Source organism: Sphaeramia orbicularis, chromosome 3, assembly GCF_902148855.1.
Source record: "Sphaeramia orbicularis chromosome 3, fSphaOr1.1, whole genome shotgun sequence".
In the NCBI taxonomy this organism is placed as follows: domain Eukaryota; kingdom Metazoa; phylum Chordata; class Actinopteri; order Kurtiformes; family Apogonidae; genus Sphaeramia; species Sphaeramia orbicularis.
The window spans coordinates 10,929,788-10,990,735 of NC_043959.1; the positions used below are offsets into that span (position 1 = coordinate 10,929,788).

General features: G+C 36.8%; 1 protein-coding gene across 1 annotated transcript; it reads right to left on the reverse strand.

The window, feature by feature from the left end:
• Positions 1–20,761: 20,761 nt before the first annotated feature.
• LOC115417049 (mothers against decapentaplegic homolog 6-like) lies at positions 20,762–59,795 on the reverse strand. Its single transcript, XM_030130994.1, has 4 exons — positions 58,365–59,795; positions 56,526–56,579; positions 56,048–56,125; positions 20,762–21,770 (listed from the first exon to the last, which is right to left on the reverse strand). The coding sequence occupies exons 1-4, from the start codon at positions 59,101–59,103 to the stop codon at positions 21,145–21,147; spliced, it is 1,497 nt and encodes a 498-aa protein (XP_029986854.1). The 5' UTR covers positions 59,104–59,795; the 3' UTR covers positions 20,762–21,144.
• Between the last annotated feature and the right edge of the window lie 1,153 nt (positions 59,796–60,948).

The following is a 60,948-nucleotide window of genomic DNA, read 5'->3' on the forward strand; positions in this document are numbered from 1 at the left end:
TCCGTTTGCCACATTGTTACCAAATTTTCTGCAGCCAGGGAGCAGACCAAAATCTGTCTAGTTGTGCATATTTAGTCCTAATAATACTGAAATAACAGGTTCCCATTCTATTATTACAGTTAAAGGGCTGTAAAAGAAGGGTTTTCAGAACAAAATGGTTGATTGTCTTAATACTGAAAATAAGAATTGATAATCAAACAGCTGTTCAACAAAAATGATCAACAAATGAAAAGCAATGTGATGTGTGTATTTTGTAATAAAAAAAGACACAGCAGTTGAGTAGTAATTATTTATTGTGTTACAAAACATTATGTCCAATAATTTTGCTCTCTTATAACAATAAAATTGTGCACATGTTTTCACGCTCATTGGGTCGCCATTTTATCAGTTTTTATCTGATTTTCTTCAAATTTGGAGGATTGCAAGATCTAGTAATAAGATAGCCACAGAAACATTTTGGGAATGGTTTCAGGGGTATCTGTTTGTAATACTGATTATTAACTGATGCAAATGTACTTGTACACCTTGATTGTGATCAGGCCGAGAAGGATCTTGGTTTACACAAATATCTGTCGGTGTGCAGCTACAGTGATGTGACCACTGCTGTGGGTCCTGACAGTCCCATCAGGGTTAAACTGACACACACACACACACACACACACACACGCACGCACGCGCACGCACACACACACACACGCACGCACGCACGCACGCATGCACGCACACGCACACACACACACACACACACACACATATACAAGCCAATGGCTGCATGAAACCATTTCTTTTTCCTTTGAACCTCTTTCTGCTGCTCATTGTTTAATTTTCTTTTTTACCATGTCAGCACATGTAAATGCCATTATTTCTGTTCTGGTTGTGCTTTGCTTGGAAATCGTCTTTGGTTTGTCTACTTTTAACTAAAACATGTGATCTGTTTGGATAGTGTACATGGTTCTGTCTGGACAGATGAGCTGCTTTACAATAGGAAATGATGGTCAGTTTTGCAGCACGTGATGCTTTGAAAGAAAACCTCAAGAGACAAGAGTAAAAAATCTTAAAGCTACAGTGCTTGATTGTTTTGTTGTTTGTTTTCCACTTTTCTACAGTTATGTGAAATAATGTCAGGTTTGATTGAGACCAAGATGAGAAAGCTGCTGTAAGAGGGTGTGTAATTTTATCACTTGTAACCATGTATTGTTACGTCTTGATATTTCCAGTCGGAGCTGAAACAATCACTTAATTGACTTGACAAAAAAAAACAAAAAACAATAACATTCAATTAAAATTTTACTGAATCAAAGCTTCGTTTCCCTAATTTTGCTGCTGCTAAACATTGGTTCCACTGTTGTGTTTCACACGGATGCTTACTGTGATGCACATGACGTCAGGATCAACACAAACAACATAGAGTGCAGTTCCAAAGAGACGAGGACAAAAGGGCTATGTAATTGCAAAAATGCCTACATAAGGTATGTTCACTTTTCTACATTGGAACCATCACTTACTCCTTTAACCCTTTCATGCATACTGGTCACTCCAGTGGACAGTTATTCTACAGCTGTTCTCTTATATATTCATAGGTTTTGTTGTTTTAGTTTCATATCAGCCAACACAGTGGACACTTATGCATCATCCCATCCACTGCAATTCATACTGCTACTGTAATTTTGCTGTTCTTGATAAACCTGATCTGCAGTAACACGCTTTAAATCAGTTGCTAATTGTTATTAGTCTGTAATTAACAGTTTTCTTAATCAAAAAGTTGTTTTTTTGCATATTATCTCCATGAAGTTAGTAATAACTAGTATTAGAGTATGAAAAAATTCGAGAAAACATCAGATTATCTGCATGAAAAATGTTTTTATTTCATAGTTTTTCTTCTTCCAACTCCTTTTCAAGTGTAGATGAATGATTTTGGAATTTTGAATTTGCATGTATTCTGTAAATGCTCGAAATAAACAAAAAACAATGAATGAATGAACAGTTTTCACACAGTATATGACTTTCTGATGATGGGTTTTAAATACATGTTTCTTTGCTTCAAAAATTAAATGCATGGTGTCCAGTTGAGTGGATGTGTTTGTAACTCCATGAAAAACAGGTTCATAAAAAAAAAAAAAAAAAATCAATTGCATTGTTTTTTTATGCCTAAACAGGAATAAAAACACTCAGGAAAAAAATCTTGACTAAGGTTCTCTTAATTCATGCATGAAAGGGTTAAACTTTGAAGCTTTCACACAAACATTACAAATATTTGTCGTATGTTAGTTCCATGTTAAGTTATTAGTCAATTAATAAGTTGGATCCAAATGTGTTGAAGACTGCAGTGCACTAATAATATGTCTTGTTGCATCTAATGACTTCTTGATAAGTCTGGATACATTTACTTATGTGGAGTTAGGTCTTGTTACACCATGTTAAATCTTGCTACTTTGATAAAATATTATGTCTTGTTACATATAATTCCATCCAGTTACTTTTAGTTCCATCTTGTTATGTCTTGTTACTTCTAACCCCATGTTGGTACACAGTGTTACAGCTAATGGAGGTCTGATACTTCTTTTTATGTCCTGATACATGTAATTATTGTCTTGATATATGTAGTCATTTCTAGTTATGTTTTGATGTGTCTAATTATGCCTTGTTACACCTCAAAACGTCTTATATCTATTTACATCTTGATACATGTAGTTGCAGATTGTCACCCTCACCTGTCTCATCTGATCAGATGGACCCCCTCATGTGCCCCCACCCTACTGCATCTTTTACAGTCTGGAACTACATCTGCAAATGGACGTCCATCTGTCCTGGTGCATCTCCAGTCTGTCCGTCCATGGGAGTGGATCTGTCCTTCACTGTGGTTCCCCCTCAGGTTTCTCTTTTCCCACTGGGTTTTTGGAGTTTTTCTTTGCTGAAAAGGAGGGTCTAAGGATGGGACACACCCGGGACATTGATCCATTTCCTTCATCTACTGTATATTTGACTGTAGTTTGTTTTCAAATCCAACAGATGCAGAAAAAGTAGTCCATGCTTTTATTACATCCAGACTAGATAACTGTAACTCATTTCTCTCAGGCTGTCCCAAAAAGTCCTTAAAGACCCTTCAGCTAATCCAAAATGCTGCTGCCCATGTACTGACAAGAACCAGTATCAGAGACCATATTTGTCCTGTGTTGGCTTCTCTGCACTGGCTCCCTGTAAAATCTAGGACAGACTTTAAAATACTCCTCCTCACTTACAAAGCCCTTCATGGTCAGGCACCTACTGATCTGAAAGAGCTTTTAGTTCCATACAATCCATCTAGAGCACTACGCTCTCAACATGCAGGCTTACTGGTGGTCCCTAGAATCTCCAGAAGTAGGATGGGGGCCCTAGCCTTCAGCTATCAAGCTCCACGATTGTGGAACCACCTCCCTGCCTCAGTCCGGGAGGCAGACACCCTCTCTATGTTTAATAGTAGGTTAAAAACGTTCCTTTTTGATGAATCTTATAGTTAGGGCAGCTCAGGCTGCTCTTAGTTCTGCTGCTACAGGCTTAGACTGATGGAGACTCATCTGGATACACTGAGCTCTTCTCTGCTCCTCTTCCTCTATGACCTCCTCTCTGTTCCTCTTTCTCCCTGACCTTTTCTCTCCTAATTTTCTCCTCTATTTACGCCCCAGTGAATACATGTTATTGACTTGACTTCTTCCCTGGAGTCTCTGTGCTTTATCGCCTCACAGGTTTTCCCTGGATCATCTCTGAACCTGCTGCTGTGGTCCTGCCTCTCTCCTCCTTCATCGTCATCACTCACTTATCCATATAGTTATGATAGTGTTTATTATATAGTTCCATAGATGTTCTAGTTCAGTTATCAGTTCCATTCATGTGTCTCCCCCTACTTCCCCCTTCTCCCCCTCTCTCCCAGTCTCTCTCTATCTCTATCGCTCTCTCTTTTCTCCTCCTTTACTCTCTCTCTTTAACCCCAACTGGTCCTGTCACTCGTCCATCCTCCTCAGTCTGGGTCTGCTCCAGGTTTCTGCTGTTAAAGGTAGTTTTTCCTCCCACTGTCACCAGTCACTAGTATTTGCTCCTGGAGGATTCTGTTGGTTTCTGTAAATTGGCTTAGAGCAGTGGTTCTCAGTTTTTTTCTGTCGGGCCCCCCCTTTGGAGCACGAAAAATCTCCAAGCCCCCCCTCAACCCCAACAACATTGTACCTGTGGTGCAATTATTAGTTTTATTGAAAGAAACATCAATATCGTAAGAATACTTTTTGCTTTTCCTTGAATAATTTGTTGTGCAAATTAAAAATAACGTAGATTTTTGATTGAACAATACAAATGAACTCAACAAGACTGCTCCCTGAGACATTATTTTTCAAAAATAAAAATAGGAAATGCACAATTATCTTACAAGTATGACAATAATGTACATTTTTTTTTAGAACAACAAACACATTTTGGTAACAAAGACAAACATTTTAACAATATCAGTGGCTGCAGTGAGCCCGTTTACGTAGCACATCTGAGAACATCAAAGTGCAAACTGTACAAGCTGTGCAAAAACAGAAACATTGCACATTTTTCTTTTCCAGTCCAATCCTTGTCCATTCTCCAGACCTAAACAGTCTAGTCTAGTGACAGATCACCATGGCAGCAGATTTGTTTGTTGTACGTCCCTAAAATGAGTCCAGAATGCGCCAACGCTAAAACATTAGTTCCACCTGCTACATGTTCAAACCTGAAGAAAAAATAAACACCTAGGAATGATCCCATGCCCCCCCCCCCCCGGCAAGTCTTCACACCCCCCTGGGGGGGCCCACCCCACTTTTTGAGAAACACTGGCTTAGAGTCTGGTTTGGACCAACTCTATATGTAAAGTGTCATGAGATAACTTTTGTTATGATTTGGCGCTATATAAATAAAATTTGATTTGATTTGATTTGAACTAATTCTGTAAAGTCCTGTGAGACAGCCTTGTTGTGATATAGGGCTGTACAAATAAAATTTAACTGTACTGAATTGAACTGAATTGAAGTAGGCAGGTTTATTTATATTACATACATTTCATGTACGAGACAATTCAAAGTGCTTTATATAAAACATTAAAAGCATTACAGCAGAAGCAATAAAAAGTATAGGCATGAGAAAAACAAACAAACTAACTAAAAAAAAAAAAAAATCAGATAAATAGATAAAACAGATAAAACAGACAATCAGATAAAACAGATAAAAACTTTTAGCTTAAAAGGCACAGTGCAGATCTGAACTGATGAATAAAAACTCTATTTAAATGCAGATGATATTTGTTATTTATATTTATATTTGCTGATATGTGTTGTTACATCTATTATTCCTTTATTCTGTTTTCAATACATTGTTATACATTATCTGGATGTGTCTTGTTTCACCTTTTACATCATTTTCATCTTATGTCTTTTACATTTAACACCACAACCTTTCACTAGGAACAAAAATCAGCTTTAAAACTCTTAAGAAGTAATGAATTTGACATTTATCATGTTAATCATGTTCTTTATCATGATAATATTTGTGGTGCCATTTACCAGTTGTAATGCAAAGTATTTGTTTTTTACGTATGTACACAAAAAAAAAAAACCAAAAAAAAAACTTGCAAAAAAACGGTAATATTCCAGCGGCAGGGGTGCCAAAAAAATATTGTAAAATAACGGAAAATAATGATCTCATAAAAACACGGTAATTTTCCATTATTAAAATAAATTTTTTTGCCTTAAATTTACATGAGATTTTGCTTTTTAAAAAAAAAAAAAAAAAAAAAACTTTTTTATGTTTAAGAATTAATATTTACATGTATTAAAACAATCAAATTACCTATAAATATATATATATATAAATAATTTTCAATGAGACTCAGTTGTACAATCCACTGATAAAAACTGTATTTGGACAGTTTATCAGTGCTTATACATGTTATACATTCACAAAAATACATTTATTCAACATTTTTGTTGTGAAACCTCTCGTAATTACACAAGATATTTGTCAATTAGCAAACAAGTCTTGTTAAACTTACAGAACAAATACTTCTTTTATGGTTAATTGTCAGTAATTTTATCTCGTTTTATTTATTTATTTATTTTTTCAGTATTAAACTTTAAATTAACAGTTAATCTCATACATAGAAAAGAAATATTTGTGAAATTATGATACATTTGCAAATGTATTTATCTGTATTTTTCTGTGGAAAAATAAAAATTTTCTTCTCAAAAATTTAGATTTTTTGGTTTTTCACAGTTACAGTTTTGTTTTGTTTTTTCTTTTGTTATTTTACATTTGACCTGTAAAATCACAGTCTACTTTTGTAATTTCATTGCCATTTTCCTGTATCTTAAAAATACAGGAAAAATCTGTAAAATAAACTAAAATTCTGTTAAATTACAGATTTTTTTTTTTTTTTTACAGTGTATGTACATAGATAAAAAGGACACTGTCCAAGGAGGGTATAGACTGTTTCCACAGCCAGATTCAGATGAATCAAATAAACTGGATGGGGAAAACACAGTCATTTCCATCTGAGGCCAAAGAATTGAGAGACAGAGGGCGGAGACACTACACTCCCAGCCAGAGGAAACCTGAGCAGGGTCGGTCCTGTGCTGGAATCTACCGCACTGGCATCTGCCACAGCCAAAACCTCACTGTGGAAGTTTGGAAAGCAGAGTGGAGTGACAGCATTTCCTGCATCCATTTAGAGTCCCACAATATGGAAAACATTTAGACCTCTTAAAGACCAAAAGTCAAGTCCTACAGTGGTCAAGTTGTTACTTTTTTTCTGCTGGAACTTTGGTCTAACACAAGTTTTGTAAAGGAAAGCTTTTATCTGTGAACAATACCAAACTGAAAACAGAAGGGGAGTGGGTTTAATATTTGATTGTGTGGTCTCAAGGCAGAGCTATTCTTTGTTATCCTTTTGAAAAAAGAAATTACATTAAAGTTTTGATGAATGTGGTTGAACATCCTGTGTCCCTGCTGTTGTCTGGCTGATGTGGCTCTGTGCAGGGATAACCAAGCATTATATTTACACTAGCTGCTATTTAACCACTACTGAACCACCAGATACTGTAGACATGCCTACTACTGCCCCCACTGCAGAAATATGGGGAGGGAAGTGAAAAAGTAATGTAATATTGTAATAGATCATCCTATATTTTCTACTACTGTGCCATTAGTGCATTTTTGCATACAAATTATGCAGCTTTTATTTACATTGTTCTTGTTCCCATATTTTAAGTATTCACTCATATACTCTATATAAAAAGATAAACATACATCTAAAATGGTGGAGAAAAAAAATATTATGGACACCCCATGTATTTATGATGCATCACATCAAGAATCACTCTTCTTTCACTGAACTCTGCCAAGTATGATGACATTTGTCAAACCCACATGCTCCTTTCTGCATGTACACTGTTTTGTCAAAACTGGATGTTTCAGCAAGAAAACGAAACAGGTCCAGGACATGACATGTTGAAACTGTCAAGAATGTGTTTTTGTTATGTTTTTCTTGTTAATATTAATATTAATATTATTAATAATAATAATAATAATAATAATAATAATAATAATAATAATAATAATAATAATACATACATACATACATACATACATACATACATACATACATACATATATTCATACATACATGCATACATACATACATGCATACATACATACATACATACATACATACATTCATACATACATTCATACATACATACATACATACATGCATACATACATACATATATTCATACATACATGCATACATACATACATGCATACATACATACATACATACATACATACATACATATATTCATACATACATGCATACATACATACATACATACATACATACAGACATACATGCATGCATACATTCATACATACATACATACATACATTCATATATACATACATACATACATACATACATACATACATACATACATGCATACATACATACATACATACATACATGCATACATACATACATACATACATACATACATACATTCATACATACATTCATACATACATACATACATACATACATGCATACATACATACATATATTCATACATACATGCATACATACATACATACATGCATACATACATACATACATACATTCATACATACATACATACATACATACATACATACATACATACATACATACATATATTCATACATACATGCATACATACATACATACATACATACATACATACATACATACATACATACAGACATACATGCATGCATACATTCATACATACATACATACATACATACATACATACATTCATACATACATACATACATACATACATACATACATACATACATTCATTCATACATACATACATACATACATATATACATACATGCATGCATGCATGCATGCATGCATACATACATACATACATACATACATACATACATGCATACATACATACATACATACATACATACATACATGCATACATACATACATACATACATACATACATACATACATGCATACATACATACATACATACATACATACATACATACATGCATACATACATACATACATACATGCATGCATACATACATACATACATGCATACATACATACATACATACATGCATACATACATACATACATACATACATACATACATGCATGCATACATACATACATACATACATACATACATACATACATACATACATACATACATACATACATACATACATCAGAAATCAGTCTATGCATTATCTCTGCTGCCAAGATTATTGTTTCACTGTAATGACATAATGTCACTGTTTATGACATATCATCTTCCCCATCTGTGTGTCAAAAATACTGTTAAAATCATAACTGTCTCAGTCAAATACTGACATGTTGACCTCTGAGTAGTTTAACAACAAAATAAAGCAAGGAGGTACATATTCAAAGTATGAAATTTGAATACCAATTCTAGATGTAAAAATGTAAATCATGGACGTGTTCTGTCTTTGCTCTTAAAAAGTATTTTCAGGTTGCTGTCCACGCTCTGTGTTTCCGTGATCAGGATCAGCTCAGGTTTAAAGGACATGGTCAGGTGAACTGGTGAAGAAGCTCTCTAAGGGGTTAAATGGGAGTTGAAGAGTCTCTTGGCTGCTTTTCAGGCGAGCAGCTTCAGGCGGTGCTGGTTGCGGCTCACAGCAGCTGAAAGAGAAGGCTGTCTCTCAACCCCCCCCCCCCCCAGTGTCTCTGTCTCCATATAATTACACTATGGCTGACAGACATGGTGCTTAAAGGAACAAAACAAAGACGGGCTGGAAAATAAACAGCACCTCAGTCATTCATTCAAAGGCTGAGCCACAGATGTGTACACTGCTGAGTTTTATACTAATAGTTTAGTGAAAATGACAAACAGTTTACAGTGAAAGCAGAGTCATGTCTATGGAAACATGTGACAGATGAACTTCTGATTAATAATTAATTTTGATGAGGGATCAAGAGCCCAAACAACAACTGTTATTACTCGTTAATTTCCAGTGACACAACTAAGTGATTTTCCTGTCCTTAATTAATTAATATATAATCATTTAATGCTTCTAATTTACAAAAAAAAGAAACACAATGCTTTTTGAATCATGCTTACATGTAAAACAAGACAAAACATGCAGCTCTTAGCAGTCACTTTTAGAGCTGCAGCTAACAACTATTTTTGTATTTGATTAATTTATCAATTATTTTCTTCACTTCCAATTAATTAAACAATTATTTGAATAGACAAAAAAAACATTAAAAATGTGAAAAATCCATCTCAAATTACAACTTGTCCTTTATTCCAGAACCAGCTAAAACAATGACCACAAAAAGTGTAAAAGGATATATATATATTTTAAAAAACCATCTATATAGAAATAACAACAATGACAACAGTATAAAAGTACATTAAAAAATATCTATAGATATAAACACCTAACAAGTCCAATGACATCTACAAACAAGATGGGCACTGCAGTCTTCACCACATTTGGATCCAACTTAGAAACTTACTAACAACTTAAAGCAGTAGGGCTGTTAGAAAATATCGGTTCTGCAATATTTCACAATACTGTATCGATATTAAAAAGTACTGTATCGATATTTTCAGGTATTTATTCAAATGCAGATATGACAGAGGTTCATTTTTGATTTTTGGTTTTCTTTATTGTTTATATCTTATTTATTATTATTTATTTAGTTTTATTAAATAATGGTTATTTGAAGCATCCTAAAAGCACTTTTTACTGTCTGAGAGGCAGATGTTAGTTCCTTTGTTGGGACAAAAATAATGTTCTGATGTTAGTTCTGAACTAATAGAATATGAATATTTGAACAGGATCTTAAACTGTAATGTCTGTAAAACAGAATTTCAGTTTGAACACAGGAACATTTTGGGATATAGCATTAGATCCTTTAGTGATTAAAAAAAAGTGTTTAGTATTTGTGCATATTGCTCGTGTAATTCAATTCTTCCAGGAAATAATCATTTTTAAAAAAAGAAACAAGCAAACAAAAAAAAAACAAAAAAAAGCCTTTTTAAGAGTATCATGATATTGAAAAGGTCTCAAGACCCAAATATGACCCCAAGCCCCAGGAGCCACAGTTTGCCCACATCTGTACTATGATATACAACAAGGCCTGATCACAATCCAGGGTACCAGAAAGGGTGCACATATAGATAAAAAATAATAATACTATATCAAAAATCAGACAGGCCATTTTATTTGTCTGATATTTCTTTTTAAAGCCCAAAATATTTTTGTATTATGGTGTCTACTAAAAGTCTAGCAGGCTTGTACCCCTGTCAAATCAGAAATTATTGGGTGTACGGACACTCCAGCCTAATAGCCTCCATATTTAATGCCTACAAAGATATACAAATGTTTCAGCACTCAGGAGAATCATGCATTGTTTATTGCATAGATGTCATGTCCAAAGCATGCGTGCTGAAAAATTCCATATATTGACAGAAACAATAAAATTACACCCACATATTTTGAATCTGGTGTACGGACACTACTTGGTGTACGGACTCTACAAGATTGGAATGGAAATCTGGCTTACCACATGGTGGCATCTCTGTTAGATCTGTAACTAAGTCTTCCTGGTACAGGAGGAAATAAACATTTGTGAACAAGTTAGAACAATATATCTATAAGGCATATAGGCCATATTATTGATGGAAGTATATTGGTGTACGGACACTACATGAATTTTGGTGAACAACGCACCATTGAAAACATGCGGTTCCACTTAAATATCCGTTTGACACATTGTTACCAAATTTTCTGCAGCCAGGGAGCAGACCAAAATCTGTCTAGTTGTGCATATTTAGTCCTGATAATACTGAAATAACAGGTTCCCATTCTATTATTACAATTAAAGGGCTGTAAAAGAAGGGTTTCCAGAACAAAATGGTTGATTGTCTTAATACTGAAAATAAGAATTGATCAAACAGTTGTTCAACAAAAATGATCAATTATTGTGTCACAAAACATTATGTAGAATAATTTTGCTCTCTTATAACAATAAAATTGTGCACATGTTTTCACACTCATTGGGTCACCATTTGATCAGTTTTATCCGATTTTCTTCAAATTTGGAGGATTGCAAGATCTAGTAATAAGATGGCCACAGAAACATTTTGGGAATGGTTTTTGGGGTATCTTTGTGCAATACTGATTAATAACTGATGCAAATATACTTGTGCACCTAGATTGTGATCAGGCCGTGTAGAGTTTTACAGCATGAGCTATTTTTTAGCTTTTTCTAACTAGAAAAACTCACTGTCCTCACTGACTCTATCAACCACTTAACAGTGTGTGACAAGCGAGGACTATTATATACAGCATTTCACCACAAAAACAGTAGCTATTTTTAAAGGGAAAAAATCCAACAAATTTAAAACAGAAAAATGGCTTGGGATCTTTATTTCAACTTTATTTTGCACAGTTCATCTTTTGATCCATATACAGTCAGCAGTTCTCTAACTTACTCGTCACATTGATTAACAACTGTAATGTTAACCTCAAGACACTGCAGCGTTGAATGTTTGTTACTAAGTTAATCCATAGCTGCTATTTGTCATCTGATGTAGTTGCCACTACTGTCACGTCAGCAGGAAAAACTTATTCTGACTCGGTCTGACAGCAGGAAGAATCTAAATCTCATTTCTTTTTTTGAAGAACCAAAATACATAATCATAAACAGAAATAAACCACACTGGTTCCTGGGTGCAATGGCTGTAAAGGCTTAAAAAAAAAAAAAACAACCACTTCCTGTAAACTGATGTCATGAAATGTATTATTTGTGTCCAAATCTAAACTTTGTATACAAGCCACAACTGTTGAAGGTATTTTAATCTGTTTTCAAGGTGGCGCATCAAAAAAATCTGTGCCATCACTTTCAAATTACAAATACTAACTGGGAAGAGGTCTTAAACAGCTGATATCTAATTCATTCATTTGGTTAGTTTGATATGTGTGGTTTTGTTGCTTGTTAGTGCCCATGATTTATGGACGATCAGGGATGAATGACTTGTGGTGTTTTTATTTTTCTGGACACTATTCTTTCAAGGTGAGATAAGGTAATAGCTAAGAGATAAGAGACTTTATCGTAATTGTATTTCCGTACAATGAAAAAGTCAAATTGTGTAAAAAAGTTGCCTATCTAAATTGCTAAGTTAAAAGTGAATGAGGTGCCAGTCAGCTGTTTGTTTTTTTCATTGTTTGTTGGGAAGATGACACTAATAAACAGTGATTTTCAGTCAGCAGGAGGACAGTGAGGACATGACTGAACTGTCTGAGGTTTCACATTTGACAGCTTTGCTAACAGAGACAATATCGATCCACATTCTCTGAGCAGAGACATGACAAAACACCGTCAAGAGGAGGAGGAGGATGAGGATGAAGGCAGAGGGGTGTAAATTCAAGGTTGGAGCTTTCTTCTTCAGATTTCTACACCCAAGAGAGAAAGGAATTACCCAAAATATGTCACAGTTAAGCTGACCTGGAAAAGTGGCCTGGGGAACTTCTGTACATGATCATTGGTAATTAACCCTTTCTTGCATGAACTATAAGAACCTTAGTCAAGACTTTTTTTTTTTTTTTTGAGTGTTTTTATTCCTCCTTAGGTGTGAAAAAACAATGCAATCAAGTTTTTTTTTTTTTCATGGAGTTACAAAAATGTCCACATATTTCATTTTTGAAGTAAAGAAACGTGTTTAAAACCCAATATCAGAAAGTGAAATAAAAATAATGAAATAAAAACATTTTTAATGCTGCTAATCTGATGTTTTGTCACATTTTGACATATTCTAATGCAGTGGCGGCTGCTCGTCTTTCAGACAGGGGAATCTCATTGTTGGCTTACATTAAAAAAAAAGTCAAGTTATTTAAACATAAATTCGGCCCTCTGTTTCCTTTTTAAGAAAATGGTCAGTGACCTTATCGTACCAAGTAAACAAAAAAAACATTGAAATTATGTTAAATTTAAACAAAGAAGTACAATGAGTGTGTTTTATTTACAGTGCAAGAAATGAACAAGTAATTTCATTGTGGTTTCTCTCTTGATTTCACAGCAGAATGTGCGACAGTATTAAACTGAACTGTGTCAGTGAAGGAGTAGATCTCAAAATAGCTGTCAATCAAACAGGATTCAGCCTTTTGACCGATCCTCCAATCAGCACGTGGAAGCCCAGCGTCCGGCCCGGCCAAGCTCCGCCCACAGCTCCATTCACCCCCAGAGACGCAGAGTGTCCGGGGGCAGGACAACATGGTGGCATTTGTCCAATTACCGTCCAGTTTAGAGACAATGAAAAAAACTGTTCCACTCAGTCCCATTGAAGTGCATGGACGCTGAGCGTCTACGGACAAATGCACTGAGCAGAGATCAAATGAGAAAACAGTGACACAGGAATGGATGAGAAGTGAACAACATCGAGTCCGATGATTTGTGATAAAGCTGATTCTGAACGAACTCATCTGTGAGATGAACGTGTTCTAACACATGTAGTCAATGAAATGTCAACACAACCGAACATATTTAACCATTTAATTTGAGTCATTTTAGGGGAAGCCAAACTTCCCTTGCAGTCTGTGAGAAATCACCTCTGTTCTAATGCTATTTATTACTCACTTCATGGAGATAATATGCAAAAAAACTGTTCTGTCTAACAAATGACAATTGATTTACACTAAAACATGTTACTGCAGATCAGGTTTATCAAAAACAGCAAAGTTACAGTAATGGTATAAATGTCAGTGTATGGGATGGTGCATAAGTGTCCACTGTGTTGGCTGATATGGAACTAAAACAACAAAACTATGAATATACAAGAGAACAGCTGGAGAATAACTGTCCACTGCAGTGACCACATATGCACGAAAGTGTTTAAAAAAAAAAATGTAGCAACAAATCGACACATAGTAATATTGAATAGATAGAGTAAGCTATGATTTCAAATGAACTGTATGAAATAATTTATTTAGAATTCAAAATTGCATAAACCCTACGGTACTGTGTCCCAGACCAACATTAGGTTTGTTGGTTTAATAAGGTTCTTTACTTTTTTTCATTCATTTGTGTGTTAATATGTGAAAACTTGGTAAAGTCACGTGTTGGTTTGCACATTTAAAATGATCTAAAATGTTATTTTTCTTTATCATTAAGGTGTTTCATGCTTATTTCAAACTTTTCTGTTCAGCTGTTTTTTCTTTCTAAAGTGCTTGGCTGTTAGGTTAAAGTAAAAAAAAAAAAAAAGAGAGAGAGAGAGACAGAGAGAGAGAGAGAGAGAGAGAGAGAGAGAGAGAGAGAGAGAGAGAGAGAGAGAAATTAAAGAATAGATTGTTGTTGTTTTTTCCCCAAATGAGGAATTGCAGCATTAAGTGATCTCTGTTATTGTATTAAAAGGATGATTTCATAATTCTGTTTGGAATTGTTGCTATAGACGTACAAGTATTTGTTAAGAGGGGCAAAGATATAACATCGCTCTTCTTTCTGCAGCTTTTCATTCATGATATGGTGAATTTTCTGACATGTAAAAGCAGATTTTCTTTGATCATATGAAATAAACTAACTAACCAACTAACCAACTAACTAACTAGCTAGCTAGCTAATGAACTAACTAGCTAGCTAACTGAGTAACTAACTGGCTAACTAACTTACTAACTAACTAACTAACTGACTAGTATTTGGAATTAGTATTTAGACATTTTGCTGAATACACCTCACCTCACTTTCCCCGACTATGGCTGTTCTGGCCATTTTGGGTTTGTAGTTAAAGACACACTCACGTCTTCTCTTAATTATAAATGTCTTAATAGTTTGGTCTTCTACTGTTGAAGCACTTTAACTTTCTGGATGTCTCTTCTAGACGGTATATTAAAATACCCATGTGCATGAAATGCACTAAATAAATACACTTGCTTTGCCTTAAGCTGATGTAAACTTTGGTCAGCAGTGAAAGCAATACACATAAATGCTTGTTGCCTCCCACTGTAAGTTTAAAAAAAAAAAAAAAAAAACCAAAAAATAGGACCAACGACCCTATAGCTCACTGGCATGTTCTATCAATACCAAGTTGAATTTGTGAGGTTGTCCAGTTCTGCTGCTGTGTTGGAGTCCTGTGGTCTGGATGCAGAAGATCAGTTTCCCAACAGAAGTGGGTGGTACAGTCCCTTTAACATGAGGTGTTCTGCTGCAAAACTGAACTGAGCTGCTAAACTGATTTTCATTGTTCTTGTGACAGTGACAATAAAGATCTATTCTATTCTATTCTATTCTATTCTATTCTATTCTACTTTCCCTGCAGGAGAAATCAACTAATTAAATGATTAATGTGTCTTCCTGTCACTGTATATAGATAATATAAATAGATAATATTGATATCTCTAACCATTTCCATGTTATAAGCCATCAAATAATGGACCATTATAAATAAAGGCACATTTTTAATAATTCAAAATTTGAATAGATAAATAAATGAATAAAAAACAAACAAACAAACAAATAAATACATAAATATTTCTGAAAACTGTGAACAAACCAAGTAGAAATTGTCCCAAGGAAGACACATGTAAAATTTTAAGTGAATCCAACCAGTAGTTTCTGTAGAGAAGATGTTTAAAGAAATTGCTAATGACGATGACGACGACAAAGACGACAACAAAGATGATGGCGGACACCTTGCCTTCACAATAGCTCGTGGCCTACCGGACAGTTAGATGGTAAGGAAGCATCATGTGCTAGTGTAGAAACCTGGTGGATTCATTGTGGACATTAACCCACAGCCTCTATCGATGTACATGAAAGAATTAAAAAAGATGAAAGAGTGATAATACACAAATGAAACCAAAATCATGAGTTCATTCCATTCCATTTCTGCAATTACACCCCCCTAAACCTTATATATACATTGTATTAAGTTTCCATTTAATGTTAGGCTGAAGTATATATCTTCTAACCATCCCCCAAATGAAGCCAATTCCAAAGTATTTTAACCCTTTCATGCATAGTGGTCACTCCAGTGGACAGTTCTTCTCCAGCTATTCTCTTGTATATTCATGGATTTTGTTATTTTAGTTTCATATCAGCCAACACAGTAGACGCTTATGCACCATCCCATACACTGACATTGAAAACATTACTGTATCTTTGCTGTTCTTGATAAACCTGATCTAACATGTTCCCGTGTATATCAATTTGTTGTTATTGTTATTAAACTGTAATTAACAACAAAAGTTTTTTTTTTCTTTTTTTTTGCCATATTATGTCCATGAAGGGAGTAATGACTAGTGTTAGAGTACACTACAAACAAAAAGTTAAGGATATTTTTTTTTTTTTTTTTTTTTTTTGCCTTTTTTTGGTCATTTTTGCCGTTTGTAAAAAAAAAAAAAAAAAACTATGTCTGGTCATTGAAAAAAAAAAAGTGTTTCAATTCACACACAAAAAAGTAAAAAGTGCTGTACAAGAATTCCAACTGAAAAAAAATAGCCCAAAAATTTAAAATATCCATAATTTTTTGTTTGTAGTGTATGTTAAAATGGGAGAAAACATCAAATTAGCAGCATTTAATGTTTTTATTACATAGTTTTCACACAGTATATCAGTAAATACATGTTTCTTAGCTTCAAAAATTAAACACATGGTGTCCAGCTGAGTGGGCATTTTTGCAACTCCATGAAAAATAGCTTCATAAAAATAAAAAAAAAAGAAAAGAAAAAAAATTAATCGCATTGTTTTTTTAATGCCCAATGAGGAATAATAAATGTTCACATAATTCATGCATGAAAGGGTTAAGGTGTAATACCACTCCCAACAAACCCTGGCTCCCATAGACTTCCATCAAACTTCTCTAAAAATACTGAGTCATTAACTATTTCCACAACTCATTCTAGTATCATTTGTTGTTTTGGACCTTGTAGTGTTCTGGTCCATATTAAAATTTCTATGATCACAGGTCCAATAGAAGCTTTGGTATCTGCCATGTTAAACTTTGATTGACAGCCATTGGGAGCTTCTATTTTTTGCTTTTTTTGTTTTTTTGTTGTTTTTTTTTTTTAGAAACATTAAGACAGCAGCACTATAGTTGTGGTTAGTAGACAACACTAACAAGACTTTCAAATGACTTACACTAATGTATAATGAAATGTACCTTTTTACCAAGTCAGTAAGCTATCATTCAGTATTAGCTCACCTATGACCCCACATATTCCTGCAGATGCACCCCTTTTGTCCAAATATGGTCACTTCCAGCTCCACAAAGCCAAATTACAAACTACTGGCTTCAAAACAGCCATTTAGAAACCTGTCCACTAATCATTTGTAGTCTGACTCCAGCTTGATTTGATAATGGTGGTGATCTTTAAGTGTCAACGTGTTCAACTTTTCCTGATGTATTAATTAACATAATTTTAAACACAATAATCTGGATAGGGATAATTTTCTGGGGAAGGGGTGGAGCCATGGTGGCAGCAGCTCATTTTCATCTGGTTGACAGTGATGACGATGGCAAAAGCCCTGGGATTCATTTCACCGTCTCCATGACTCTGAATCTCGGTAAAGGAAAACTGAGACTGAGCAGGAGTGTTCTACGATGAGAAAACTCCAAACGAGATGGAGGAGAAACATGGTAGGGTTTGGATTTAGCCAGGCACCAACGGCCCATCCTCTCAATCCTTCCATTGTATTCCAACCACAATCCCCACACTGCCTGGAAAAGCACACAAAAGAGAAATATACATTATAATTTTTTTTTTATTTAGAGGAGGGGGTGTGGTAATGCTCAGGGCTTTATCATTTAACCCTTTCATGCATGAATTATGAGAATATTTATCAAGATTTTTTTCTTTATTCCTCTTTGGGCATTAAAAAAAATGCGATTCATTTTTTTATTTTATTTATTTATTTATTTATTTATTTGGAAGCTATTTTTCATGGAGTTGCAAAAATGTCCACTCAGCTGGACACCATGTGTTTAATTTTTGAAGCTAAGAAACATGTATTTACTGATATACTGTGTGAAAACTATGAAATATAAACATTAAATGCTGTAAATTTGATGTTTTCTCACATTTTAACATACACTACAAACAAAAAGTTATGGATTTTTGGGCTATTTTTTTCAGTTGGGATTCTTGCACAACGCTTTTTACTTTTTTGTGTTAACTGAATTGAAACACTTTTTTTTAATGACCAGACATAGTTTTATTTACAAATGCAAAAATGACAAAAAAAAAAAAAAAAAAAAAAAAAAAGACAAAAAAAAGACAAAAAAAAGACAAAAAAAAAAAAAAAGAAATATCCTTAACTTTTTGTTTTTAGTGTACTCTAATACTAGTCATTACTCACTTCATGGACACAATATGACAAAAAAAAAAAAAAAAGTTGTTAATTACAGTCTAGTAACAATAACAACGAATTGATTTACATGCGAACATGTTAGATCAGGTTTATCAAGAACAGCAAAGATACAGTAATGTTTTCAGTGTCAGTGTATGGGTTGGTGCATAAGCATCTACTGTGTTGGCTGATATGAAACTAAAACAACAAAATCCATGAATATACAAGAGAACAGCTGGAGAAGAACTGTCCACCGGAGTGATCACTATGCATGAAAGGGTTAATACCGTGCATGTTGTTATATGCAAATATGGAATTAAAACCAACCCGAGTCGTTTTGGGATTGCTTTAGTGTCCATATGCCATGTATTTTAAGCTCAAACAAAGAGAAACAGTAGAGATGTTTTTGAATGCTGCACTGCTTCATTTTTCCCTGAGAAGTGCAGTGACTTTGTAATCAACTCCTCTTTACTTTTCAAACTAAAGATAATTACAGGTTTCAGTCAGCAGCCTGCAGAGGTTCAGGGTCAAAACAAAAATGCCTGAGAGTCTGAGTGAGGTACTGCTGCTGCTGCGGCTGAAACAGACGTCTCTGAAAAACTGATCGCTGCTTAAAATGCTTTTTCATGTTATCACTGTTCCTGCCTTTTACCCAAACTTGAGTTTCAATAAATAATTTTGTTGTGGATCAACTCAAACAGGAAGCCATTACACTAAAAACACAAACCTTTCTCCTGCCAGAGTCAGCTTTGACCTGAGTGCCCTGCTCTGGTTTGTTGTGTAACCTCTAACTTATGCATTTTCTTACCACTGTGGCACCAGGACACCTTTCACTATTTTCCATTGCTGCAGTGCCTTTCAACGTGTGAAAACTTGATAACAAGTACTTCTGAACATTATAAAAAGATATGGAGCCTTTTGAAATGACATCCAAACATACAGAGAAAAGCATCATCATTTTTAATAAGTGATTCAGGTGTAAGCACAAAACCTTGCTCGAATTTTTTCATATATACTTTTTTACTTTGCTAAATACACTTTAGAAAGTCTTATCTCTTATCTCCATATCAGTGTCTCTGAAGAAACCTTTATGTGCAGAAGACACTGTAAAATGTAGTTAAGCTCCAAATAGTTAGTGGGAAGAGATTTACCTTAGACTGATCTGTTAAACAGGAGGAAAGTTCACTCTGAAATGCAACAGGAAGCAATTCACATGCATTCCAACAGAGCCTTGAAAGGGATGTTTTAATACTGTTATTTAACAAGCCCTGCAAACAATGGAGAAACCAAATATTCAAGACCAACACATTATTTTGTGTAAAATAAGTGGCTCAGCAACAGGTTGAAGGTCTCTTCACTTTTCTCACCACCAAGTTTAAAGACTTCAGAGCTGAATATTTACTTGAACGGTGCATAAATGACTCACTGCTTTAATACTGAAAAGCATGTAGCCCTCAAACACAGCACCACACACTTGCACATTTACCTTATGCAGGTGAGGCTGAGAACACTGTATCAGTACAGAAACTGCATATTTGTTAAGTTAAATGTAGTTTGGTTAAAGATCCCAAATTCATATATCTTGCATGTATTGCTGCAGACTGGCTCTTTCCATTGTCATTCTGTTACAAAAAGTGGGTCATGGAAGCATTTTTTTCTGTAAAATCAGCGTCACAAACTGTTTTCAAAAACTAATAAAGATATAAGATATATTTTGTATGGTGTTTGGTAAGACAACTAATGTTGTATTCTTAAATTATAGGGCAAATCATAGATGGTCAATTGGAAACATTTTCTGAAATGTGGTGTAGTGGATTTAGCCTACTGTGTTAACAACACAACAGTGAACATATGGACATAATATAACACCTTGTCATCCCTCTGATTCACAGACCAAGAAAAAGACAAAAAACCTATTTAATACAAATTTTTTATTGACAATGTGTGTATGGCATACTTTCATGGAATTGCTAAATCATGAGAACATAAACCAGTTCATATTTGCAAAATGACACTGAGAAACTCTAATGCATATATATAATCAAAAGTGCATATTCTTGTTCCTTTTTATTTTGTCCATATACACATTACACTATACATAAATAATTGCATTGTAAAAATGACTCAAGTATTTACATGGATAATATATTTTATATAATATATAAATTTTATATTAAATCTAGGTAGATTACAATTAGGATACTGGGTCAGGAAACCTCCTGTATGTCTGAGTGTTGGGAGATTTCTGTGTGCTATCTGTGGTTGTTGAGTAGCACCTCCAGCCAACATGGACAGGAGGTGATGAACTGTCTGGAGTAACAGGGGCCCCATCCCTTAGCAAAACTGATCCGAATACTATGTGGGTCCCAGGGCCCCTCCTGGCACTCGGGCTTCACGCCGTGCTCCGCCATCCAGCTGGAGCGCTCATAGTCAAACATCTTGAGGGAGAAGCCCGGCATCACCCTCTTGACGCTGAGCCCTGGAGCACTGGGCGGGTCTAGAGTGGGCGAGTGGACGAACACCGGGTGCTGGCTGCGATTATACACCCACACCCCGTCTGGCTCTTGGCTCAGCACAATGCCGTAGCCAATTTTACTGCGAATTTGTTGCACACTGCTGCTAGTTCCGCCACTCCTGTGGCTGCGAAGACCCGACGTGCTGTGGCTGCTCGGGTCGTCACGGCGACTGTGGTAGGCATTGGCGTGGAGCTGGCCGAGGCAAAGGCCCGTGCCCTGAGGTAGATCATAGAAGATGCTGAGTGAGGGCTCATAGGCTGGATAAAGGCGGCCCACTCGTGTGCGCTGTTCCCAGTAGGCCACGCTGCACCAGTGAGAGCGATTTCCGCCTGAGGTCGAGGAGCCGAGGGAGGTACCAGCGTCTGAGGGCCAGAAAAGAGTGGAAGGGTTAATGTTTGCTTTGGTAAGTGTGCTAATTTTCACAACAGTAATACCTCTCAAATGAAGCAGAATGAGGTTATGTTATGGGGAGGACAAAGATGGGAGAGGCATGTTTTATGAAAACAAGGCACAATTCATTCTGTTCTCTTTTCACACAAGCATTCCTAAATATGTCTTCTAACAAAAACAAGATGTAGAATTTTAATTTTACATGACAAAAGAAAAGACATACCCTCTACTAGGCTGGGTACTGGACTTCTGCACCCTTCTGGTACAGACTGAAGTATTTAGATACTATAGAATATGGGGGAAAAAATACATCCTATCATTAGTGATACCACTGACTGACAACTTCAAGTACACAGCAAATCTGCCAGTGTTGATTTTCCAGTGTTACTTGTATTTAACACCATTCAGAGTTAATATAACATTTGATCCATAAAAACTAACACTCGCAGAGTCAGCTTGTGTCTTTGATGGTGTCATTTTTCAGGGTACATTTACCAGTGTTGATTTCTGGACAGAGCAGCAGAGCAGACCAGTGTGCTCATGGACGTCATATGAGGCGTCGCAGAAGTACCATTTTACTTCTGAAACAAGGCTATTTATTAGACTGGAAGGAACTTTTCTGTCAGCTCTGTCAGTATCATAATGTGTATATTTCTGTTCAGACCAACTTGCTAACCAGCTGCTAAAATTAGCTCTTGCTGCAAACTTAGAACGTCGAACATGCTCATTTTAGCTCGACGGCTTCTTGCATTGTAGCCTGAGGTAATTCATACAATTCATACAAGAGTTGAGAGCAAAGCTATTGAACAAATAGTAAGTGTCATGGTGCACTCCTGCGCTGCCACAGACCCCTCCCTCAGACTCATGATCAACTTCACCCGCTGCCACCTGTCACACCTGGAGCAGATCTGCATGAGGAGCCCATAGAAGCACCTCCTCTGCTCTGGTCCGGTGCCAGATCATTGCTTCTGCTGCTGTCACTGCTTCAGACCTCCATAGACGTTCATTCCCATTTCACTTCAGAGCCATAACCTGGACTCTCACCGTCCTGATCCTGTCTTCCCGTGGACTCTGATGTTTTCAAACCCAGATTTTGTCTCGTTCTCATGTATTGTTTTACGTTTTTAAACCCATTTTCTCCCTTCAGCACCATTCAACTGGCTAAAACAGCAACAATGTTGAGCTGTTTCCTTTGTTTTACTTTTGTTCAGGCACCTCAAACAAATTCATGGATTGTCTACTGCACTTCCAAGCTCCCTCATGTTTTGGGCAGTGTTGTAAAAGGTGGTTTTACAGGGTTTTAGGAGTGTTGTGCGCCTTGTCAAATTTTATGTGAAGCCCCCTGTTACAGAAAAATAATATGTTTTTTTATTGCAGTACTTTTTGGAGTGATTATTGTACATGTGTGGTGGATGGTTAGACTTAACACTAACAGACTGTACATTTTTAACTCTAATAGTGTTAATCCCAGTGGACAATGTACACCTTATGAGTAGTATAGTAAACACCAGTTAAATTTACATTTAAAACGACAAAACGTTACTTGAATACTGGTGCAGTGTTGAATAGTTAACTCTGTTGGTGTCACTAATTAATGAACTTTGAATACTAATCTAGTGTTCTTTTCATCTATTGTGGTGTTAATATTTTACACTTAAAGAGTTTGTCTGAACACGGTCATAGTGTTAATCATTTTAACACTTTCAAAAGTGTTAATTTAACACTTAACTGGTGGTTCCCATATAAACCCTGGCTCGGTGTTAATTTCAACTCTGAGGGTGTTAAATTTGCATTTTCAAATTTGCAGTGTAGTGGCAAATGGCTTTTTTTATGTTGTAAAACTGCTTAGAATGTATAAATGTCAGGGACTTAAGATTTGTAATCTGTGTGTATGTCATTTTCTTTTTGTTGACATAGAAAATTGGTATCAACAAGAATATTTAGGAAGCTATAACATTTTGGATCATACCTGGTACTACCTTCCACACACAACCTGCACACCCACAGATAAATAGATTATGAGACAAAGTAACAGGAAAGTGAATTAAAGCTTTAGCAGACAAATGCTTTCGTGACAATGGGCAAAAATTTTACTCTAACCTTTATTAAGCAGATTGTAAATCGACTGATCTGAGGTCACACTGCAAGTCTTAATGCTCAGTTCAAACTTGAGTTACATTACTCCGGTTTGTCTGTTCACATTGTTTTTCTTTTAATGTGACTAATATCAGATTGAAGTACAAGGGCAATGGAACAATAACAAATACCCCACACATCATACGCAGTAATAGAGAGTCAACACTGAATTTGACACACAGTGAATGGCAGTCAAATAATGAGAAGATAGTACAGATGAGAGTGAAGAGAAAAAGAACCAATTGCTTTCAACTGAAAGTGAAGAGTTGTTGCAAATATTGATCTATGGTGAAAAATCTCAATTTATGTTGTTCTTTTATAAAAAGAACAGATCTGAGGGACATACGAGCAAAAATCAGATTAGGAACACTTTTTATTTTACCACAGTCTGAACGTACCCTGAGAGGAAAATGTTCCCCCTGTTGGTCTGTTTTCAGCTTTTAGAAAATCTGATTGGTGAAAGAAGACTTCTCACATAAGAGGGAAATAAAAACACTGATGACTGGAATGACTGTCACTGTCAAGTCTCTGCTGCTCAGACTCTGGAGTTTATCACAGGAGGAACATCAGCTTTCAGGGTCCTTGTTTTTTATACAAATAAAAATTCCAGACTTTTTCCAAACTGCTTTTTTCTTTCCTAAGACCTTGAGATTATGTACTTTAATACTTGCATGCCTACTTGTTTGGTTGAGATTATACCTGTTATGTGTAGTTGAAGAGTTCATTTTAATAAACGTATGAATGAATGAAAGCATAATTCACAGTAAATTATATTTTACTGACAGAAACTATTTCAAAACGTGAAAATCCCAAAAGTGCATAGATATCACACAAACTACTTTCACTAGAATTATTCTAGTACTGACCAGTAAGTTGTTTTTTTTTTATGTTTCCTCGTGTGAGAAAATTTTAAATGTGGAGCCCATCAGTCACACTCATGTCATGCAATGATTATGAGAAATCAGATTTTTACTCTCAGTTCTCTCCCTTTCCAATTGTTTAAATGCGGATGGTCTGAAAGCAGTTCAATCAGAACAAACTTTAAGTAGAATGAAAACGAACTGAACACAGTTTGCATACTATGTATATTAAAAGACAAAAACAAATCTTCACATTTTGACAGATTTACTGTGCGTGTTTTAGGGTTTCCTTTGTATACATTTATGCTACTTCAGACCTGGATGAAATACTGTATAATGACATTGTATTGTGTACCTCTGCAGAGGCTTATCATTTGGTGGAGACCTGTGTCAACATCCGGCCGAGGAGAGACAAGTACTATGTTTGTTACTCCCATTTTTGTAACCTGTTAACTACCAATACAGTCAAAATGGAATTGGAAAAACAGAGCACTATCACCAGTGTTTTTGTCATGTAATACTTTTGTCCTCTTCAAACTCATTTTTATTATAAAGTAGAGGTTTAGCCTACTTTTAGATTGTCTATGTAAAGTTGACAGTTTTCAGTTCTTTTTCTCTAAAGTCTGGGAAGTTTCTCACTTGTTTTAAGCTCCTCTGTAAAAAGTGCTTAGTTTTTAGCTTATTTTTAGCTTACTCTAAAAACTAGGATGATACAGTAAAAGCATGTTCATTCTCATAATCTTGCTCATAGTCACTAGGGGTGTTGGAAAATATCAGTTCTGCAATATATCACAATATTTCATTTCACAATACTGTATCGATATTGAAAAGTACTGTATCGATATTTTTAGGTATTTATTCAAATATGGTGGAAGTTCATTATTGTTTTTTGTTTTTCTTTATTTTTATATCTTATTTATTATTCTTTGACACTGTTTTATTAAATAATGGTTATTTGAAGCATCCTAAAAGCATTTTTTACTGTCTGAGAGGCAGATGTTAGTTCCTTTGGTGGGATTGCACAAAAATAATGTTATGATGTTAGTTATGAACTAATAGAATATGAACATTTGAACAGGATCTTAAACTGTAATGTCTGTAAAACAGAATTTCAGTTTGAACACAGGAACATGTTGTGATATAGCGTTAGATCCTGTTGGGATCAAATAAAAATGTGTTTAGTATTTGTGCATATTTCTGCTGTAATTCAATTCTTCCAGGAAATAACCATTTTAAAAAAAGACAAACAAAAAATTGCCTTTTATATCGTGATATATATCGTATCGTGATCCTAGTTTTGTGATTTGTGTCGTATCGCCAGATTCTTGACAATACACAGCCCTAATAGTCACTAGTTCCTGAATGTTTTGTTAAAGCATTTTCTAAATTCACTCACTTAAGTAACAACTAAGTCACTTAACAATTATTCAAATGAATTAATTAGAGAGGGGAATGTGTGTGTGTGTGTGTGTTTTTTTTAACCCTTTCATGCACGAATTATGAGAACCTTAATCAAAATTTTTTCCTGAGTGTTTTTATTCCTCTTTGGGCATGAAAAAAACAATGCCATTGAAAATTTTCTTCTGAAAAAAAAAAAAAAGATGAATAAATAAAATAAAAATAATTTTAAAAATGTAAAAAATACATTAAAAAAATAATAATAATGAAAACATTTACTTATGAACCCATTTTTCATAAAGTGGCAAAAATGTGCATTCAGCTGGACACCATTTTCATTTTCATTTTTTCAGTTTCATTTTTGATGCACAGAAACATGTATTTACTGATAAATTGTGTAAAAACTATGGGGAGGATTTGTGATTCTGGGGGTTTATGCTCAGGAGAGATCTACATAATGATACCAATTCATGTCAGAAAAGATATGGAGTGTCTTATAACTTTAGTAAAGATATGTCTTAAAAAAAAAAACAAAAAAAAAAAAACAACGAAAATAACAAAAATCCATGAATACACAAGAGAACGGCTGTAGAATAACTGTCCACTGGAGTGACCACTGCGCATGAAAGGGTTAAATAATTTTTTATTTTATTTTTTTTAAATCAAACCGTTCGTAACAACTAACCCCCTTCCCACCACCGCTACAACATATCCTCAAGAAAACCCTGAATCTTGAAGAAAGTTAAACTGTCAACTCACTTCCTCCTCTGTCATCCTTCACCATCTTTTTCCACAACTTTTTTTTCCCTTCAGGTTCAGAGTTGAAGAAGAGAAACAGAAAGAGAAGACTGAGGGGGAGGAGGGTGAAAAGCATTCAGCTCTCTGTCAACCTAGCACAAGCCTGTGAACCCTTGACCCCCCAGCCCTCATGCTATCAGCTCACATTAACTCCCACACAGAGTGATGCCATTATTTTGCTCCAGAGACTCTATTGACACAGAGGATTCAAAGACCCATGAGCCTGTGGCCCCATTCCTTTCATTTTCCAGCCAGCATCCCCCCCCCCTTCATTTGACAGGGGCCAGAATGGCGGCCCTTCTCCCATTAACAAGCTGCTTTTGGGTGAAACTAGGACTGAGATTAGGCTAGGTGTGTTATGTTTGCACAGCGGCCATTTTCATTCAGGGTGGTGTTGGGGCGGGGGTTACAAGACTGGGAGCAGGAGATGTAGGAGGAGATGTGTGTGAGTGTTTGTACACAAATACAAGCACACACTCCATGATGAGTTTGGGCCTCACACACACACACACACACACACACACACACACACACACACACACACACACACACACACACACAAATTGGGTGTTCTGATCCAAACAGTGTGACTATTACACACATGCACAAAATTGCACTTCTCATCTGAGGCCCACGTGTGTCATTAGTGAATTCCAGGCTGGCAACTGCTGCGGTCTGGACTTTTTACAGCTCTCCAATAAGAGAGCAGGCAGCTCGCTGAGCAGGATCCCACTCTTTGCTCTTGTTCGATCTCACAAATACACAAACACACACATTTTTTTTTTTACAACCCCCGCTCTTCCCTGTAATAAGGCAACACAAACATGTCTGGGGAAACACGCAGCAACTTTATAAGCTCACGATGAAATTAATTCCCAAAGAAGACATAAAAGAAACAGGGACTTTCAGGGGTTTTTAGACATAGCACACTTTAATTTCAATTATATAATGAATGAATGAAGCACAGTATTAAAAGCTGGCTTTTATGTTCTCAGATGAGAGGATCTAGATCCACTTTTGCTCTGGGATACTTGAGAAAGACATGACAACACTGTTTAAACTATAATGATGTGTGTTATAGAGCTGCATTGTCACCATGTGAACTGTATGACCCATGGAAGAAAAGCTGCTTCTATGTAACAGCTAATTGGGACCTAAACAAATAAACATCATAGCAGCAGTACAGAACACTTCTATCACTGCCCACAAAAATAAGCCTTTTTCACCAGACTCCCAGAAACTTTTATTACCAGGAATTGATTTACATGGTAAAAGAATTCTATGTGCTTTGTGTTTCCGCCACACCTCAAAGTTCCTGAGTTTTGTTTCAAATGAGGCTCGGTCAATTCTCAAGTCACTGACTGCTCGAACGATTGCTGAATTTGGTATGAGCGTATTCAACTGGACAGACAGATGATTGCAATGTACTTGTAGAAACATAACTGGCAAATTGACCTTGTTGTCTGTCCGCTTCTCGCAGCTTTGCTTCTTTTGCTCCATTTACCATTTGATCAAAACACAGAGTGAATCTTGTTGAAGAAGAATAAACATGTTCGCTGCCGCACACTGACTAGAGTGGGCAATCGTAAGTGTGGAATGCTGTAAGTGGGTTCCACCAATCAGCATTCTTCAGCAAACAGCCCCGCCCCTAAGAATTCTAAGTAATCTGAAAAGTCGTACCCCATATATCAGGAACTTTTTTCAGGGAAAGTTTGAGGTCGAGGGAAAGTTTTTCACATGGGTATTTTCAGCAGAAACATTTAAAAACTAGAAAAGCACCCGGAGAGCACAGACCCACCCCCATCACCACCAAAATTTAATCACTTGTTCCTTGTGCCAGTATCAACATTTCCTGAAATTTTCATCCAAATCCGTCCATAACTTTTTGAGCTATCTTGCACACGGACAGACAAACAGACGGACAGACAGACAGACAAACGAATGCAGGCAAAAACAGAACCTCCTTGGCGGAGATAATTATTACCTCCGCCAAGGAGGTTATGTTTTTGCCAGGGTTTGTTTGTTTGTCTGTTTGTTTGTCTGTCCGTTAGTGTGCAACATAACTCAAAAAGTTATGGACAGATTTGGATGAAATTTTCAGGGTTTGTTGGAAATGGGATAAGGAAGAAATAATTAAATTTTGGTGGTGATCGGGGGTGGGGGGCCCACGGGGGGGGCCACTGATCAGCCTTGGCGGAGGTCTGCGCTCTCCGAGTGCTTCTAGTTACTACTAAATTCATCTTCTTTCTCAAGTACAAGCTTTAAAATGTACTCCACAGGTAAAAGAGTGACATCTGTTGGCAGTTTCTATTCAGGTTTTTCACATACGTCACATGATCATGTGGTTTTCTGTTTACGACACCATATTGGTAGGCGAGCTTTCCTTAAATCGTACAATTGCCTATTGTTGGTGATATTTATTTTTCTCCTGAGTAGATCTACAATATCATAAAGCTTTAAGCAGTGTGATCATGGTAACCACAAGTGTTGCAGTTGGTTGCAATAGATGAGTTTCATGTGACGTATGCATACATTAAGTCTTGGAGGCGGAAGTCACGCCGAGTTCGTAGCGTGTTAAACGATGGACCTGCTAAACTCCTGTGTGCCGTTTATTCCTTAGCTTTCACCAAGTATAAGTTTGGCAGAAAGACCGCTGGGTTCCATTGGTGGCAGCGGTGGTTCTGTTTTGACGACCGCTGTTTATAGTTATTACCACAGTTAGCATAGCTTCTCAGTATAGTTAGCCTGCGTGCCTGTTACACTTAGCAGCGTGGAAAAAAAGAATTGTCATCATGTGGTACGGTGATGCAGACCCCTTTAAACCTACCAGGAGGGCTTTCCCTGGACTATCACCCTATAGAGACAGAGTGATTGTGGATCTACCTGCTCCCTTTGAGTTTTCTCAGCTGGGTGAGGCAGATGGAAGTGGCAGTCGGAGCTACGGCGGGCGACACCGCTGAGTTCAGCGGGGAGCTGGTGATGATACTCCCCACCCTTCTGTGACAGTCTGCTTTTCTACTATGGGACAGCCTTCCCGATGCGGTCGAGTCAAATTATGCGCCCGTGAAAGAGAAGATGGGATCGGCTTTTGGACAGAGACAGTTAATGGACCGTTTTAGAGCTAACATACCGGCTCGTTCACGAGTTCCGGGGCAGAGCCTGGAGGTGTACGTGGCTGATGTGAGCTGGCTGGTAGCTGGTACTCCTGTTTTTACCTCCGAGTTACACACGCATCACTATTGTTAGTAAACACTGAAACTCATCTCTGGTGCCTTTATCACAAGTAGACAAAAAACAAAACACGCAAACATGAGTCCAGAGAAAAACACAATATAAAGCAACAGTTCGGACTTTCTGGATCCAGATAGCGTGCCTACCAATATAGTGGTGTAAACAACAATCACATGACCAGTGACGTCAGCTGCAAGTCCTCAATACCAAACTAAGGAACATGTCGGTATTACGTCTCAGACTCTGATAAAATAGATGACAGCTTTTTATCTGCAGCCAAGCATTCTTCTCTTGTCTGTCATGACATTTACAAGGATTCATCTTTCTGTTTGACATATGGTCCCATCAGTCTTGATCTTACTGTGAAGACGCAGTGTGATGCAAAATAAAACAGAAAAAAACATGCTGTTTGGAAAATGTAAGAGGTGTTTTTTCATAATGTTTGGAAACTTTGCCGGTTGTAGGCATTTCATACATTGACAACCTGAGTCAGGTATTTAAAAAAAATAATTTTTTGATGGAGTTTTTTCAAACACTTCCACAGATCATCAAATCCCTTGTCTAACATTTGTTCCTGCAGATCTTTGCATATGCTGGTATTTGGTTACTGTTTCCATCTAACACAACATTTTTTTTTCTTTATATTAATTCAGTGAACGTTGGAGCTTCCTTATTGGTCCACAAAGGCAGACACATTAAGTTATTTTTTGCATTATGCTTTTCCACCACATTGATTCACCTTTATCTTCAAATGTTTCAGGGTTGTTTTAGTCACAAATATGAAATGGTTTGAACTTGTAGCAACTCTTACATTGTTGTTCCCCTTGTTGCACCTTTTATGGTTTTGTCATCTTGTTGCTTCTTTTATGTCAGTTTGGTCTTGTTGGATCTTTCATGTTTTCATCTTGTTTTGCCTTTTATTCATAGTTTGTCTGGTTTCAAATTTAATGTCATTTTCACCCTGTTGTGTCCTGTGTTTTTTACATCATTTTTTTGTCTTTAATGTTGTTTTCCTTATCTACTTATCTGTCTGTAATTAAACAGCAGTATGACAACCCTTTGGCAAGTGATTCCCAGTTTACAGTATCTGACATTATGCTTTATGTTTCAGGTAAGGCTCAGTGTCGTCGTCAGCCTGTCTATCATCCAAATAAAGGTAAAACGATCCAGTGTGAGAACGAGACTGAGCAGGAGGAGGAAGGACCAACGTTTTGACTGGAATTTTTAAAGGCAGGTTCAAGCTGGAGGTTATCAGTATGTTTATGTTCGAGCAGAGGAAGTAAAAAAAAAAAAAAAACAGTGTGTGTGCTAGTGATTGTGTGAGTGCATGTGTTCATCTGTATGTGAGGGCTGGCAGCAATTATAGTGTCCTGCAAGCATTTAAGCCAACCACCATTTAACAGCTCTGTTTACCAATTAGATAAGTAGCCTTTGTTATTTCATTTCAACATCACTGTCTTTAAGTGCCAATCTCATCGAAAAAGTCAAATTGAGTGAACTATGAATACATTAACTTCATGTAAATCAGAATTAGTCACAGCACAAGTGTGAACAACATGAGTACAAATTCAAGGGTCACTTTCATGGCCTTGAAACAAAAATGATAGGTATATTTACCATAGTTTATATTCGTATTTTCAGTTAGCACTAATATGACAAACAGTTGCAATGGAAACTGATTTAGTGAACATTTATATGTTTGTGCATGTGTAGATCCATAAGGAAAATGCAACACTAATAGTAGAAGCAAATGGCACATGAGGTGGAAACAACAATGAAACACCACAATGTATGAGGACCTGCAGAGACAAAGTGGAAGACAAATATTTGTCAATCTGTTGAAGAGTTTGTAACACTGTGGTATGATCCAAACCAGAGGTTCCACTGCAGAAGTTAAAACCACCTTCAAAATTTGTTTTACCAAATACATCACAAACCTATTAGTTCAGCGAGCGACAGGTCACGTCATTACCTCCGCCAGGAGGTACTGCGATCACTTTGCTTTGTGTGTTTGCGTGCGTGCGTGTTTGTTTGTTTGTTTGTTAGCAAGATAACTCTAAAAGTTCTGGCAGAGGGGGCAAAAAAACAAAATTTAATCATTTCTTCCTTGTGCCAGTATCAACATTTCCTGAAAATTTCATGAAAATCCCTCCAGAACTTTTTGAGTTATCTTGCTAACAAACAAACATGCATGCACGCACAGGAGGCAGATCTGTCTTGGTGGAGGTCTGCGCTCTCCGAGTGCTTGTCTTGTTCTTTATTGTATGCAGTGCCATCTATTTAACAGTTTCATTCCATGATGACAATGATAATTACAAACCATATCTTCATATTCACAAAACCATAGCAGATGGAAACAAATTTGAAATAAATTTTCTGAAGATTCAGTTAAAATTTGTGATGGAATTAATTGGAAACCCTTTGATCTTTCCTCTTTCTTTTCCTCATCTTAGATTTAAGACTGGAGACTGAATGGTTTTTAGTTGATTCCATACACAGACAGATGCACTAAACTAACAATCTTAACAAAAATGAACAAAGTTGAGTTCCTGCAGGGTGTTCTCTGTTAGACTGTTTCTTAGCCTTTGGCTAAGTTGATCTCCAGTGTGGCAAATAATCTACACCTACCTCCACTTGTATTGTTGGACATTCAGACCTGTCTAACTGCTAAGTTTAAGGTTTCTAGTATGTCCGTCTTATTTAACACAATGCTGTGAGATCTATTGATCTATTCACTGAACTTTTTGCAAAAAGTTTAAAAGTTTGCAAAAAGTTTATTCCCAAAAGCGTCAAACAAACTCGTGTTTTTCCTTCCCTTTCCAGCTGGAGGAAGAAATTTTCTGCTGCAAACTTTAACCTGCATGAAGAGGAGGAAAGGTAGGGAAAAAGGGGAAGTAGAGGAGAAAAAAAGGTGGATAGACGGAGGGAAAGAGGGAACGGGAAAATGAGAGGGAGAGAGGTACAGAACCTGCCAAGCATAACCAGCATCCACGGAAAAAATGAAGAGAGAGAAAGAGACTGTGAGAAAGAGAGGGAGGGAGGGAGACCCTCGTCTTTCATCCAGTGCCAAGGATTAGATTCCCCTCCAGTTATTAGACTCTTCCACTGTGCTGAAAGAAGTGGGTGGGATGAAGAGAGGAGGCAGGGGGGCGTAGAGGGACAGGGTGGACAAGAAGGGAGGATAGGATCCAGCTACTGACCATTGTTGGTCGCCTCTAAGATGCTTTGTTTTGATTTGACTTCCTCACATTTCCTCCCAGGGCTCCAAAAAGTAGGAATAGAATGTTAAAGAAAAAGAGGACAAAAAAGAAAAACACCCCTCCCTGGTTACAAATGGTAGGCTCTGTGTTGCTCGAGACAACTATCATTACAGGGCAACTTCAATCCAGCAGGCCACATTTAAGCTGGCGTCTCAACTATCTCTGCCATCAGAGGGCTGCGTTATCGCCAGACATGGGCTTTACAGTCGAACACAACAAGGCTCTGACTCAGAAACACATACAAACACACACACATGCACGCACACACACACACACACACACACACACACACGCACACACACTCCTTCCCTTTCCCTCTTTTCATTGTGAAGTAGATCTTGTGATGAGGACTACTGCAGCACTCCTGCTACTTAATAACCCTCCCTGGCTACTACCTTATATTACCTGTCATGCAAACAGCAGACGACATTCCAAACTCTACTCAGGAAAGTTACTGCGTGTCCCGTGAAAATTCCTAGGAAGACACATTTCGAGGCAGTTTAGAAAGCTGTTCCAAGAGGAAGAGAGAAAGTAACCAGTTTCCTGCATTTCTGCTGCTACTTCAAAGTGCCAGACAACACAAGCCGAGGAATGTCTCAGATTTTACATTCATCACATCTCAGACAACTCTGCTTGCATTTATTATGCACAGCAGCAGCAAGTTTGTGTTGTCATACAATTTGTGGAAATCTACTGTCATTTAGTTGACTTTTGACATTTTATGTAAGACAGTAAAGTTTTTGTTCTATGGCAGTTTTTTTTTTTTTTTTTTTTTTACATATATACCGTAAAAAAACAAAATTCATCCAAACATCCAGTTTGTGTATTTCCATGTTCAACAGGTCATTTTTTTTAAAAGTCACACTAAATGCATTACTACATTCTTCTGAAAACATGTCAGGCAAACAGACCTTCATTCAGCCACTTAATCAGTGATCATCTGGACAACTGTAGGCTTATTATTCACACCTGAATTTCATTACATTTATGAGGAAAATTAGCACTGTACTGAATACTGTCCAGTGAAATCTATCTGCTATGTTTACCTTTGGGCTGGCTGATGTTGCCAAAGGTGTTTCATATCAACCATTATCAATAACTATCAAAGTAAATGTCACATCATTACATCTTTCTACCCTATTTATGAAATACACAAAGAGAAAGAAAAGGAAAAAAATAGAAATGACCTTAAAAATTCACAAATTCAAAACAACACAAAATGATGAAGCAGTTGGAAAAAGATGAAATTTACATAGAAGATGTCACAAGACAAAGAACACCTCTATTCTCTGATTTCAGCAAACACTGACCTTCATTATTTAATCAAAATAATTCAATAATGAGTGGAATCTGACTTGACAATGACAAAAATTATGTAAAAGGCAAATAATTTTATGCTCCTCTTTATGGTCTGAACATGTCAAATAGTAAACAAGTATAATAATAAAATGTTCGTTCAATATCAAAATATACAGTTCAACTAAGTACAACATTTTGTAAGTATTTTAGCTGAAAATGGAAAGAAAACAAAATCCCTATCCACCTTCCATGGTCTCTTCTAGTGCTATTGTTTTGCAGAGCAATGCTTTACTGTGGAACCATCAAGATGTCACTTAAACATAAATGCAAACAGAAACAGTATCCTGCAAGAGTGCACTTCACCTTCAAAGTTTAAGCCAATGTAAGGCTGCAAAATAATTTATTCCATTTCTACAAGCTTTACTTTGTGTTTTGGTCATTTGGAAAGAGGAGCAAAATAAGAGGAACTATGAGAAGCTGATAGACAGCAAGGTTTTGCATTTGCAGAATATGCTCTTGAGTGCATTGAAATAATCTGTTCATCTGAATACAACCTGAATAAGCCTGGACCTCATCGAACGTGTTTGCTAAATACAATCCATTTTTGTTCCATTTTAATCAAAAGTAAGATCTTAAGACCATATTCAGCTAAAACACTCAGAAAAGCCCAGTCCTCGTTGAACGTATGCAAAATACACACAAAAGAAATTCAGCTGGAGTCAATTCAAATCAGTCACCTGAAATGGCCAAGCCTCATTTGAAGACATTTTAGGAACTTTGAAGTGGAAACTATGGAAGTCAATCTGTGTCATCAGATTCTGAATTATAAAAGACACTGAATTTTTAGCACTGAATTTTTTTGCACTGAAATTATGTATCTGTATTTTTTTATTTTTTTTTTGCATTGGAATTAAGTATCTGAATTTTTTTGCACTGAAATTAAGTATCTGAATTTTTATTTTTTTTACACTGTAATTACGTATCTATGTATTTTTTTTTTTTTTTTTGCACAGAAATTAAGTATCCGTGTAAATATATATATATATATATATATATATATATATACATATATATATATATATATATATATATATATATATATATATATTTTTTTTTTTTTTTTTTTTTTTTTTTTTTTTTTTGCACTGAAATTAAGTATCTGAATTTTTTTTTTTTGTACTGAAATTAAGAATCTGAATTTTTTTTGCACTGAAATTAAATATCTGAATTATTTGTCTCTGAATTCAACTATGTTCATAAATGTATAATTAAAAAAATTCAGATGCAAAAAAATCAGATTAATTCCAGTGCAAAAAAATTCAGTGCTAGAAATTCAATGGCTTTTATAATTCAAAATCTGATGACACAGATTTACTTCCACAGCAAACACAACACATGCAGATTACCAGGAATTCTTTTACCCAGGTAAATAAGTTCAGCATTATAAAAGTTCCTGGGAATCTGGTGGAAAAGGAGTAATTGTGTTTAAATCCTTAGGGGAAAAAACAGCATCACACCAGAACCAGGAATGCATGCCTTATTGCATGATCAGCATGTTCAAAACTTGTCATTTTCAGCGTGTAGTTGCAGGCTGAATGGAGGACTTTAAAAATGGGAGGCCAACAGCTTATTCCAACAGACAGCCAGTGGGTCAGACTAGTAGAGCTGCAACATTACTGTTAAAACAATGAAACAATGCACTGGAGCACAAATGTTGGTCTCATTTAGCTCGAAGACACCAACAGAGAATTAGAAACACTTATGTAATACAGACATGGCTGATAGGCCTGATTTCTGAGGAGTCCTCAGAATGACTGACAGCTGCTGAATGACTTTGGAACTTTTCAAACACAGAGAAGAATCTAGAAGTTCATTATACATATTCACTACATCAGGTGTTACTGCAGCTACACACCGTAAAAAAACAAAACAAAAAAAAACGGTAAAAAAACGGTAATATTCTGGCAGCAGGGGCATCAAAAAAATACTGGAAAATAACGGAAAATAACCATCTCATAAAAATATGGTAATTTTCCATAATTAAAATACAGGTTTTTGCCCTAACTTTACATAAGATTTTGCATATTTTTCTGACTTTTTGATGTTCAATAAAGAATATTATCATGTATTAAAACAATCAAGTTACCTATAAATATAAATACAAATAATTTTCAATGAGACTCAGTTGTACAATCCACTGAGAAAAACGTTATTTGGATAGTTTATCAGTGCTTATACATGTTATAAATTCACAAAAATACATCTCTTCAACATTTTTGTTGTGAAACCTCCCATAATTACACCAGATATTTGTCAATTAACAAACAAGTCTTGTTAAACTTACAGAACAAATACTTCTTTTACGGTTAATTGTCAGTAATTTTATCTCGTTTTTTTTTTTTTTTTTTTTTTACAGTATTAAACTTGAAATTAACAGTTTAATCTCATGAATAGAAAAGAAATATTTGTGAAATTATGATACTTTTGCAAATGTATTTGAACTGTATTTTTCTGTGAAAAAAGAAAAAAATTCTTTTAAAAAATTGAAATTTTATGTTTATTCACAATTTTTTCATGTTATTTTACATTTGACATGTAAAATCACAGTCTATTTTTGTCATTTCATTGATATTTTCCTGTATCTTAAAAATACAGGAAAAATCTGTAAAATAAACAGTGAAAATTCTGTTAAACTACAGACTTTTTTACAGTGCAGGATATAAGACTTTATCACATGTTGAACCCGTGCAGCAGCATCACAGGTTATATCTGACATAGAAAAGTACAGAAGCCACAGTACAGATGCTTCTTTTCTTTTATGTCATTTTCATCATGTTGTGTCTTTTACGTTGCTTACATCTTCGAGTTGCATCTGATGTATCTTATGTTGTTTCACATAATTTTTTTGTGTCTTTTATGTTGTAATCTTGTTTTGTTATTTATAATGTTCCCGTTAATCTCACTGGATCTTTTATGTCATTGTCATCTTGTTAAGTCTTTTATAAACAGCTTAAAACCATTACTTTAACTAAGGACAAAACATCATCTAAACAATTATTTAACATTTACCATGAAAATGATCAATATCCATGTATATGAAAGTTTTTTTCATGCCTAGCCCTAATAATAGTCGATACCAAAGTGGACACCGCTCCGTAGTTGACAGGCCTCCCCTCCCAACACATTCCTGGATAGGCCCTCTTCCTCGACACTTCCTCCCCCTGCTCAGCCTGTCACAGAGGTCAAGTTGACAAGTCTCTCATTGAGTCTCACATGGTCTAGCTATACGGGCTTCACTCCTCACAACATAATTACACACATTTATTGGTGGAATATATCCATTTGTTCCACTATGAAAGAAGTCATGAAACTAAACCCTAATTTCAGTGAATTATCTGAATGAGAAACCAGTGTGTGGACTGCAGACTAAAAATACACAGCACAATTACCACACAATAGGCTCTGCAGTGTTTCCAACTCCTCAGTAAAGAAAGTATCTAGTGTTTGTCCTAAAAGTTGCTAGAAGTGGCTAAATGACATCATCCCCCAATTTGCATAATTGTAATAGTTGTCTTCAGTTTGGTTTTTAACCTTACGCTCCACTTAGGAGACTACAATATTTTTAATGTTCAGTCTATATTAACCCTTTCATGCATGAATTATGAGAACCTTAATAAACATTTTTTTCCTGAGTGTTTTTATTCCTCTTTAGGCATGAAAAAAACAATGCGACTGAAAATTTTCCAAAAAAGTCCGCTTGACACCATGTGCTTCATTTTTGAAGCAAAGAATCATGGATTTACTGATATATTGTGTGAAAACTATGAAATAAAAACCTTTTTAATGCTGCTAATGTGATGTTTTCTCACATTTTAACATACTCTAATACTAGTCATTACTCACTTCATGGAGATAATATGCAAAAAAAAAAAAAAACTTTTTAGTTAAAAAAAAAAAGTTAATTGCAGTTTAGTAACAATAACAAGCAATTGATTTTTTATTTATTTATTTATTTTTTTAGTTTAGTTTATTTACAATATGCAACAAGACAAAGTAATCTTACTTAGTCTTTAGAAATAAAACAGGTAGTAAGAGGTCATGGAAGAAAACAAAAAAACAAAAACAAAACTTATACATATACGTAACTTCATTTGCACATTTGAAAAGGAGTGGGAGGAAGTCTAATTTATTTAATCCCACCCCTTCAACACTCAAACATGTAACTGCAGATCAGGTTTATATAGAACAGCAAAGTTACACTAATGGTATGAATTACAGTGGATGGGATGATGCATAAGCGTCCACTGTGTCAGCTGATATGGAACTACAACAACAAAATCCATAAATAAACAAGAGAAGAGCTTTGAATAACTGTCCACTGGAGTGACCAGTATGCATGAAAAGGTTAATAATCTAAATGGACCAAAAAGAGACCAAACAGAAAACTGTCAGTGTCAACGGGAGTGATTTATATTCGGTGCAGTGGTTTGTTTTAGACATATGATACATGCGTTCACGTCAGAGTCTCCAAAGGCAGACAGACTATGGGTTTTTATTACCGTGACTGAGAAAATCATTTCATGTCATTAAAGAGAAAATGTGTGTGGGTCAAAACACGGTATTCAAAATCTCTCTGACGGGACAGTTTAGAGACAATCGGACAGATTAGTGTTAGTAAATGACCCACACTTTTACTTTTAAATTCATTTTTGCTTTAGTTGGACCATGAGGGATTATCCAAAACAAAAAGCTACTTTATATTGAAATAAATGTTGGATTGGTAATCAGTTAAAGTTCGCTCTGACGGGACATTTTTGGCCCCTGGTATTTTAGGCGAAAACTCCAACTAAAATTTCTCTTTGGAATTTCATTTCATCTACACCTGTGCAATTCATATTGCAACGTATAAGTCTTAAGAAGTATTTAAGGCATAAATAGACCAGGTTTTTGTACTTTCTGTGGCAGCATGGGCTGTTGAGCGTAAAAAGTTATTATCTCTGACTTTTGACCACTGTTTAAAAATCTGACAACAGAGGTAAAAAAAAATGACACCCTTTTGTGTCTAATGGAATTTATTTACATGAATACTTTAACACTAAAACACACATGTTTTAGTGTTTGAGTCACTTTTCAAACATTGCTAAAAGTTTCCAAACAAATTTTAAAGTAGCAAAATTTATTGCTAGGTACTTTTTGAAAAAAAAAAAAAAATTCTAGGGTAGTTTGAGAAGTTCCTAAATCTAGCAACAAAAGTGCTATGAGACTCTTTCAGCCGGTAACACCAGGCCTGGAAATACATCTTAGAAAACATGGATAATTATGAGAGTGAGCTCAAGCATTAACATACTATTGTCCTGCATGTTTCCTCAAATTAAACAGTAAATGTCAAAATAAAAAATACAACATGGCAGAAAATGAAAATAAATTTTCATTGAAACAAGTTAATCTATGAAATTAAACACATACACATGGTGAAGAAGGCTATTTTTCAGGTATTTTGACTTGAGTTGAGGCACAACTAGACAGTTCTTACACAGGCAGGCAAAGCTAACCAAACCTGTAGCATAAATGGAAGGTTCTTTGTACTATCTGACTGTTCAAGTGACACAAACGCTTCTTCAAATAATAAACATGGTTGAGTAGATTTTCCAGATATCTATATTCAAGAGTTAACAAAAATATGTGTACTCTGTGCTACTTATATTTTCAAAACTGACTAGTTTTTAATTTATACAAAGCAATGATTTTTGATTTTTTTAAAAATAAAACATCCAACCAACATGGATCGAACAATAACCCATAGAAAAGACAACTCCTTAGTTATTCCATAGACCTACATATACATAACTGAGGATACTGTATGCTTGTGAAAATTGCACAATATATGAATGAACATATATGAAGTTGTTCTCACTAACACTATGCGGCTACATGTTTGAAAGCCAGGCAAACAAACATATGCATTAACTGTGGGCTGCATGGTGCAGGTGACAGTTTGACTGAACGTCAGAGTCACAGTCAGTCAACTCCACTCCAGTCAACTCCATTAAAAGCCAAAACACAAGTTGACAAAAACTCTGGGGCAACAGAAACCAAAGCCAGTCCTGTAGTCAGGGCCAGAGCCTAAGCTCTATTGTTTCTGCTCAGTTTTTATTATTATTATTATGATGACGATGATGATGATGATGATGCTCTGAGTGCTGAGACATTGTCAAAACATATAACAAACATACAAACAAAAAGCAAAAAATTTGCTGCAGCATTGCATATGTGCTGGTACAAAAACTGCTGAATTCTTATTGCTTATTACTATATAACTATCATTCTTATTACTTATTAAATTCTGCAATATTGCCACTTTGATTGACATTCTTGAAGACCTGAAGCATAATACCAACACTGATAAATCTGTCCTAAAAGAGGTTGTCAGTGCTCTTAATGCATGTAACCTTTAGCAACAGGGAACGGCGGCTCCCCCAGCATTTGTCATCTCAGCAACCAATATTATAAAGAAAACTTTAAGGTGGTAAAGCCCAAGTACATTCTTGACTCTTATAAACAACAGAAGTTTTCAGTATGTGCATATGCTGAAGTCTTTCCAGCAGATCTTTGAAAGGAGAGATGATACAGATTAAGTCATTTAAAGCCATAAAGTACAGCAAACTGACAGACTTATGTGTAACATAAGCGTCATTTCCTTTTTTCACATTAATCACTGTTGTAAATTTACTTGTCAGTCGTTTGTAATTATATGAACAAGTATGGATATGACAGGGTCTTACAGCCTCTTTTACTAAATGTGAAAATGCTTTGTGGTGCTTGGTGGATTTAAAAAAGGAACAATTCATGCTATGGCAGAGAATGTGGATGCTCCCAGCATATCTGGTTTTAATGAGAGCTTCTCTAGTGGGCACATCTGCACAGGAACAAAAGCAGACATCTAAACCAAAGAGTTGAAGTCAGGTTTATTCAGTCTCAGGACAAAATAACTTCATGGGCCTCATGCACAGTTGACTATTAAGAGCTGCACAAACTGTTTTGGTGTCACATCATTGTATTATCAGTAAAAGTCTTGCCCACCTCAGTGTTCACACAGGATATCCTTCAGATGTTATGCATCATATTTTTGCAGGAATAAGTGGCAGTAGAGCTTGCACATTGTTTGTTATTGCTGATATCCAAGAAATGTTTTGATCCTGAAATCCTAAACAAAACTATCCTGCATTTCCTCTTCAAGTAGGAAGACAACACAAATAGACCTCTTGTGATCCCACACACATTTTCAACAAGAAAGATGATTGGTGGGAACGCCCATGAAAATTGGGCCCTGCTAAGACTGCTCCCATTTATAATTGGGCATTTGGTGCCTGAGGGTGAAATGGCATGGCAAATATTATTGGACTTTAAAGGCCTTGTAGAGCTTGTCGTTGCTCCAACTCACACAGAGGAGTCTGCAGCATATCTTGAGAGCGAAACTTCATAACACAGACAAAAATATCAAGAAATCTTTCCTTATGTGACACTACAACCAAATGATCATTATTTGGAGCACTACCCTTGGTCCGCTTGTTGAACACTGAACCTTTTGAAGCAAAACATGGCTATCTGACAACAAGCAGACTTAAAAATGTGTCCTTCTCGCTAGCCATTAAACATCATTGTCATATCATCCGAGTTCATCCAGTTTTGACAAAAATGGTTTTGACATCACAAGCGTCTCCAAGATTCCAGTGAATGTTTTGAAACAGGAAATAGCACAAACTATTGAACAATCCTTCCCTGGTACAACTGAACTACAGCTGGAAAGAGACTATGCTGCTCTCAGAGAAACTGGAACTTTATTGAACTCTGACATTAAATTTAAATCTTCTGTTCTTGGTGGTTTTATAGAATCAGTCATTCAGGACAAAGTTCACCTCTCTGACCATGAGTTTGGGGAAGGTGCTGAAGTTCTTGCATCAGCACATCCATGTTAGACACAGGCAGTTCAGTCACTGGATATGTCGGATGGAAGACAAGGTTGAAGTACAAACTAGGTTTTCCACTGAACTAAGCTGAGGCGGCTTGGATGTCCAGAAGTTTCAGTAAATGCCATGAAAAATAACAGATGTGGTGCTGCCTATAGAGTGATGACACTGAAGGAAGCAGAGGTCAAATAGTGCCCACCATATCCATTTGGTGAAACAAAGGAGACCCTTGAGGTGATATGAGTGGTGCTCCTCTCAGAAGTACAGAAAAGACACCTTGAGGAAAAGGTGACAACAAGACCTTTGTCCACAGAAGGTAGGAAGGAGATCAAGATGCCCCAATGATGGCAAATGTCAGAACAAGATGGGCAGCACTCTTCCATGTACGTGAGGTAAGTAAAGCACCACCCTCTTTTGATGGATTATATAGTATACAATAAATAAATAGTCTGCATGGTATGTACCATATATAAATACATACATTGTCAGATTAACAAATAATTCAAAAATGAATGACTTGCTAAACAACAATGAGAACAGTCTCAGTCCTCCGACCGACCGACCGGGAAGAATTTTCTGAAGAATGTTTGATTTTCATTGTAGAAAGAATGCCACGAGTGTGTTCAACTGTTCCATCTGCCAAAGGTGGATACTGTGATGAGTCCAAAGTTTAGAATACATTTTGGTTTCTAAATTGATTCCATGATTTCTTTTTGAACTTCAATTGTTTATTTGTTCAATGCTTTGATTTCAGAGTACACAGAGACATTCAACTGCATCATTTTAATGAAATTTTGGAAAAATTGGGGTGTTCTGAAACTTTTGACCGGTAGTGGAAATATATAATTTCTTTAAAGCGTGTTAATTGCATGTTAATAGCCTGAAAACCATAATAATGTGACATGTAACAGGAACAGGATTACTTTTGTCTTCACAGTACATAAAAATATTACTGTCAAGCTCTACATCAGCAGCTGTGCAGATGAAGAGCAGTTATGTGAAATTAGTACCAGCTTATTCATACTTGTTAAAGCTAAACTTTAAGGTTTCATAAAGCTGTACTCATCCAACAAATGTGCCATCTATTATGGCCAACTGTCAAGTTGAAAGGATGAAAACTGTTCGTTGGTGTTTGCTAATGTCCAAGACAACATCCTCAAATGTTTGATTTGGATCACAACTCAAATATAGCCACTTTATTATCAATAAACAAACTAATCATTTTTAAGAGGCTGCAATCAGAGAATTACTCAAACCAGTTATTGAATACCAGGGCAGCTGTTGACAGCTAATCGATTAATCATTGCAGCTTTCATCAGAATGACATTTTTAAATATCCTCCCACTCTCTCTCTTTCTCAGGTAAACTAAAGAGTGTTATGAGTAAAATGTAGACGCTTATAACACTTTTAATGACACACTTCAAAGAAAACAAAAGTATTTCAGGAAGAAAAAGGCCAAACCAAACACACAGGGCTCTCTCCTCCGCTGCATACCCTGCTCATAGTGAAAAAGAGGCGTGATGGAAAATATTTGAGGAAATGGCAAATGGTTAATGGGCCAGCACTTGATGTTGAATTCCATAGTCTAATGTGTCTCAGTCAGGCATAAGAGCAAGTGTTGTACGCGTGCCAGCAAACAGGCTGGAGGCTCAGGTCACTGAGAGGACCCGTCCACACTTAGACACATAGATTCCCACTGGATGGAGTCAAATGGAAGTGTCTACCTTCTGTCATTGTTTTTAAATCTTTAACACGTTTAGATCTCATAGGCAACCCTACTCTGGAAGATATGTTATTTTAAATGCATTTGAGAAATAATTCTTTCCTCAGGCCTCAGTAGATAATTTACAAAACTTTATCCAAGTGTGTCAACCTGAGCCAACCTGGAAAGCTTCGCTCTTTATGAACCAAACTTCTTAAATCAGCCACTCTCTTAAAACTGTCGCCCAAAACGCCCAGGAATGTCGACTCGATTCTGCGTTTCTTAAGTATTAACAGCAAAATGTTCAAACATGTATCAGATGTCACTCTCCACGGTCTGACCCCTTGATTCCCCTCACAGCTCTTTCACTCACAGACCCTACTCCCCCTCACCTTCCCAATTTCCCAACATTCCTGGGCTGTGCCCTATCAGTCAAAGGGCCGATTCATGGGGTTAATGCCGCTGCGAGTGCAGACAGGGCTTTGAGACAGGATGTTTGGCTGATACCTTGCTCTGCTTAAGCAAACAAGCCACCAAAATATGATTACTGAGAGCAGACAGGAGGCGGTCTTCTTGACTTTCTTCAGTGCATCTAAGCCAATACTGATGCCCATTAAGTATCTTTGCCTTGCTTGCTTCCACATGTCCAAATGCCACAGCCTAATGGCAGCAAGATGGACAAACGGTTGGTGATTACAGTGATCTCATATGGTTGAAAATGACAAAGATATACTATATACTTACACTAACAGAAAAGAGTGTGCACTGTAGCTACATCAGGCTTGGTCTACAGGAGTGTTTTCCAACCTTTTTTAGCTTGTGACCCCATTTTAGCATCACACATTTCTGGCGACCCCAGACTTTCAAAACAGAGACATTTTGTTGCTGAAATTAATTTAATTTTCCTTGGTCAGGATATGTACAGTCAGTCCAGCTTGTATTTACAAGGCGACAATTAAAACTGAACAAACAAGAACTCAAAATGTGAATTATGAAAGAGCTGCAGCATCTGAACCCTTAGTGGTCTGAGCCTATTTTGGCTGTTTTTGAGTCCTTTTGATTTTGTCTTTATATACTATATAAACAAATGTTTACTATACCCATGTTTGGGATCTTCTTTTTCAGCACAACTTCATCTATCTCATCTGCCTATTATTTTTTTCACTTTAACCTACTAAATCAACACAAAAGGACAAAAAACACACAAAAAATATAAAATCCGATTTGAAAAATGTATATAATTTATTGCATAAATAACATAAAGATGCTTAATGAACCTTTTCAAAGACTTTAAAAGTGAATATTGGTTCCAAATATTAAGTATATAAAATCAAAATTGTAATAAATTAAAAATATACTCAAACATTTGACCTAAAAGAATATCTTTACATAGGCGTTTTCTCCGGTTTTCTCAATCAATTACTAGAAATTTCAGGCGACCCCATTTGAATTCCAGGCGACCCCATGTGGGGTCCCGACCCCAAGGTTGAAAAACACTGGTCTACATACACATACATTAAAAAAAGTGATGGTAAGTCAACTCCTTCCTGAGAAAATCTTCAGCACAAGGGAGAGAAACATCATCCTCAGCCTAAGTCAGTACGCCTCGCTGCTTGTCTACAGGTATGCCTGGTTGTGTGCTGTTTTGAGTTATGGTACTATTTCAATGTGTCTGCAAATGTTCCTTCAAAGCTATAAACTTTTGACCAGTTTGAGCTTCAGTGTTGGAGCCTGATCAAATGCCTCCCCTATGGACACATCAGTTTGATCCACTTGGCCTTTGAAGCTCCTCCCCCTCTATACTGCATAGGGATCCCCTTATGAACTGGGACTTAGATCCTGGACTGGAGGGTCTTGGATGCTACTTTCCTGCAGAGCTGGGCTGCCTATGCATCATGTTTGTCTCATATGGTCCATTTTCCTCATTATGACGGAGAGGGCTTATTTCTTCCTTTAGCTGAAGCAAAACATATTTTGTTTTATTGTAAGTGATCGCTGTCACGTAGGAACCTAAGTTCAGTGATAGTTTCCGGGGGCACACATGCTTGCAAGTTGTAAGTTGTTAAAAGAAACAAGTTTAAGTTTATTTTTCATGTTTCTCATTTCCCTCTTGGATGTTATGCCAGTGAGGTATGTTTATCAGTTATATGTATATGTATGCAAATATGTTCAACTTGATAAATACTAATCTTAAGTTATTGTTTTGTAAGTTTGACAGTGAATTGGTGAACGTGGTGCATTTGTGGACAAAAATAAATAAATTAACCTGTGGAAAGAACTGCGGTGTTATCATTAATGGGACGCAGTGAAACTTCCTATTATTACTGGAAACATAAATTGTTTTTCTTGTTACTTTGACCCAGACTGGTCCTGATTTTAGCTCATTTATCCACAGCATTTCCTTGCTTGCTGATTTTCCTGTTTACAAGTGACATCACACTAATCGTCATTCATTCAGCTAGGGGGAGGAAATTCCCGGCCTGGATTCCCCCGGGATTGACCTGGATTCCACCTCCATCTTTGCTCTATTGACTATGTCATTCTTCAGCTGCTGTTGATTAGACCCTGCATACAAATGATGATCAAGATGAATCATGTACTACTGTTGTTGTTCCTCGCTGAACTGTGTTTGCCAAGTCTCTACAGGACTGGCCCCAGATCCGACGGGAGTGGGAACTCCTGTCCAGTCAATTCTTGACTTGGTTGCAGCGCAAAGGGGAATAAGAAGAATAGGATTTATCTGACACTGTGGATTTGAGCAATCTGTTCAGGGTCAGCGGTCTTTATGACAGTTTCAGTGTTACTTGTTTTACATGGGCATGTAAAAGAAATAAAGAATTCAAAGGTTTATTATAAGAGTCAATATAAAGGGCAGAGAGAGCGGATTGTAATGTCATTGTTGATCTCTGGAAATGTGCAGCCTAATCCTGGTGCTGATACAACTACAATTCTAACACCCCAGCTGATTTTAAAACAAGGTCTGGTCTAGGTTTTCTTCATCTGAATGTTTACAGTGTGTTGGGGAAAATGGATATGATTGGAACATGGGCTCAGATGACTAATGCAGATGTCATGATCTTTTTGGAAAGCTGCTTAACAAAATCCTTTCTTAATAAGGATATTCATATTGATGGATATAATGTTTACCAGAATGACCATCTTGGTGTTGCAATCTTTGTGAAATGGGTTTTGTGTAAAGGTTTGACTACATCAGTGAGCAGGCAGTGTGAGGATCTTGCATTGGATCTGGAGGTTTCCAAATCCTTATACATAACTGTTGGTGGTTGTTCTAGGACACCCTCAGCTGAAAATGGTTGTAATAGTTTTGGATTTTTCATTCTAGTTTAGTTTTATTTAGTTTTGACTTTTTTTTCTCTAATTCAGTTAGTTTTAATTCATTTTTAGAGCTGATTTGCAAGTTTTTATTAGTTTTCATTTTTTTCTAAATGCTTAGTTTTAGTTTACTTTTAGTATTAATTTTACTTTCGTCGTATCTTTTCTCTTCTTCGTATTCAAATAAATCCCAGACAGGACTCTGAATTCTCCAAACATTAGTCTCCATGTTTCCAGGTAGAGTGGGGACCAGAAGACGACTCTAAACGATAAGTGACGAGAAGTGAAGGACCGTGAAGTGCCGTATGGTACCAACAGCTAAATTGCTAGAGTGAAATAAATCGAGTTTGTATCAATCCGACATTGACAAAGATGAAAACGAAGGGAATTTTATCCATAATTTTTATACGTTTTAGTTAGTTTTGTAAACACACAATACAGTTTCAGTTAGGTATCATTTTTGTCTTTTAATTATAGTTTTTATTTATTTCAGTTAACGAAAATATTTTTTCAATTCTAGTTATTGTCATTTCGTTAGTTTAAGTTAACGATAATAACCTTGCTCATAACTGATCTTGACTATAAAGACATAACAGTTTCGGGTGACTTAAAATGGAATTTGTTGCATCCTCATCCTCAGATAATTGCAAAGCACACTTTGGCACTTTAAATCTGTTTCAGGCTGTGGACGGCCCTACTAAACCAAACATGAAGGCCCCTCAAAAGCCATCTTTCATTAATTTAATTATAACCAACATGGCTGATAAATACTCAAAAACTTTCATATTTGCAAATGACATTAGTTATCACTGTGTCATTGCGACAGTCGGAAACACAAACATTCTGTGTCAGATGCTCAACTTTCAGCGAATCCAACTTTTAGTTTTACTTCTTTTGAAGTCTCGTAGGTGCACAAAGCTGTCAGACTTTTAGATACTTCTAAATCAGCTGCTCTTGATAAATTAGAGCATTTTTTAATACGCCTAGCCACTGATTTTACTGTATGTCCTCAAAAGAGACATTTTTAACTTGTCTCTTTTAACCAATGAAATTCCATGTATATGGAAATCTGCCTTTGTTCTACCTCTTTTTAAAGGAGGTGGCCCCACTATGCTCACAATTATCCTGGGCAAGGCACTGAGACATCTCATCAGTCATCAACCCAAGGAATTTCTACATAAGAACAAAATACTATGTGCCTATCAGTCTAGTTTTAGGAAATCACAGAGCACAGTTACTGCAGTTTTAAATTTTCTAAATGATTTCATTGCCTCTGGACAATAAACAACATTGCAAAACCCTTTTATTGATCTTTCCAAAGCTTTTGACACAGTGGATCATCTACAATTGAAATTAGTAGTCTACAATTAATCAGTATTGGACTTTCAAATCAAGCCATCAGCTGGTTTGATAACTACCTCACACAAAGAACACAGTGTGTACAAATTAAAGGTCGCACATCCAACTTACTTGCAGTTAGAAAGGGAGTACCACAAGGGTCAGTCCTGGGACCTCTCCAAACATCCCCTCACTCAAAACATTTCCAATGCCAACATAAATTCTTATGCAGATGACACATTCATATACACACCCAGCCTGGCTCTTACACAGCTCTACTGCGCATTTAATATTGTACAATCAAAATATTATGATTTAAAATTAGTTTTAAATTCAACCAGAACAAAATTTACGTTATTTAAATGCAGTCAAAGCTACTGGACCTTCCTCTAACCTCTAATCACCACTTCTCACGGCCATCAAATTGTGCGAGTATCTGAATAGGGACGTCTTAGTATTTTAATAGATGATTGACTGTCCTTCACTCCTCACATTGAGCAATTTTTAAGAAGACTGAAGCTAAAGTTGAGCTTCTATTTCATGATAAAATCTTACTTTCTTTTGATGCTCCACAGAGACTTGTTGCTGTCACTTTCATGTATATGCTGGATTTTGGGGACATTATTTATATGAATGCATCATCACAGTGCTTACATGCTCTTGATACAGTATATGATAGTGCTGTTAGGTTTGTTATAATCTTCAAAACACACACTCATCGCTGTGTTTTATATACTCAAATCTGATGGACAGATGTTTTTACATGCAGACAGACAGTGGTATTCTTTTATTTGTAAATGTATACAGGTCTGCTTCCATCATATTAACTGGTTACGTCTGTCATCTAAAATGACTTGAGTGCCATCAAATGTTCAAAAAAGGAAAACAAAATATGGATGTAAAAAAGTATTGAATAGCACAGTGAAAATGGAGAATTTTCATTGGTTCTCAGAGATGAAACGATATGAACATTTCATATCATGGTTATTGTGACCAAAATTTTCACGATTAGATTATCCTTATTACATTTCACACATTTCAACAATATTGCGAGTATTGTTGAAATGTGCACAAAATGTTCAAAAAACACTTATACACACACTGAAATAAAATGAATGCGGGTGGGTAGTGGGCTCAAAAGTGAAAAAATAAAAGAAGATTCACGGAAGAAAATAATTTGCAGGACATTTAATTGATGATGATCATTTAATTTCACCGTGGTTGATCCACAGCCAGTTTGTTTTATTGTGAAGTGAGCCTCACCTCTGTTTATGTCCAGCCACAGACGTCACTGAGCTGCACATATTAGAGATTTATTGATGGCGTATGGTTCAGCCAAAAATAAAGCCCTTAAAAGTGAGTTACTGTGTAGACAATGTATTTAATCAAGGGTCGGGTCGGGTTCAAAGTTCAAATAGTTTTAGATTTTTCATTATAGTTTAGTTTTATTTAGTTTTGACTTGTTTTTTCTCTAATTCAGTTTGTTTTAATTCATTTTTAGAGCAGGTTTACTAGTTTTTATTAGTTTTCATTATTTTCTAAATGCTTAGTTTTAGTTTAGTTTTTTAAAATCTTTTATCTTCTTCGCTGTGGAATTCAAATAAATCCCAGACAGGACTCTGCTGCTTTCTCCTAACTTTAGTCTCCATGTTTCCAGTTAGAGTGGGGACCAGAAGACGACTGGAAACCACAAGTAACCACAAGTGACGGAGCCTTAAATATCATATGGTGCCAGCAGCTAAAATTGAATGAGTGAAATAAATCGATTTCATATCAATTCGACGTTGACAAAGATGAAAACTAAGGGAATTTTATCCATAACTTTTTATCCGTTTTAGTTAGTTTTGTAAGCACACATTACAGTTTCAGTCAGTTATCGTTTTTTTCTTTTAATTATAGTTTTTATTTATTTCAGTTCACGAAAATGTTTTTACAGTTCCAGTTTTCGTCATTTCGTTAGTTTTTGTTAATGATAATAACCTTGGTCGGGTTGCGGGTCTAATGTACGCCGGTACGGGAGGGTGCGGATTGGACATGAAAAAAATGTGGGTAATGGGTTGGGTTGTGGTACTCAGCTTTGCCGGTACGGGTTTGGAAAAGTGGACCCGTGCAGGACTCTGCATGCTGGTGCCTTCCACCATGTTTTCAGAGGCTAAACATTGCAAACTGTGCATGTGCACCTGGACTGCTGCTGCTTCTCCAGGGAATGAGCAGTATCACTGTGAGTTTTTCAAAGAGTGGTAATTAAACACAGTTTTAATGATAATTAGAATTTGAAACAGTAATACTAACCGTCTGGACTTTTACCGCTGTTTATCATTATGCCGGTAATCGTTACATCCCTAGTTCTCATACATCATGTTTTTCTTTTCACTGTAGCCATTGTATGTTTCTCCTGGAGCTTGAGGGACATTTAAGTTACTTTTTTTTTTTTTTTTTGGAGTGGGGGGGGGGTCTGCTTCCCTGCTTCCACTGTGCGAACTCACATTAACCTTTTATCTGACACAACTTGTTCGTTTCCGATACCAATTCCCAGGTTTTGTATATTAGCCCATACAAATACTGATCTGATACCAGTGTAATAAACTATTCATTCAAGAGGGTACCTTTATTGGACAGGGATGCTAGTGCCTATCCCAGCTATGTTTCGGGCAGAGGTGGGGTACACCCTGGACATGTCGCCAATTCATCACAGGGCTAACATGTAGAGATGAACAACAAATCACTGTCAAATTGACACCCTTAGGCAATTTAGCTTAATCTATTAGTGCATGTTATTGGACGGTGGGTACCCGGAGAGAACCCACACAAACACAAGGAGAACATGCAAAGAAAGCCCTCCCCCCGCCCCAAAGGCTTAATATTAAACATTGATTTCTAACTTTGTAAAATAATATGTGACAAATGACTATAACGCTTCTAGAGTATTTTACAATTCTTAATCAGTGCTGGTAAAAGTTGCTGTTGAATAGATCAAGTGATTAACTGTTTTTTTGTGCATAGGAAATCCTGGAAGCAAACACACATCACATTTGTGGATATATATGTACATTAGGGATGTAACGATTACCGGTATAACGATAAACGGCGGTAAAATTGCCGACGGTTAGTATTAATGTTTAAATTCTAATTATCATGATAACCGTGTCTGATTACTGCACTTTTAGGGGAAAAAACGCCTATGTATGTCAAATATTTGAATATAGTTTTAATTTATTACAATTTTAATTTTATATACCTAATATTTGGAACCAATATTCACTTTTAAAGTCTTTGAAAAGGTTCGTTAAGCATCTGTGTGTTATTTATGCAAGAGATTATATACATTTTTCAAATCGGATTTTATATATTTTGTGTGTGTTTTTTGTCCTTTTATGTTTTTATAGTAGGTTAAAGTGAAAAAAAAATAACAGATGATATAAATGAAGTTGTGCTGAAAAAAAAAAGATTCCAAACATGTGTATAATAAACATTTGTTGATATAGTATATAAAGGCAAAATCAAAAGTACTGAAAAACGGACAAAATAGGCTCAGACCACTAAGGGTTAATACTTGAATGTTTCTGCAACAGAAGGTACATTGTGCCAATTATTTTATTTGTTGTTTTTTTTTCAAAATACAACTTGGTTAAATTTTTTCAGTGTGTGTATTAGTACTTTTTGAACATTTTGAGCACAATTTCAATAATACCGTGATAATAATGATAACCATGATAATTCTGGTCACAATAACCGTGATATGAAATTTTCATAGCGTTACATCCCTAACATACATGCTTTCTAATTTAACTTATGAATCACTTTAGAATGAGATAAAACATCAAAAGAATAAGGTTAAAAGCAGCAGTACATTATAGTGCAACTGGATTCTTTAAATTATGTATATTTGTGTTAATGATGCACGTTACTTAATACGCGTCTAAAGCATGAAACTTCATTCTACATCATGTGCAGAAGTCAAGGAGAAAACCTTAGTCCTTCTGCGACAAACCTGCTGATTGGTGTGTTTGTCCTGACAGAACCCCTATGTGAGTTAGTCTGAAACGATCTTATCACCGAGTCTGAAATTCCTCTCTGTCTCTTTGCCTGTCACACAGAAACACACACAGAAACATACACAGCACTTCCAGATCTTGACAATAAGCAGCTGAATGACACTTTTTGTTGGTGTCATAGAGGTCTGAGTAGATGAAGCCAACCAAACTTCCAGTAGACATTTCTTTCTTTTTTTTTTTTCAAAGCAGTGTTGTTTGCTGTGGTTTAAAGGGAATGTTAACTGATTGAATGATAAAAGAGGCCCGGGCAAAGGTATGTATGGACCACACCCTGCTCCTGCAGCTTTTTTTTTTTTTTTTTTTAAGCTAGGCCGCATAGATTTTTTTAAAAGGAACAAAAAAGATGCTGAAGAGCCAGAGAGTATGTTCAATGCTTGTATTTGTTGTTAAGAAAACATTACAGGCTTTTAGAAGATGTGCCAGAGGATCAGCTGCACAAAAAAGATTCATTTACACTATTGAAACAGCTAAGCAACATCAAGGGTTTTTAAGCTATGTTCAATTCTTTGATACTTGTTGGAATAAGCTTTGTATGGAGCTAATTTCCTGCCTAATGGCCTGACAAAGCCCACAACAAAAGCTACAGGCAGATTTTTTTCGCTATCTCTGTTTAGCCAAGTCTAATTCCTACTCGTGCTCTTGGCCTGAGCTCCAGTTCTCGGTTTCAGAGCTCTGGAGTGGGGGGCAGGGGAGGAAGAGACCACACACACACACACACATACACACAAATCCAACCAAAAACTTGACTCTTGATTGACACTGATTGAACTTTGAACTCGGCTACCATTAGCACATATTTGTGTTTATGTTTGGTCAATGTAAATCGCCACTTGTTTAAACCTCCTGCCAGTGAAGAAAATCCATTTAGATCGTTGTCTTGTGAAGTTAAACAATCACCAGTGAAGTAGAGATATTCTTTTTCTAATTTCCGCTCATAGGGTTCTCAGACGTTTTCACAGATGAAATTGCAAAACTTTTCAATGACGGCTGTACTGTACTAGCCTGGCTTTCCACTGAAATTTTCATCAACCATTTGGCAAAACAAGTAGCAAATGCAGCACGCACACATTTTCAAAAAAGAGAATGTTTAGCAGTCATACATGGCCTTCAAGTACCAGCCATAAGAAATAAAATAGCCAAAAATACAATCCTGATGATTTTACATGAAGTCTGCTCTTTCACGCGACATATTTTCATACAAATAGGACTAAACAAATGAAATATTAGACTGTTTAAATGCTTAGAATTGCAAAAGATCCACTTTTAGCAAGAATTACAGTGAGCTAGTTGCAGAAATGGTAAATAAACACAATTTCTCTTGTCTTGTGATATTAAGGATGTAGTGACATTAGAGAAACAGTGGTACTGACTCAGAATATATTTTGTAATTTTTTTAAAAAGGTTTTTCTGTTACTTTAATTTTGCATGTTTGACTTTACATTTCTCAAAGGCCAAACTACATTTTTGTGAATAGCTGATCAAATTCAAATCACAAAATTCACTGCAATATTGGCTTGTGTAGTTACATACACAGAAAAGGCTACAATTCAAGAAACCATATTATGAAAGATTTATGGGGATGTAATTGTAGAAATAGTAAAAATAGATAGATAAATAAACACAAATTATGCTGTCTGGGCACATAATGGATTTAGCGGAAGCCGAGCAGAGACAGATGTTTTGTATTTTAGGCTAGTTTCAGTTTGTGTGTTTGACTTCTAAATGAGTAATCTGCATTTTCCTTACTAACCAACCAAGTAAAGGTTTTCCAGGTACCACGCTGGCCAGTTAATGTGTAGATGTATAGGATTGGTTGTTTTCTTAAGCATGTTTTCATCTTGCTGCTGGTTATATATTTTGTGATGATTCTGACGAAGGTCACGGGCCAGGACAGGTTGGTCTAGATGTAAGAAAGTTGTTCCACACTACAAGTACTGCTGAAGTTCTTTACCTGCTATCTTTTTCAAAACTTTAGACAATTTTACTTCTAGGCTGGAAAGCTTGAATTTAAAATCCCTTGACTTTTCCAGGTTTTTCACAGCCGTGGGAACACTGAATTCAGAAACGACCAAAAAAAGCTTCTGTAGGAGAACACACACAATTAAGTTTGATTTTATACTGCCGTCTCCTCCAGCTGCTCTGAGATGCCGTGACTACGCTCCACAGCCTTCATAGGTGCCCATTCACCTTTCAACACCATCCACAAGTGAGTCCAGGGAGGCTTGATCGAGTGGGTTTGTGGGTTTCTCCTAACGCTACACGGACCTCTCCACCCAACCCCAGCACATAAACAAATAAAGCTCCAGTTTCATCATCTAGAGGGGGCTGTTTCCCGTCCAAACACAGCCCACTTGAACCCCCCTCCATTTCCACACACAAAACTCTACACCTCCGCCTCATCAGAGCTGCTCCGCTCCCCCGCCCCCAAAATGCCAGCCTCTTTCCACTGCTCAATTGCCAAGAGGAATGGAGGGATTTGAGGGAAGAAAGAGGGAAAGGGGGGGATGGGTGGTTTTCGAGGCAAAGGGATTGTGAGTATGTGCAGGGATCTTATTGCAGCTTCATCCCAGTGAAATATTTTGCTGTGGAGAAAACAGAGAGAGAGACAGAAAGGCTACACTGCTGCGGTATCTAGATAGTGAGAGTCCCCAGACCCCCACCGGGCCCTCCGTGCCTCCCTGACAATAGAAGCTTTATGCACAAAGGTTTTTGGTTGTCATTTCAAAAAAAATTTGAAAAGTCACACTTGTGTTTCCGAAAGTTTCCACAAGTTTCTTGTTTAAGAAATAAACAATCACCTGCCCAAACAAACATGTGCCTCTTCAGAAATATTTGGGGGCTTTTTTCTCGTTAATAACACCAGCTCCTCACCTGTGTAGTCTCTTGGCGTAACACGAGGCGGGTTGGAGAAGAGAGGGGGCACAGTTTCAGTGTAAGACAGAGCTGAGTCTGGAAAATGTAAAGGAAACAACAGAGTGAGACCAGGCTGTAGTAGTGAAAAACTTTAAAAGATTAGTTATTTGAAACTTTACCCACTGGAAAACCTAGATAAGCATTTCTCCTGTTATTATCCCTGACAGTTTGATTGGTGGAATTATAAGTGTATTTATCAAAGCTTTTCAAAACATTAGTTTCAACGCTATTCCAGTCCCTCTGCTGTAGACCAAAGATGAACTGTAGGTGTTCTAAAAGACTACATGAGCACAGGTAAATACCAAGAAGCTCTGTGGAACTCTAAACACAAGCAGCTTTTCAAAGACAAACTGAATTTTAAAACTAAAAATACAACAGTGACATCTTCTGTGTCAATTACTAGCTTGTAATGTGGTAGCATTTTTTTCAGACTCACCCAGTGGCTTGTGTTGATCTAAATGGGACACAGAGTATGGGGGAGGAGGTGACTCTGAAAAAAAAAAATCATAATAATTAGTCAGTTGAAAACTGCTTAAAGTAATTTTGAATAAGAGGAAAGAAGAGCTAAGAGGAAAAAATAAAGTCAGCACTTTTTTGCTGAGAACTGTACAACCATCAAAATATATGCCATTACTCTGCTTTATGCTGTCTTTATTTTATGAACAGTGATGTTGGACTGACTTAGCTGAATTTCCATCACTTTGAGAGTGTCACTGCTTCTTCTACATGTCCATCAGAAAATGCTAATTATTTCACATAAATACAGGATGACTCAAGTGTAAAAGAAGCCCAGTACATAATAGGGCTGCAACAACTAGTCAACAAATAGTTAACAGCAAAATTAGTCAACGACTAATTTAGTTGTTGATGGGTCATTAGTTACATCATCATGTGTATTCCACAGCAATGTAATGTATGCACCGTGTCTGTTATGCATAAAATGCACTTTTGTCTAAGGAAAAATGTTTATTTTGTTGCTGATTGTAACTTGAGTATTTAGTCGTTTGTTGAACAAATTTTGTTTGGCACTGGAATTGTTATGCACAAAATGCACTTTGTTTATGGAAAAAAGGTATTTAAATGCTGCTGCAATATTTGTTGAATATTTAATTAAATATTTAACAAAATTTGTTATGCATTCTGATTGTTGTGCACCCAAAGTTCTTGGAGGAAAGGAAAGAAAATGTATTTAATTGCTGCAATAAATATAGAGCCTTTACTGCAGTTCATAATCTGACTAGTTAACTAGTTACAGTGGTCGCTGACAAGTCAGCTACTGAAATAGTCATTAGTTACAGCCTTTACTGTCATGAACGGTGTTGGTTGGACTCATTTACTTGAATTCCCGCAACTTTGAGAGTGTCACTGCTTCTCCTACATGTTGAAATAAAAAAATGAAGATTATTTCAAACAGGATGACTTGCGTGTAAAAGCAGCCCAGTGGTGCTCCTGCACCAGTCCCTCCAGTGTGCACTGGACTTTTGGCTGCGGCCCCTTTAAGAGCAGAGCCAGTAATTGCCGGAGCCCTCAGTCAGTCAGATACCCAGCGAGTCAGTCTGGCGCCAGCACTATGCAAACTGTATATTATCGGCACTCCTTCACCTAAATAACAAGAGGAGGACCTCCTTGTCAGAGAAAAAAGAGCCTAAGTGCAACTTGAGAGCGACCTTCAATTGGATGATGTGGGAAGCAAAGTTTTACGCAAATTTAAATAAGTGTGTAATGTGTTAGGAATGTTAGAGGACATGAAAATAATGTTTGAACAAAGTCAAAGCAGAGTTGTGAGACATTATAAAACTGGAGCAGGCAGTAAAACATGAGATTACTGTAGGTGGAAGAGCATCTGAGTAGTTTATTCAAGATGATTTGAACAGGTGGATGAGTGTCACAGAGGAGTTCATGTCCAGTTCAGTCTGACATTTGGATCAACAGCAGCGGCATCTGACACACTTTAAACACTCTGATTTAGGAGGAAATCCCTTTCATTTTATGACAACTACGTGCCTACACGCAGTCAGTGTTTATGCTGCATAGTTTCTTCAAACACTGTAAGAAAGTGCCACCATGTTTCCACTGGTGTGGGCGTGGAATTCTGAGCAAACAGTCAGTGATGCTCAGTCTGGTGAAAATCAGGACAAGAATTAGGTCTCTGTCCGAGGCCTCAGATCCCTCTGAAACTGAATTATTGTCTTGTTTCTACCCCCCCCCCCCCCCAAAAAAAAATAAAAAATAAATAAATAAATAAATAAAAAACAAACAGTGTTGTTGTCCTCACCTGGCCCACACAGGCGGCTGTAGTGGTAGGGGTTGCAGCACACCTTTGCGCCGTCCACTGCGCCGGAGCTCTGGCACAGGCAGAGCGCCTTCAGCCGGGCGGACAGCTGCAGGTCGCTCCAGCGGAACAGCTTACACAGGAGATACTGCGGAGAGATGCGGTGGGCTCCGAGCCGCAGGTCGGTACTCGGCACCATGACGCACTCCCCAGGTAAACCTCCTTTGGTCTCCACAGTCTTCAACAAGGCTTCTAGAGATCTCTCCTTTAGTCTCTTTAGAAACGCATGGGCAGTACCCTCCAGTTCCTCCTCTAACCCCGCATACCTCGGGGCGCACTGACAGGGCCCCCCTCCATCTTTAATGGGGGCCCAATGAGCGCTCCGAGGTCTCAGATACCATTCCCCAAACAAACAACACGTCACCGTCCTTCTGTCGCCGTGTCCCCGCGGTGCGCCTCGGTGCTCCCGGACGCACATGGCACCCCGGTCATCGTCAGGCTGCTCCTCGTCCTCCCTCTCTGGGATTGCTGTCAGGTCCCCAGCCTCTCCCGTGAGTCCCGGAGCCGGGTCAGTGTGTGTCACCGAGCGCGGCTCGTTCCTGTGGAGCTTCGCTGAGTTTCGGCCACATGGTCCGGTCCGTCCTCCCTCACCTCGTCTGCTTCCATCCCGCCCGTCGCTCTCGGTGACCAGACGGCTTCTCCAGAGTCGCCGTACAAGACCTGAGCGTTTCGACTTGAACATACGACAACCTAGACAGTTCTGGATGTGTCGTATCGGTCCCGTTCGGGTCTTGGGATATGCCACATCGATTTAGACTCGTCGCACAAGAGCGAGTGTTTGTGCACGGTGCGCACAGCATGCGCAGCCGGTGGTCCGTGTCTGATGGGGATCCCGCAGCATTAGAAAGTTCAAATCACGCATATGTTGCGTTAAACAGCAACAAAACACTGAAACAGAGAGGGCTACATGCAGACACTGCTGGGTGACCTGCTGTCTCCAACTCAATGAAGCCTCAACTTTTGCCAGCTCTCTAAAAACCCTCTGCCCCCCAATACTTGGGAAATCCCGCACACAATCCGCAAACCATAGTTAGACCACTTCAGGAGCGGAGTCTGAATTAACAGCAAAAACAGCACCACACAGGCTACATCCAAAACTTTACCAGAGTTTGAACTCGGGCTTTGCGAACTCTTAGAAAACCTTCCAAAACTCTTCCTTCGCCTCTGACATAATCCTCTGTGCACTGAAAGCCCGATGTTTTCCGCGGCTTTCGTGGACGCAATAATCCAGTGTCAAAATCCCGTCTACAAGCAGAGGGGACTCCAGGGCCAAACTCCAGGACGAATTCCGTACTGAGAAGTTGTGTTAAAGAGAGCTGGAATGACTCCACTCTCCACTCCCACGTCCGTGAGTCCCCTTCGCACACAGACGCACTCACGCACATGCTCCTGCAGGAACCACAGTCAAGCCAGAGCAGCACACCGCAGCAGCTGGGCCCCGAGTCCCAAAATAAGAGCATTTCCGGAAAACCTGACCACCAAGGAAAAGTTAGAGATTATTAGTAAAAAGTAGAGCTGCAGCTGTCGATGATTTTTGTAATCAGTAGTTATTTATTTTGTTATATTCGACTAAATGATTATTTGAATAGTGTAAAAAAAAATGTTAAAATGTGAACAAGACATGTCTGAAAGTGAAACAACCACAGAAAGTAAAATGACAAATAAAAATATTTAAATACAAATAACGACTATATATATAGATACATAGTAATAAAAACATTATAAAAGTATATGTATATATAGCAGAGCAGATCCAGAAAAAAATGGAAAGGGGTGTGCCATGAAAAACATACACGTGATATCCTACTCAGACCTGTCATATTCCTCCAAGACTGCTTGCTTTGTTTACGGAATATACTGTGTATTACAGTCATATTTCACAACACAATATACAGGGTGGGGAAGCAAAATTTACAATGAACATTTAGTTGTTTTTTCTCAGCAGGCACTACGTCAGTTGTTTTGAAACCAAACATATATTGATGTCATAATCATACCTAACACTATTATCCATACCTTTTCACAAACTTTTGCCCATATGAGTAATCAGGAAAGCAAACGTCAAAGAGTGTGTGATTTGCTGAATGCACTCGTCACACCAAAGGAGATTTCAAAAATAGTTGGAGTGTCCATAAAGACTGTTTATAATGGAAAGAAGAGAATGACTATGAGCAAAACTATTACGAGAAAGTCTGGAAGATACTATTAAAGAAGAATGGGAGAAGTTGTCACCCGAATATTTGAGGAACACTTGCGCAAGTTTCAGGAAGCGTGTGAAGGCAGTTATTGAGAAAGAAGGAGGACACATAGAATAAAAACATTTTCTATTATGTCAATTTTCTTGTGGCAAATAAATTCTCATGACTTTCAATAAACTAATTGGTCATACACTGTCTTTCAATCCCTGCCTCAAAATATTGCAAATTTTGCTTCCCCACCCTGTACACTTTAATCTTAATTAACCCTGAGGCTTAGAGGTAAATGTCACATCCCAAAAAGTAGCAAGACAGTCAGATAACAAATAGGT

What these genes read in the sequence shown, in the direction of transcription:
- LOC115417049 (XM_030130994.1), bottom strand. Translation starts at nt 59,103, where the DNA reads ATGTTCAAGTCGAAACGCTCAGGTCTTGTACGGCGACTCTGGAGAAGC. An exon ending in CAGCCGCCTGTGTGGGCCAG is followed by an intron (nt 56,580 to 58,364) that starts GTGAGGACAACA and finishes TTTTTTTTTCAG; the next exon opens with AGTCACCTCCTCCCCCATAC. An exon ending in AGATCAACACAAGCCACTGG is followed by an intron (nt 56,126 to 56,525) that starts GTGAGTCTGAAA and finishes TACATTTTCCAG; the next exon opens with ACTCAGCTCTGTCTTACACT.